Source organism: Salmo trutta, unplaced genomic scaffold (genome assembly GCF_901001165.1).
Source record: "Salmo trutta unplaced genomic scaffold, fSalTru1.1, whole genome shotgun sequence".
Lineage (NCBI taxonomy): Eukaryota > Metazoa > Chordata > Actinopteri > Salmoniformes > Salmonidae > Salmo > Salmo trutta.
The window spans coordinates 1-57,257 of NW_021823101.1; the positions used below are offsets into that span (position 1 = coordinate 1).

Below are 57,257 nucleotides of genomic sequence, written 5' to 3' on the forward strand. Positions count from 1 at the left end.
GTCTTATGTGTAGATGAGTGAGACAAAAATATATTTAATCCATTTGAATTCAGGCTGTAACACAACAAAATGTGAATTGAGTCAAGTGGTATGAATACATTTCTGAAGGCACTGTATCTGCACATATCTGACATAGCACAACATTTTCAGGGACACTTTGGGCTTGTGAGGGCTATATTCAGAACTACTGGCAAAAAAACTATACAACAGTACAGAAGAATCATTTGTTAAACTATTTTTTTCTCCAAAAAATCTATTTTATCAATTAAATAATGGTTCTTATTCATGTACACAACAAATCAAAATACCCAAAAATGACTTAAAACATACATTTAAATGCAATATATTTTTATTACTATTCTAAAGTAATTATATTCATTTACAAACAGAAAAAATAAGTCTTCAAAGGTGTGCAGTCTCCATGTGATCTCATTTGGTGATTCCATATCTGCTGCTTTTATTCAATGTCACTTGGTTTAAGAAGTAGTCCTCGGTCTTAATCGACACAAACCTCAGTGAGTCCGGAATTTGTGTAGCATGGCTTCTCGGTTGCCTCGTAGTTGGATGCCTCAGTATTGTGAGATACAACTTGGCTAGCTTGGTGTCGAATGGGTTCAATGCCACCTGGATGGCAGGCTCAGAGTCAGGCACAAGAAAGTTCTCTGGGATGCTAGGCAGAGGTGGCTCACACTCTCTCAGGCTGACGGCACTCTTTCCGGGTCTCTTTACCGTTTCAGATTTGTCCTTGGTGGAGGTTGACTCCTTTGACTTGTGCAACTCTTTTGCCGAATTGTCAGAAATGTGGGCACACTGTGGTGTGGATGATGCCTGTTTCAAACCAAGTGTGAAGATATGCTCTCCCGAACTCTGGACACCAGTGTCTGTGGTTCATCGGTGGCTGGTTGTCTTTTCTTCAGCCTGGCAGCGGCCAAGCATCAGATCTCCTTCTAGCCTCCTTGGAGATTCTCACAGCATCATAGAGAACCACTATTACGATGAAGCCATAGAAAAAGATCCCCAAAATCAGGTTCACCTTCACAAGTGGCTCGGAGTAAGAAGGGTCGGTCAATATGTTGACTCTGGGTTTGATCTTCAGGGTGCTCTTCTGAGCTTTTGGAGCTGAAGCCTGAACATTTTCTTTGAAGACGTCATCGTCACCATGTAATGCTGTTTGCTTGTAAGCCAGTAGATAAGGAATAAGTTTCTCCACAATCTTCTGGGGACTTTAGCTTTACCTGTGAAAGTATCATCTTTCACCCTCTCAAGTTGTTCCAGCATCTGGTCCACTTGCACCATTTTGGTCAGTTTTGCAACATTGGGGATGTCCTGAACAGGGTGGTCCTTCACTGGCATCAAAGGCTTGTGCTCTGGAACAGAAATCAGGGGCTCCACAAGCTCCGAGGGGTACTTGGCAATTTTTGAGGAATATCCTTTTGTCAACTGGCCCACATTACCTGGAGAAGAATCGTCTTTCACCCGTAAACTCTCAAGTTGTTCCAGCAATGTCTTAAAATTGGTCTCTTTTGTAGCGTCAGGGTTGTTCCGAACAGAGTGGTCCTTCACTGGCATCAAAGTCTTCTGGTCCGAAGACGAAGAAGCCAACACATTTGTAGCAGCAGGCGATAGGAGACAGAAAATAACAGCCAAAAATAACATCTTCATGTTGCACAGCCCACCTTTCTGGGCGAGCTGTGCCATTTTGATGAAAGAAATTGTCTTTCAAAAGTAGGCAGTACAAATTACAAGTCAAACTACTAACTGGTCAGCTGTGCTATAAACATAATTCCACTTTCACATTATGGGGGATTGTGTGTAGGCCAGTGAAACTCAATTTAATCCATACAACAAAATGTGGAAAAAGTAAAGTGGTGTGAATACTTTCTGAAGGCACTTTTAGATTGGCTCTTCAGGCAGTCATTGTGTTGCTAGCCTTGTACGTAGCATGTAGCTAGCTCTGTATGGCTGTGTATATTTGAGTATTACCAGTTAGGCTATTCTGCTTTTCTCTGGTAAACAACACACCTATGCTCAAGCGTGAAATCATGTTTCACAATATACTAAAATAACTTTGCTATTATTTAAGTCATGTTGGAATTTAGAATGTTACACTGCACAATTTGCAATGAATGAGAATTATCTTTGACGTAACTCCTTGCTAACGAACCACAAAGTTATACCAAAAGTCGGTTAAATGGTTTATATGCATTTCTATTAAGTCTCTCCCTCTCCATTTTGGGGGAAAGCCTCATGAAAAAAAGATGGACAACCATCCAAATAACAAAGTAAACTCCCAGTCCAATATCCAAGAAAATATTTAAATCTGATCAAATCAGTTAAAAGTGATGATCCTAGTGAAAATTATTTCTTTCTTTCACTTGACAGTTAGACGTGTGTAAAACGTAACATTGTTGTATCAGCCAGGCATGCCTTCAACTTTGGTCATCAAAAATAGAAACTCCCCCTTCATTTGTGCCCTTCAAAAAGAGGGAGGGGGGCAATTGATTCTATTATTGGGAAATATATAGAGTTCAACTTATGATACAACTCAAGCAATAATTTATAAAAAAGCCTTTCTCTCAAAATATCAAATGGAATGGATACGTAAGAAAATGGTGCCGACAGATAGGGCTGCAATGCTTCTAGCTTACAAGCATTTCGCTACACCCGCAATAACATCTGCTAAACACATATATGTGACAAATACAATTTGATTTGAGCTGTTTGGTTTTCCCGAAAACAGGTATGCACACACACAACATACTGTGACTTCAGTCCGTTTTCCTATGACCCTGTGATGCAGCCCACTGGACAGGCCAAGCAAGGTCTTTCTCTTCATTGTGGCAGGGGTGTGTACATGTACAGCCATTGGGTCTTACAGACAAGCCATAGACTGGCACTGCCCCTTCATGTCTTAGGAGGGGTGAGGATAGGGAGGGCACGTCAGATATTCCTCCTCCATCCTTTAGTCTGTTTTTACCCCCTCCATCCTCCTTCCCCCATCCCCCTATCTAGAAGGGAGGGCGTTTGAGTAATGTGGCCCCCACAGGGTCCCTCTGGGATGGTGTTGGGCGCCTCAGTTCGAGGCACTGCTGTGTATGCGCTGGAGGTGGAGGGCGTGGAGCCCGATGCCAACGGCCCAGGACCGGTGGCCAGGGCCTTGCGGAAGGGGGGCATGAGGAAGGGTTATTGGGCCAGCTGCAGCACGTCGATGCGCTCCTCCTTGTGGTGGGCGAGGTAAAGGCGGATGAAGGCCTGACGGAGAGAGAGATAAAGGCACCGAAGTGAGATGTTTATTTGTTTTTTAGGGGGTAGATCAGCTTTAATATCGCATATAGATTGTGGCTTCCATCAATGTAATTGTCTGCATCATTTCCAATCCCCCAATAGACAGATAGATAGGTAGATACACACACACAGAACCAGATAAACATTTGGACACACTACTCATGTAATGTACAGATACCCACAAAAACTCCTTAAGTAGTACTTTAAAGTAGTTTTACTTAACTACTTTACACCACTGCTGGAGAGGAAGTAAACTGCTCAGGAATTTCACCATGAGGCCAATGGTGACTTTAAAACAGTTACAGAGTTGAATGGCTGTGATGGAGGATGGATCAACAACATTGTAGTTACTCCACAATACTAACCTAATTGACAGAGTGAAAAGAAGGAAGACAGTACAGAATAAAAAATATTCCAGAACATGCATCCTGTTTGCAACAAGGCACTGAAGTAATACTGCAAAAAATGTGGCAAAGCAATTAACTTTTTGTCCCTAATACAAGCGTTATATTTGGGGCAAATCCAATACAGCACATTACTGAGTACCACGCTCCATATTTTCAAGCATAGTGGTGGCTGCATCATGTTATGGGTATGCTTGTAATAGTTAAGGACTGGGGAGTTTTTCAGGATAAAAAAGAAAGGGAATGGAGCTAAGCACAGGCAAAATCCTAGAGAAAAACCTGGTTCCGTTAGACACTGGGAGATTAATTCACCTTTCAGCAGGACAATAACCTACAACACAAGGCCAAATCTATACTGGAGTTGCTTATGTAACAATTGCTAAACACTCTAAACACTATGTTTAAGCTTAAACTCTATTGGACCAGTTAGGTTCACTACTGGAGCAGTAGGGAGAAATGAAAACCACATAACTGAATAATTTAGAAAAATAATGCCGGCGTGTATTTTGTAAATAAAAATACTTAGAAAAAAAATTAATCACCTTGAGGAAATATTGATATGTGAAATTTGTACAATGAGCTCAATATGAATGAAATACATCAACAGTACAATAGACTTAGATACCGGCCAAATATCCTGCCTATAGTTTACTAGGGTGCACCCAACTCTATCTTAATCTGAGGGTCTCTCAGATTTCAATGGTCAAAGTTCAATAGCAATACAATAAACATGAATCCACAGAAAAACACAACCCAATTCACAAATACTGACTTATAAACCACTATGACATGGGTCAAATAAAAATAAAGAATAAAATAAATATATGGCAAGACTTCACAATGGTTGTCTATCAATGATCAACAATCAATTTGACAGAGCTTGAAGATTTTTTTTTATAATAATGGGCAAATATCGTACAATCGAGGTGTACAAAACACTGAGAGGCTTACCCAGAAAGACCCACAGCTGTAATTGCTGCCAAAGGGGATTATAACATGTATTGACTTAGGGGTGTGAATACTTATGTAAATTAGATATTGTATATTTTATTTTCAATAAATGTGCAAAAATTTCAAAAAAACATGTTTTCACATTATCATTATGGGGTCTTATGTGTAGATGAGTGAGACAAAAATATATTTAATCCATTTTGAATTCAGGCTGTAACACAACAAAATGTGAATTGAGTCAAGTGGTATGAATACATTCTGAAGGCACTGTATCTGCACATATCTGACATAGCACAACATTTTCAGGGACACTTTGGGCTTGTGAGGGCTATATTCAGAACTACTGGCAAAAAACTATACAACAGTACAGAAGAATCATTTGTTAAACTATTTTTTTCTCCAAAAAATCTATTTTATCAATTAAATAATGGTTCTTATTCATGTACAACAACAAATCAAAATACCCAAAAATGACTTAAAACATACATTTTAAATGCAATATATTTTTATTACTATTCTAAAGTAATTATATTCATTTACAAACAGAAAAAATAAGTCTTCAAAGGTGGCAGTCTCCATGTGATCTCATTTGGTGATTCAATATCTGCTGCTTTTATTCAATGTCACTTGGTTTAAGAAGTAGTCCTCGGTCTTAATCGACACAAACCTCAGTGAGTCCGGAATGTGTGTAGCAGGGCTTCTCGGTTGCCTCGTAGTTGGATGCCTCAGTATTGTGAGATACAACTTTGGCTAGCTTGGTGTCGAATGGGTTCAATGCCACCTGGATGGCAGGCTCAGAGTCAGGCACAAGAAAGTTCTCTGGGATGCTAGGCAGAGGTGGCTCACACTCTCTCAGGCTGACGGCACTCTTTCCGGGTCTCTTTACCGTTTCAGATTTGTCCTTGGTGGAGGTTGACTCCTTTGACTTGTGCAACTCTTTTGCCGAATTGTCAGAAATGTGGGCACACTGTGGTGTGGATGATGCCTGTTTCAAACCAAAGTGTGAAGATATGCTCTCCCGAACTCTGGACACCAGTGTCTGTGGTTCATCGGTGGCTGGTTGTCTTTTCTTCAGCCTGGCAGCGGCCATAGCATCAGATCTCCTTCTAGCCTCCTTGGAGATTCTCACAGCATCATAGAGAACCACTATTACGATGAAGCCATAGAAAAAGATCCCCAAAATCAGGTTCACCTTCACAAGTGGCTCGGAGTAAGAAGGGTCGGTCAATATGTTGACTCTGGGTTTGATCTTCAGGGTGCTCTTCTGAGCTTTTGGAGCTGAAGCCTGAACATTTTCTTTGAAGACGTCATCGTCACCATGTAATGCTGTTTGCTTGTAAGCCAGTAGATAAGGAATAAGTTTCTCCACAATCTTCTGGGGGACTTTAGCTTTACCTGTGAAAGTATCATCTTTCACCCTCTCAAGTTGTTCCAGCATCTGGTCCACTTGCACCATTTTGGTCAGTTTTGCAACATTGGGGATGTCCTGAACAGGGTGGTCCTTCACTGGCATCAAAGGCTTGTGCTCTGGAACAGAAATCAGGGGCTCCACAAGCTCCGAGGGGTACTTGGCAATTTTTGAGGAATATCCTTTTGTCAACTGGCCCACATTACCTGGAGAAGAATCGTCTTTCACCCGTAAACTCTCAAGTTGTTCCAGCAATGTCTTAAAATTGGTCTCTTTTGTAGCGTCAGGGTTGTTCCGAACAGAGTGGTCCTTCACTGGCATCAAAGTCTTCTGGTCCGAAGACGAAGAAGCCAACACATTTGTAGCAGCAGGCGATAGGAGACAGAAAATAACAGCCAAAAATAACATCTTCATGTTGCACAGCCCACCTTTCTGGGCGAGCTGTGCCATTTTGATGAAAGAAATTGTCTTTCAAAAGTAGGCAGTACAAATTACAAGTCAAACTACTAACTGGTCAGCTGTGCTATAAACATAATTCCACTTTCACATTATGGGGGATTGTGTGTAGGCCAGTGAAACTCAATTTAATCCATACAACAAAATGTGGAAAAAGTAAAGTGGTGTGAATACTTTCTGAAGGCACTTTTAGATTGGCTCTTCAGGCAGTCATTGTGTTGCTAGCCTTGTACGTAGCATGTAGCTAGCTCTGTATGGCTGTGTATATTTGAGTATTACCAGTTAGGCTATTCTGCTTTTCTCTGGTAAACAACACACCTATGCTCAAGCGTGAAATCATGTTTCACAATATACTAAAATAACTTTGCTATTATTTAAGTCATGTTGGAATTTAGAATGTTACACTGCACAATTTGCAATGAATGAGAATTATCTTTGACGTAACTCCTTGCTAACGAACCACAAAGTTATACCAAAAGTCGGTTAAATGGTTTATATGCATTTCTATTAAGTCTCTCCCTCTCCATTTTGGGGGAAAGCCTCATGAAAAAAAGATGGACAACCATCCAAATAACAAAGTAAACTCCCAGTCCAATATCCAAGAAAATATTTAAATCTGATCAAATCAGTTAAAAGTGATGATCCTAGTGAAAATTATTTCTTTCTTTCACTTGACAGTTAGACGTGTGTAAAACGTAACATTGTTGTATCAGCCAGGCATGCCTTCAACTTTGGTCATCAAAAATAGAAACTCCCCCTTCATTTGTGCCCTTCAAAAAGAGGGAGGGGGGCAATTGATTCTATTATTGGGAAATATATAGAGTTCAACTTATGATACAACTCAAGCAATAATTTATAAAAAAGCCTTTCTCTCAAAATATCAAATGGAATGGATACGTAAGAAAATGGTGCCGACAGATAGGGCTGCAATGCTTCTAGCTTACAAGCATTTCGCTACACCCGCAATAACATCTGCTAAACACATATATGTGACAAATACAATTTGATTTGAGCTGTTTGGTTTTCCCGAAAACAGGTATGCACACACACAACATACTGTGACTTCAGTCCGTTTTCCTATGACCCTGTGATGCAGCCCACTGGACAGGCCAAGCAAGGTCTTTCTCTTCATTGTGGCAGGGGTGTGTACATGTACAGCCATTGGGTCTTACAGACAAGCCATAGACTGGCACTGCCCCTTCATGTCTTAGGAGGGGTGAGGATAGGGAGGGCACGTCAGATATTCCTCCTCCATCCTTTAGTCTGTTTTTACCCCCTCCATCCTCCTTCCCCCATCCCCCTATCTAGAAGGGAGGGCGTTTGAGTAATGTGGCCCCCACAGGGTCCCTCTGGGATGGTGTTGGGCGCCTCAGTTCGAGGCACTGCTGTGTATGCGCTGGAGGTGGAGGGCGTGGAGCCCGATGCCAACGGCCCAGGACCGGTGGCCAGGGCCTTGCGGAAGGGGGGCATGAGGAAGGGTTATTGGGCCAGCTGCAGCACGTCGATGCGCTCCTCCTTGTGCTGGGCGAGGTAAAGGCGGATGAAGGCCTGACGGAGAGAGAGATAAAGGCACCGAAGTGAGATGTTTATTTGTTTTTTAGGGGGTAGATCAGCTTTAATATCGCATATAGATTGTGGCTTCCATCAATGTAATTGTCTGCATCATTTCCAATCCCCCAATAGACAGATAGATAGGTAGATACACACACACAGAACCAGATAAACATTTGGACACACTACTCATGTAATGTACAGATACCCACAAAAACTCCTTAAGTAGTACTTTAAAGTAGTTTTACTTAACTACTTTACACCACTGCTGGAGAGGAAGTAAACTGCTCAGGAATTTCACCATGAGGCCAATGGTGACTTTAAAACAGTTACAGAGTTGAATGGCTGTGATGGAGGATGGATCAACAACATTGTAGTTACTCCACAATACTAACCTAATTGACAGAGTGAAAAGAAGGAAGACAGTACAGAATAAAAAATATTCCAGAACATGCATCCTGTTTGCAACAAGGCACTGAAGTAATACTGCAAAAAATGTGGCAAAGCAATTAACTTTTTGTCCCTAATACAAGCGTTATATTTGGGGCAAATCCAATACAGCACATTACTGAGTACCACGCTCCATATTTTCAAGCATAGTGGTGGCTGCATCATGTTATGGGTATGCTTGTAATAGTTAAGGACTGGGGAGTTTTTCAGGATAAAAAAGAAAGGGAATGGAGCTAAGCACAGGCAAAATCCTAGAGAAAAACCTGGTTCCGTTAGACACTGGGAGATTAATTCACCTTTCAGCAGGACAATAACCTACAACACAAGGCCAAATCTATACTGGAGTTGCTTATGTAACAATTGCTAAACACTCTAAACACTATGTTTAAGCTTAAACTCTATTGGACCAGTTAGGTTCACTACTGGAGCAGTAGGGAGAAATGAAAACCACATAACTGAATAATTTAGAAAAATAATGCCGGCGTGTATTTTGTAAATAAAAATACTTAGAAAAAAAATTAATCACCTTGAGGAAATATTGATGTGAAATTTGTACAATGAGCTCAATATGAATGAAATACATCAACAGTACAATAGACTTAGATACCGGCCAAATATCCTGCCTATAGTTTACTAGGGTGCACCCAACTCTATCTTAATCTGAGGGTCTCTCAGATTTCAATGGTCAAAGTTCAATAGCAATACAATAAACATGAATCCACAGAAAAACACAACCCAATTCACAAATACTGACTTATAAACCACTATGACATGGGTCAAATAAAAATAAAGAATAAAATAAATATATGGCAAGACTTCACAATGGTTGTCTATCAATGATCAACAATCAATTTGACAGAGCTTGAAGACTTTTTTTATAATAATGGGCAAATATCGTACAATCGAGGTGTACAAAACACTGAGAGGCTTACCCAGAAAGACCCACAGCTGTAATTGCTGCCAAAGGGGATTATAACATGTATTGACTTAGGGGTGTGAATACTTACGTAAATTAGATATTGTATATTTTATTTTCAATAAATGTGCAAAAATGTCAAAAAAACATGTTTTCACATTATCATTATGGGGTCTTATGTGTAGATGAGTGAGAAAAAAATATATTTAATCCATTTTGAATTCAGGCTGTAACACAACAAAATGTGAATTGAGTCAAGTGGTATGAATACATTCTGAAGGCACTGTATCTGCACATATCTGACATAGCACAACATTTTCAGGGACACTTTGGGCTTGTGAGGGCTATATTCAGAACTACTGGCAAAAAACTATACAACAGTACAGAAGAATCATTTGTTAAACTATTTTTTTCTCCAAAAAATCTATTTTATCAATTAAATAATGGTTCTTATTCATGTACAACAACAAATCAAAATACCCAAAAATGACTTAAAACATACATTTTAAATGCAATATATTTTTATTACTATTCTAAAGTAATTATATTCATTTACAAACAGAAAAAATAAGTCTTCAAAGGTGGCAGTCTCCATGTGATCTCATTTGGTGATTCAATATCTGCTGCTTTTATTCAATGTCACTTGGTTTAAGAAGTAGTCCTCGGTCTTAATCGACACAAACCTCAGTGAGTCCGGAATGTGTGTAGCAGGGCTTCTCGGTTGCCTCGTAGTTGGATGCCTCAGTATTGTGAGATACAACTTTGGCTAGCTTGGTGTCGAATGGGTTCAATGCCACCTGGATGGCAGGCTCAGAGTCAGGCACAAGAAAGTTCTCTGGGATGCTAGGCAGAGGTGGCTCACACTCTCTCAGGCTGACGGCACTCTTTCCGGGTCTCTTTACCGTTTCAGATTTGTCCTTGGTGGAGGTTGACTCCTTTGACTTGTGCAACTCTTTTGCCGAATTGTCAGAAATGTGGGCACACTGTGGTGTGGATGATGCCTGTTTCAAACCAAAGTGTGAAGATATGCTCTCCCGAACTCTGGACACCAGTGTCTGTGGTTCATCGGTGGCTGGTTGTCTTTTCTTCAGCCTGGCAGCGGCCATAGCATCAGATCTCCTTCTAGCCTCCTTGGAGATTCTCACAGCATCATAGAGAACCACTATTACGATGAAGCCATAGAAAAAGATCCCCAAAATCAGGTTCACCTTCACAAGTGGCTCGGAGTAAGAAGGGTCGGTCAATATGTTGACTCTGGGTTTGATCTTCAGGGTGCTCTTCTGAGCTTTTGGAGCTGAAGCCTGAACATTTTCTTTGAAGACGTCATCGTCACCATGTAATGCTGTTTGCTTGTAAGCCAGTAGATAAGGAATAAGTTTCTCCACAATCTTCTGGGGGACTTTAGCTTTACCTGTGAAAGTATCATCTTTCACCCTCTCAAGTTGTTCCAGCATCTGGTCCACTTGCACCATTTTGGTCAGTTTTGCAACATTGGGGATGTCCTGAACAGGGTGGTCCTTCACTGGCATCAAAGGCTTGTGCTCTGGAACAGAAATCAGGGGCTCCACAAGCTCCGAGGGGTACTTGGCAATTTTTGAGGAATATCCTTTTGTCAACTGGCCCACATTACCTGGAGAAGAATCGTCTTTCACCCGTAAACTCTCAAGTTGTTCCAGCAATGTCTTAAAATTGGTCTCTTTTGTAGCGTCAGGGTTGTTCCGAACAGAGTGGTCCTTCACTGGCATCAAAGTCTTCTGGTCCGAAGACGAAGAAGCCAACACATTTGTAGCAGCAGGCGATAGGAGACAGAAAATAACAGCCAAAAATAACATCTTCATGTTGCACAGCCCACCTTTCTGGGCGAGCTGTGCCATTTTGATGAAAGAAATTGTCTTTCAAAAGTAGGCAGTACAAATTACAAGTCAAACTACTAACTGGTCAGCTGTGCTTTGTAAAAGTGATTTGGGTTTACTGTTCACTGTCAAAGATACATAAGATATGGACCCAACATGATGTAATAGAAGAGTCGATTATGACATCAAGAGTTCCAGAATGTTGACAGTGGACAATCAACAACTCTGTAACCTGCTCTTCATTTTATTCATTAATTCAGATAATTAATGAATCTGTAAGGTCCCTCAGTCGAGCAGTGAATTTCAAGCACAAATTCAAGCACAAAGACCAGGGAGGGTTCCAATGCCTCGCAAAGAAGGGCACCTATTGTTAGATGGGTAAAAATAGGAAAAGCAGACATTGAATATTCCTTTGAGCATGGTGAAGTTATTAATGACACTTTAGATGGTGTATCAATACACCGTCACTACAAAATACAGGCGTCATTCCTAACTTAGTTGCTGGAGAGCAGTGTGGGAAAAGTACTGAAACGTCATACTTGAGTAAAAGTAAAGATACCTTAATAGAAAATGATTCAAGTAAAACTGAAAGTCACCCAGTAAAATACTACATGAGCAAAAGTCTAAAAGTATATGGTTTAAAATATACTTAAGTTTCAAAAGTAAAAGTATTAATAATTTCAAATTCCTTATATTATGCAAACCAGCCAGCACAATTTATATTTTATTGTTTTATTTACGGATAGCCAGGAGCACACTACAACACTCTGACATTAATTTACAAACAAAGCATTTGTGTTTAGTGAGTCCGCTAGATCAGAGGCTGTAGGGATGACCAGGGATGTTCTCTTGATAAGTGCGTGAATTGGACCATTTTCCTGACAAAATGTAAGTAGTACTTTTGGCTGTCAGGGAAAATGTATGGCGTAAAAAGTACATTATTTTCTTTAGGAATGTAGTGAAGTAAAAGTAAAAGTTTCAAAATTATCAATAGTAGTGACCATTGACCTCATGGTGAAATCCTTGAGCGTTTTCCTTCCTCTCCGGCAACTGAGTTAGGAAGGACACCAATGTCTTGGTACTGACTGGGTATATTGATACACCATCCAAAGTGTAATTATCAACTTCACCATGCTCAAAGGGATATTCAACGTATGTTTGTTTTGTTACCCACCTACCAATAGGTGCACTGCTTTGCGAGGCTTGGGAAAACCTCCCTGGTGTTTGTGGTTGAATCTGTGTTTGAAATTCACTGCTCATCTGAGGGACCTTACAATTATCTGTATGGGCCGGGTACAGAGATGAGGTCGTAATTCAAAAATCCTGTTAAACACTTATCAGATGAGTCCATGCAATTTGTGACTTGTTAAGCACATTTTTACTCCTGAACATCATGCTTGCCATAACAAAGGGATTGAATACGTATTTACACAATACTTTCAATTCATTAATTTGTAAAAATCTCTATAAACATAATTCCACTTTCACATTATGGGGGATTGTGTGTAGGCCAGTGAAACTCAATTTAATCCATACAACAAAATGTGGAAAAAGTCAAGTGGTGTGAATACTTTCTGAAGGCACTTTTAGATTGGCTCTTCAGGCAGTCATTGTGTTGCTAGCCTTGTACGTAGCATGTAGCTAGCTCTGTATGGCTGTGTATATTTGAGTATTACCAGTTAGGCTATTCTGCTTTTCTCTGGTAAACAACACACCTATGCTCAAGAGTGAAATCATGTTTCACAATATACTAAAATAACTTTGCTATTATTTAAGTCATGTTGGAATTTAGAATGTTACACTGCACAATTTGCAATGAATGAGAATTATCTTTGACGTAACTCCTTGCTAACGAACCACAAAGTTATACCAAAAGTCGGTTAAATGGTTTATATGCATTTCTATTAAGTCTCTCCCTCTCCATTTTGGGGGAAAGCCTCATGAAAAAAAGATGGACAACCATCCAAATAACAAAGTAAACTCCCAGTCCAATATCCAAGAAAATATTTAAATCTGATCAAATCAGTTAAAAGTGATGATCCTAGTGAAAATTATTTATTTCTTTCACTTGACAGTTAGACGTGTGTAAAACGTAACATTGTTGTATCAGCCAGGCATGCCTTCAACTTTGGTCATCAAAAATAGAAACTCCCCCTTCATTTGTGCCCTCCAAAAAGAGGGAGGGGGCAATTGATTCTATTATTGGGAAATATATAGAGTTCAACTTATGATACAACTCAAGCAATAATTTATAAAAAAGCCTTTCTCTCAAAATATCAAATGGAATGGATACGTAAGAAAATGGTGCCGACAGATAGGGCTGCAATGCTTCTAGCTTACAAGCATTTCACTACACCTGCAATAACATCTGCTAAACACATATATGTGACAAATACAATTTGATTTGAGCTGTTTGGTTTTCCCGAAAACAGGTATGCACACACACAACATACTGTGACTTCAGTCCGTTTTCCTATGACCCTGTGATGCAGCCCACTGGACAGGCCAAGCAAGGTCTTTCTCTTCATTGTGGCAGGGGTGTGTACATGTACAGCCATTGGGTCTTACAGACAAGCCATAGACTGGCACTGCCCCTTCATGTCTTAGGAGGGGTGAGGATAGGGAGGGCACGTCAGATATTCCTCCTCCATCCTTTAGTCTGTTTTTACCCCCTCCATCCTCCTTCCCCCATCCCCCTATCTAGAAGGGAGGGCGTTTGAGTAATGTGGCCCCCACAGGGTCCCTCTGGGATGGTGTTGGGCGCCTCAGTTCGAGGCACTGCTGTGTATGCGCTGGAGGTGGAGGGCGTGGAGCCCGATGCCAACGGCCCAGGACCGGTGGCCAGGGCCTTGCGGAAGGGGGGCATGAGGAAGGGTTATTGGGCCAGCTGCAGCACGTCGATGCGCTCCTCCTTGTGGTGGGCGAGGTAAAGGCGGATGAAGGCCTGACGGAGAGAGAGATAAAGGCACCGAAGTGAGATGTTTATTTGTTTTTTAGGGGGTAGATCAGCTTTAATATCGCATATAGATTGTGGCTTCCATCAATGTAATTGTCTGCATCATTTCCAATCCCCCAATAGACAGATAGATAGGTAGATACACACACACAGAACCAGATAAACATTTGGACACACTACTCATTCAAGGGCTTTTCTATTTTTAAACTATTTTCTACATTGCAGAATAATAGTCTACACATCAAAACTGTGAAATAACACATTTGGAATCATGTAGTAACCCAAAAGGGTTAAACAAATCAACATACACTGCAAAAAGTCAGCTCTCAAAAACAAAAAAAACAAAAAAATGCAGGAAATATTACCTTAAATAAGTGTAACGCTTGATGTAGTGGGTGTGGAGTAAGGCGCAGGAAACGAGCGTTTGCTATCGTGCTTTAATAAATGCACCATCAAAGAGAGTATACACCCAAAATAACAACAGGGTGTAATGAAAATACAATGACCCAAAAACACATTCCACTTACACAATACACAGTGCAAGAAAGAAAAAAGCCCGCACACAGAACAGGTGGGGAAACGGGCTTAAGTACCCAACTAATCACTAATGGAACACAGGTGATACCAATAAAGTCAAAACCAACAGAAAAGGAAAAAGGCATCGGTGGCAGCTAGTAGGCCGGTGACGACGACCGCCGAGCGCCACCCGAACAGGGAGAGAGAGGAGTCACCCTCGGCAGGAGTCGTGACAATAAGCAAAATTATCTGCTAACAGAACTGGAAAATTTTACTTGCCAAGATGTTTTAAACAAGTAAAAATATCTAGTCTCAAAGAACGCACAGATATCTTAAACCTAGTGCGTTTCGACTAAAAACAAGTAATTTGTCTGGATACAAAGAAAATATTTAAGAATAATCTTCTGAATATGTAGGAAAATGTGCTTAAATTTAGAAAATGCTAGTGCCATCATCTTGAAATAAGGCTGTATGTTTAGTAAATATTTCTTAAAACCAGTACAGCTACACTAAAAACAAGTACATTTGTCTGGATACAAAGAAAATATTTAAGAATTATCTTCTCAATATGTAGGAAAATGTGCTTAAATTTAGAATCCAATGCTATTGCAATCGTCTTGAAATAAGGCAATATGTGTCACGACTCCTGCCGAGGGTGACTCCTCTCCCTGTTCGGGTGGCGGTCGTCGTCACCGGCCTACTAGCTGCCACCGATCCCTTTTTCCCTTTTCTGTTGGTTTTGTCTTGATTGTTTGCACCTGTATATGATTAGTGTTTAGTTGAGTATTTAAGCCCGTTTCCCCACCTGTTCTGTGTGCGGGCTTACTTTCTGTTGTCGACTGTTGTTGATGCAGTGGTACGTGTTATTGGATCATTGTGTTTGTTGGATCACACCCAGTTGTGTTTTCGTGGGTGTACTTTTCTTTTATGGTGCAATTCATTAAAAGCCCGTTAGCAACTACTCCTGTTTCCTGCGGCTGACTCCACACCCACTACTGTAATAACGCGCCATGAGATACGTCACGCTGGCATAGATGTCCTCTTTTGGGAAGGTCACCACAGGCATGGTTCCAATGGCCAGTACGCAGTTGGTTTCGCAGATAATCACGACACGGCTGAAGAGTAGTCTCTCCTGAAGAAAGGTGTTGGGGTCTTCTGCAGACTGACACAAACACAAAGAGAAAAACAAATATGACAACAAAGACAATTCACACTTTTTGTATGTTATGGTTAAGTAATGAAAATTCTAATACATGCACACATTTCTTACCTCAAGGATGTGAAGCATAGCCTCACTTGCATGTCCTAACTTCTTCGGTGGAGCCACAGGTGATGGGAATATATCTGGTAAAGCCCTCATCATAGCGATTGAGTGCTTCACTGTTAAAAACAAAAATAGTTTCATTTGATTTACTGCAGCCAGTTATTTAAACAAAAATGAATCCGTTCATGGGATTCTCCATTGTCAACAGAGCCAGTAATTACCTTTGTCCAGCAGCGGTGGCTTCATTACCTTTTTGAACACTACATAAAACTGTGCCTTGTTGTAAAAGGTCCCCCAGCAGGTCTTCAGTTCAGATATAAAGCAGTTCCCTCGATCGAGGATCCGCCGGAGTTCATCCATAACATGACAGACATACAGACAACCAGACCGAATTCTCGCGAGCTCACTGTTTTACATTTGCCCGAAGTAGTTTACCCCCGTCCCTGCTATGGCTTCTCACGCTGCTCAGTTCCCACACCGCATCTCATTTGAGATTTGGTCTGGTGTTAACCAGGATAAAGAAGCATAGGCCTACTTAAAATGAATACATTTGCTTACATGTTCCAGTTCTCTGAAGCAGGGATACCCTTGAAGTATCTTGGTAGGCCTGTCCTGCTCCTTAGTAGCATCAGAGTCGATGAAGGCCCGTCTTGCTTGGAATTCAAGGTCCAGGAGCTGGAAACATCCTTCTGGTTGGGTCTGGCCTTGGTTTTGTACATCTCCTGTAGAGTTTTATAATGTCTCGCCTGGTTCTGTAGGCCTCTCAGTAGTTTCTGATGCCAGAAAACATCACAAACCCCACCAATTAACATTTAAAAATGTAGACTGAAATTAAGACCAGTGATTCCGCTGGTACTACCACCACAAACCTCTCATTCCACAGGAAACACTGAAGACTAAATAGTCACTTGGTTTCTAGTCCCTCATTTAGAGTAGTAGTAGAAGTTGCATTTATAAGGAAACACTATCCACTATTTCAATTTGTGTACTTACCACCCAACTGTTCAACCTCTGGGGTGCTGCATCTAGATAGTGGGGATCTCTCCAGGTCCCAGAGGAGGTAGCTGGTCTACACAGGTCTGATTCTTCACCCTGTATAAGACATACATTTATTCTATAGTAATTATAAAGGCAAAGAACACCACACTGTAACAACAACCTAACAGCAAACACCAAAACAAGTAGATCTGTAGATACATGTATTGTAATGATGGCCAGGAAATGCTACTTTGATAACAGGAAACACTGTCTGCATGGTTAGATTAAATGTCTCCCAAATGTCAAAATCTAACATGACCTCATTATCACCATGAGTAAATCTCCAAATGGTTCTCCTTCTGAAGAAGTGCTCTGGACCGGGAAAGAGATCATGTAAATCCTCCTTAGAGGCTGGGCAGCATGTCTGTGCTTATATTAGCAGCTAAAAAATACATGAAACCACATGGAAAATAGTTAAGTAATTAGCAACTAAATCATAGTTTATAGACGCAAAGTGTCAGGTTGATATAGGTTATGAGACATTAGCATGCTGTCTTCCCTTTCCAGTTAATGCAGGAATGATTTACCAAGATAGCTCATGTTAGCTAACAAAATGAGTTTACTAGTATATCATGAACGTTTAAGTCAATTACTTTAAACCAAAAGATAGTGCAAGCTAATGAAACTAACGTTAACGCTAAATTGTCTCCCATATTGAAAACCTTAGTTAATCTTTGCTTGCCTAGCTAAGATTGTAGACAATGACTGACACCATCGATAATTTAGCTTCGCCGTCTTTGGCGCCATTTCTATTGATTTTCTATTGTCAATAGAAAGGGCGCCAAAGACGGCGAAGCTAAATAATCGACGGCGTCAGTCATTAGGGCACAATTACACCTCATTAACACTATTTCTGGCAATAAAGCACTCAATCTAACCAAAGTTCAAGTTTTTTCAACGAATGGCCGTTCGTGCAGTTATTAACTGCAAAAAAGGCAACGTTACCTAGTTAAAATTAGCATGCTAACTTGGTTTGCCAACTTTCCAATTCAAATGAACGTTAGCTAACGTTAGCTTGCTAAGGAGAAAGGTAGACGGGTGTAAACAAATGAACATTACCTTTTAATACTGCGGTTGATATATGGTCCATGCCTGGATATGTGTCATCCATTCCATCTTCATTCATGGTGTTGTTAGATGACTCAAAGATTTGGACCGTATTGACTTTTAGTTTTTTAGGCCTCCCTTATTTAGCTAGATAATGTGATGAACGTACGTCAGTTAAGCAATATCACAAGAGAGGGAGTGCTGAATATCAGCACGGCTGTGATTCGGTCGTAGGTACGAGGCCGCAGGCCAAAGATAATAATATTCAGTATAACAGCACGACCTCGAGTGTGATATTGCTTTTATACAACACTTCTACAAGCGCAATTTCTTAGTTAACAGTAATAAGCAACAACAGATTATGATTTGTTTATTTATTTCATCATTTATTTGGCTCCGCCAACACACATAGTTCCCCAACTGGTCTGGGACTGGACTGTTGCCAAGCAACACATATACATTTTCCTCCACACTAGCTTGCTACTGCTACTTTGTGTAGGTCTACACGTTACCGTCCTCTCCTGACGACCATTCATCATTTAACTCAAATGTTATTTGTAGAAATATGTTCATATTTGCCGTGCGAAGTTTGTTACAATTTAAGATAGATAACGATTGTTAATGTAATTAACGGTTATTAGAACACCTGTAAAGCGGAGTGATACATGTATAGTTAAAAGTCCCAGTGGTGTTGTTCTCTACTCCAATAAATTACTTGGTTTTATTATAAATACTGAACATCATTTTCACTTCTTTCCGCCCTTTTCATCGAAAGCAGTGGGAACGTTTTACTTGCGTTTAGTAACGTTCAAGATGCTTTGACGGTGCGTTATCTGCTGCGTTTTTATTACTTTTTCATTGAAACTGTTATTGAGCCATATCAATAGATTTCACAGTGGCAGCCCTGATTTCTGGCTGCTCTGTGGTATTGACGGATGCTCTGAGGAATATAGTGTACAATTCCTTCCATCATGTAAAGAGAAACCACCTTCAACACCTACTTGATTGCACCCGACCAGATGAACAGCCATCGGAGGAAAGCCAAGCACCACCGGAACAAGTAGCTAGCTTGCATTTGTTTTGTTCTCTGGATTTAAAAAAATAATTTAATGAACAGACGATACACGGACCAAAATCATACTGTCCATTAGGCTATTCGATCATTGTAGCCATAATGACTCTTATGGCTAAAGCTGGGTTGATGTGAAAATAATCGATGATAAATAGGAACAAAACACTTAAATAGCACTATTGGTGACACTAAATACAATTTCAAATAATCATCTGTTTCTTTGATGTGTGGTACACAGGACAACAGTCTTCTAGCTAACTCCAGCATCACTGATCAGCAACTCCATCCATCTGACTCAGATGATGGGCAAAGGGGCATTGACCAACATGGAGCTGTCACAGTGCAACAGGTAAGTTACTCGGTTGGTGGCAATCTACTGAAATGTACCATATTTTTTTAAGTACTTAGATTTACTAATAGCATTCATAGTCAGTCTTCGCAACCACTTCTCCTGTCACAAACATTATACTTGTCATGAACTTGTAATGTCCAGCCTCAGGATACTACATTCAATGTCAACATTCTTTTAGAATCTGACAACACATGCCACTGCTTTTGTGATAAATACCAGAGCCAAGCATCTTCTCTCACAGGTAAGCAGAGCATTTGGTTTGTTACATTATGCAGATCATTTTGTAGTGGTTCAGTGATGGTTGAGTTCATTCTCAGTGCTAGGTTGTCTACCTTACTATTGTTGACCCCTTATGTCCTTATGTTAATGAATATGTCATAAGAAAATGTGAATATCATAGGTATACATGATGGTGTGTTCCAACCTCCATGATTGATGACATCCCCACCTCTCTCACTGTCTCATTTTCAGAAAGGTGTGAATGACATTGTTGCTGGGGTACAGCAGTATCAATCATCACTATTGGACAACCTCAGGAAGCAGATGGAGGCAGTGCTAAAGAAGCATTCAGGAAGCACATCAGGTCAACTTGAAAAAGATGCAATGGATATAGTTGACAATTTCATTGACCCTTTTGCTGGCGTTGCAACAACATTTAGACAGGACAGTGTTATTAAGAAGCTGTTTGGACGCAGAGGAAATTCCAATTGCCTGAACCATATGCAGGATGAAATGTGGAGGATCAAAAGACATTTTCATCAAAGACAAATTATTTTATTATGTACCATTAGTCAAAAGTCTAGAGCAGTTCTTATCACACCCAAAGATTTTGTCTATGGTTGAAAAGGGACCCCAGATGTGCAGGGCAAGTTTTTTTCATGACATTGTTGATGGTGCTCTTCTAAAATCACATCCCTTATTTTCAGAGAAACCAAATGCATTGCAGATTGTTCTGTACACGGATGAAATAGAGATCTGTAATCCACTAGGATCCTTTGCATCAAAAAACAAGTTGTTAATGGTGTACTACACCCTAGGAAATATAAATCCAAAATACAGGTCTAAACTGGCTGCTATCAGGCTACTTGCCATGGCTAGATCAGCAGACCTCTGTCAATCTGGTGTAGATGTAATATTGAATAGAATCAAGGAAGACATGGATGCATTCATTGTACAGTGGGGTTAAAATGCTAACTATTAACGGCGAGAAAACGATATATGGTGCCATGGTCTCTCTCTCTGGAGACACCCTGGCACAACATGAACTAGTAGGGTTCAGAGGGTGTGGGCTTTGCCTACTGTAAGTGCAGACACTGAGTGTTCTTTTGAGGACATGCAGTCACACTTCAATGAGGATGCATATACTGAAAGGACATTGGAGAAGCATGTCAGACAGTGTGATGAAATAGAAAAGGCACAGACTGACTTGCTTCGCAACAGCCTGAGAACAACATATGGGATCAATAGAAGGAGCAAGTTAGTTGAATTCTCAGCCTTTGATATCATACAACAAACTCCGCAAGACATTATGCATGTAATTATGGAGGGCATAGCCCCAATGTATTTTGAATCATCTTGTTGTGTCATGACAGATTGATCTGGACTCAGTGAATTCTGCTATTCTTGGTTTCTCTTATTCCCCTCTAGATGTTAGCGATCGGCCATCCCCAATTTCTGTTAGTACATTAACGTCAAGTGATGGAAAACTAAAACAGTCATCTGGGCAAATGCTTGTCCTGCTAAGGATATTGCCATTTGTTTTGGAGAGTTTGGAAGTCAATGCATATATACGACTGACAATTGAGCTAATAGAGATTGTACAGATAGTATTTGCACCTGTTCTTTCCATTGTGACTGTGTCTAGGTTGAAGTTACTCATTGTAAATCATTTGAAGTATTGGAAGGAGCTTTTTCCAGACCGCAATGTTACACCTAAACAGCATTATATGATACATTTGCCATCACAGATAAAGTCATTGGGTCCAATGGTTAGACATATGTGTATGCGGTTCGAGTCTAAACATTGTTTCTTTAAACAATGGGCTTCCAAGCTCAATTAAAAAAAATATTTGCAAGTCTTTGATCAATCAGAACCAAATATATGAAAGCTGCCAAAATGTTGACAGTTCAATGCACCCAGTTTTTTCAAATGAAAGGGAGATGGGACCTGTATCAGAGGTTAAAGATCTACAATATTTACGTGGAAAATTGAGGGACTTCCTAGGTTTCAATGAAGTAAACCATGCTGTATCACTCAAATGGCTTGTAATCAATACAAATAAAATACATAAATCAGAAGTCCATGATCTTTGCCAAAGTACTGAATGGTAATATGCAGAATTTGGACTGGTCAAAAACATATTTCTCGTTGATTCTAGGCTTTATTTTTTGGAATATCCACCATTTCAAACTATACACTTTGATAGAAACATCATGTCTTATCAAGTTGAGGTCCCACACTTTGCACAGGCCACTGAGTTAGTGGATGCTGAAAAGCTGGTTGATTTTACCTCTCATTACACAATTAGCAACAAGAGCCAAACTTATGTACATGTCAAATACCATCTTGGGGAAGTAATAGAATTGTACAACACTTCAAATGACTCAGTGTGTTCCCCAGATATGAAAAGTGTACTGTCTTTGTTCTGTACTGTATTTTGTCTACATGATTGCTGTGCTGTGTGTATGATTTACAATAAAACTGAATTCCATTTGGTCATTATCTGTTCTTAATATGTGAAGAGATGAAAAGGATAAGATGCTTGAAATAAGAAATTCTGACTTTGACAAAGCAGTTCTGTACTTGTCAGTGTTGATGAAACAGCTTTATAATTCTGGTATTTTTAGTTTTGAGCATTAAGTTACTCAGAACCAATAACACAATCTCAGTAACAAGTTATATTATCTTAAGATAATTAAGGACAAAAAAGCTTGAAACAAGTGAAATGCTCCAACATACAAACTGGCTGATAAGAAGAAATATCTTGTCAGACCAAAAACAAGTATATATTGCCAGTATTTAAGATATTTAATCTTACTTAGATTTCAATTTTTGCAGTGCAGACGCGTCTTAACATCAACTGTTCAGAGGAGACTGCGTGAATCAGGCCTTCATAGTCAAATTGCTGCAAAGAAACCACTGCTAAAGGACACCAATAAGAAAAAGAGACTTGCTTGGGCCAAGAAACACGAGAAATGGACATTAGACCGGTGGAAATCTATCCTTTGGTCTGTTGAGTCCAAATTTGAGATTTGGTTCCAACCGCCGTGTCTTTGTGAGACGAGGAGTAGGTGAACGGATGATCTCTGCATGTTTGGTTCCCATCGTGAAGCATGGATGAGGAGGTGTGATGGTTGTTACCAACAAGTGAGGTCTCGAACTAACAGGTCCAGTACATGAACACACTTACCACTGGCTACTATATGGAGACAAACAAACCTTTTTTAATAAGCTGTGAAAAAAAGAGTGAACTATTTTCCAATGCTCATTAGACTGGCCGAAGCCAACCCCAGTGAATAGGCCATGTTGTATATGGTACATTCCACTCTCTCTTTCTTCTTGCGTGTGTAGGAGCTACCACTGTACTGTACAGGGGGCCTGCGCTTCTTCTGGGACAACAAGTTTGACCATGCCATGGTGGCCTTCCTGGACTGTGTGCAGCAGTTCAAGGAGGAGGTGGAGAAGGGAGACACGGGATTCTGCAGACATCATCGAATTATAATTGTAATCATCCATGGATTATGTCGACAGTCCAAGGATAAAGCTGTCAAAAGCTGACCAACTTCAGTTATTTGTGTAAATTTGGTAAGTTATACAACTAAATTAATTAGTTGATCTTTCTTTTTTAAAACGCATGAAACAAAATCACTCCTTTTAATATTCAGATTTCACAAATACGTTCCCTTGTTTCTTAATATTTAATTTATTCTATTTTCCTGCACTAGTAACACATCTGACAGAATGATTTAGATGAGTGTTTGGATTTGATTTTATTGAGGTGTTTTATACAGGTGTTTCTGTAGATTTGAGGAACTGCAGAACACTGTTGGTTTAGATGTTTCTGGATACAATACTGCCTCCTAGTAGTACTGCCTCTTATTGGAACCCTCACAGATTCCAAGGTAGAAGTCCTCATTTGGCCAGCAGGTGGTTTATCAGTCACTGTATGTCTGTCTGTTCAATACAAAATAAGAAAGAGTGACAGACTCAGGTCCCTTGGTGCATCACATCACGGATCGCTTCACGTAGCCAGCCAGTACAGTGCCTTTGAGACGGTGCATGGTGGAGTCATAGACCCCTCGTCTAGAGCTCTTGGAGGAGAGCTTGGCATAGATCTCACTGTGTTTCTCCAGGCGGCTAGGATCAAAGCACCGGCCGCAGTGCTCACACTGCTTCAGCTTGGAGTTGACTGCACTCATCCCAAATCGACGTTTCAACACCACCTGAATGAATGGATGTTATCAGATGGGCCAAATAATGGGCAGCTGGGCAACAAAGACAAGATATACAATATGTACAAACCAGATGAGGCTGGAGGGAGGAGCTCATTGTAATGGGCTCATTGTAATGGCTGGAATAGAACAAAAGGAATGGTATCACACACATCAATCACATGGAAACCACGTTTGATTCCGATCAATTCATTTCATTCCAGCCATTACAACGATCCTATCCTCCTATAACTCCTCCCATCAGCCTCCTCTGATACAAACGCACGTGATCACCAACACTACACTAGATCAGCAGTTAGCATTGCTTTGGAATGTCAAGCTACTTTACCTGTCTGTCCTCCTTTTTCTCTTCCATGTTCAAACCCTTCTTGACTTCCTTTGGCTTGCTAACAGTGTATCTCGTGGCTGTCTCCTTTGGCTTACTTGCCACACTGCTTTCTTCTCCATTTCTCCTCACCTCTTTAATCCTTTCTTCCTCTTCTTCCTCTTCTTCGTTATCTCTTATCATCTCCCATAGGTCAGAATCCACCTTCATCAGGCAGATCTCCTGGATGAACTTCTCCACCTTTTTTCTCAACCGCACTTTCGCGTTTTTCTCCTCCAAAGCCTGAGCATCCATCTTGGCCCCACTTTTAATCAGTTTCAATTCTTGGGTGACACTGATCAGCTTGGCCTTCATATATGCCATCACCTGCTCAGCCTCTGAGTTAAAGACGTCCCATACCATCTCATCGGGGCATGGCGGTAGATCCTGTACAGTTAGGGTCTGAGTCTTGATCTGAACGTGTTTCTTCACAACCTGCCTTCTGTAAGCAGGACGAGGGCTGCCCTCTGGTCTGACTGGCTGGAATGGCTTCTTCTTGGCATAATTGTTCGGCACAGTGACTAGCTCTAATGGGAGGCAGTGGCATCTTGGCGACCATATTGGCTTCATGGACTGCCTTCAATGGCTTGGCACTATGGAGGTAGATGTCTTTCACCACGCATGTTTGATCCCTCTTGGTACGGATGGGTTGCAGTGGCTTCCGGATGGGAAGAACAGTAGCCTTCCCTGACTGCTGAGATGTTGGAGCTACATGCAGTCCTTGACTCTTCCAATTGCAGATGGACCTCTTCTTCTGAAGTACTGGGATTCTGGAGGGAGGATGTGGTTTCTTTTCCACAGCCTTCAAACTGGCAAGTCGCTGCAGAGCATCCTTTCTTTCTTCAGTCAACTCCAGTACTGGTATTGTGGAGGTATTTAAACTGTTTTGTTTGAGCGCTGGAAGCTTCTCATTGGCCTTGGGTTGAGATGGCAGGGCAGGCTGAACGGAGTTGCTACTGGCAGCTCCAAGGTTCCCTGTTAAAGAATTATCTTCCATTAGCGGCTGCAAGAATCTCCTCATCATCAAGGAGATTGACAGTGGCCTTCTTCTAACCTCGTTCTGCAACTAAGTTGTAGTCTAGTAGCCCTTTCTATATTTTATGGTGATCTACTGTGTTAACTATATCTCAGGAGGAATCTGCTAGATTGTCTTGGATACTAGTGTTCTATTTTCAGCAATCAGACACCAGAATGTTCAAACAGAACATTTGGAATTTATTGATCAGTTTTGACATCATAATATGTTCATAAATAATGAGACTTCTAGAATCTCACACACTTATGTGGATGTGATGTCATAATAGACCATAATTTGCAGCCCAAAATGGTGAATGTGACCTACCTGTGTTGAACTGCTTGCCCTCATCTCATATTTAAACATGCCACTTTTCTTTGAGGTGAAACATATTACTGAACTCTCTGAATTGTCAATTTAAAGACATTTTGCCAATTTATTCATGTCTAAATTTAGCTAACATAGTTAGTTCTTACCTTTGCCTCGGCAGTCGCGTCCAGATCATCATGGCGTTTGTAGTTCTTTGTGATAGCCACATTAGCAGATAATTAGCATTTCATTTTTGGGGGCTAAATGCAAGCAACTAAATTGATAAGTAACCTTTTTCTACAGATATTTACACTTGTTATTGAAACGTCACACAAGGGTAAACCTTCATGAAACACATCCCTTATTTTAAGTGTTTCTAAAATTTCCTATGGTGGAAAGACGGTTGGAACCATTTCTTGTTTGACCGCTATGTTTTATGGGTATTATGACTCATACTGTGGCACTCTATTGTACTTACACAAATAACTGGAGTTGGTCAGCTTTTGACAGCTTAATCCTTTGTCTCTGCACGATCATTTGCCTCCAACTAGTCACTAGCATGAGAAATCTGCAGATTATTTTGTCCTAGCATACTGGCCTTAGATAAAAAAACCATGCTCTCCTTGCTTCCCCATGATGTTTTGAGAGGGTGGGGAGAAGACTGGAGGAAGGACTTTTGAGATTCACCACTGGTTTGAGTTCCAATCGAAGAAGTCTTGTTTCCTTGTTTGATTTCTATATTGACCATTTGAAAGGACAAGATTAAAAACGGTTAAATTATAAACATTCAAGTCCACCTAGACTTGTAGGTGTTATGAAGGGAGATATCTGAGACGTTTGGAGCACATTCCAGGATTGAGTCCTAATAGTAGCTAAGTGGCTTCTGGTTGTGTCTTTTCCTTCATATGCACATATCTTATGACACTGGATAGGTGAAAGCTGTTGTTTCCAATTGACCTGTTCAATTCTTAAAGATCAGTACACATGAAGGGAAGGAGAGAAGGACACGTTGAACTACTGAGATGCAGCACTGGAATGGGTTCTTATGTATCACATGCTTCTTACTTTGCTCCAGAAGCAAAACTGGGGAGTCACGAATCTGGTTTTCTGCCTATTTTTCTTCAATTGGTTTGTGTCTTTGTGGTTCAACTACACTCTAGCCACAGAATAATGTACATGTATGTTTTAATTGTTTTTCTTTTACTGTGCTGACGAGGTAAAGATGGTTTAAGTTCACCATGCATTGGAACAGCATTGGAACGTTTGCCTTGTCTGTTCTGTCTCCCCACTCGCACCAAGTGTCTCCCGAAAGCTTTGGCGTCAGGATTATGCTGTGCTTTTGTTCATTGGCAAATTCAACAAGGCAATCCTTTTACTACAAGTGACTCCTTGGTGTGGATATAAATGTAGACAAGGAGGCTTGTGGCAGTATTTAATGCCTAAATCACTGTATGATTTGGTTTTCAGGTTCATTACATTTATGAACATGTCAATAATGGACCCACACAGAACGCCTTATGTAAAAGGATATTTCCAATTCTAACATTTGTATAAAAAAAGGTCATAAAAGTGTATAGATAGATCGATTGATTTATTGATTACGTAAGTATTCAACCTCTTGAGTCAATACATGTTAATTCGGGCTGAGAGTCTTTCTGGGTAAGTCTCTAAATGCTTTGCACACCAGGATTGCATGTTAGTCTTCAAGCTCTGTCAAGGTGGTTGTTGATCATTGCTACAAAGCCATTTAAGTTTTGCCATAGAATTTCAAGCCGATTTAAGTCAAAACTAACTAGGGCGCTCCGGAACATTCAATGTTGCCTTGGTAAGCAACTCCAGTGTGTATTTGGCCTTGTGTTTTAGGTCATTGTTCTGCTAAAAGTTGAATATCTCCCAGTGTCTGTAAAGCAGACTGAACCAGGTTTTCCTCTAGGATTTTGCCTGTGCTTAGCGCTATTCTGTTTTTTCATCATAAACATCTTTGCCGATGACAGGCATGTAGACGACGAAACAGTTCCATAAGGCACACAGGCTATACAGAAAATAACCACCCACACAACCCAAAGGAAAACAGGCTGCCTAAGTATGGCTTCCAATCAGAGACCACGAAAGACACCTGCCTCTGATTGGAAACCACACTCGCCCAGGGGCGAAAATCTGATATCAACTTTGGGGGGGACAATTACATGAAATTCTCTCAAGAGCAATTCCTGAGGGGGACACCAAAAGTAGTGCTGTAACACATAGCCTACATTGTAATATGGTAAATGTATATTGAGGAACCAAAGAAATAAGATGTTTTCCGAACTCCTAACTACCGGTACCCAAAACTACACAACTACTCACAACCGCAATACCATTGCCTTTAACAAATCGTAGTTCAGTCACCAGTTTAAGTTGAGAGTGGGGGTATCCATGGCATTTTCCAATTATGTTCCTATTTTACAAGTCAAAAAAATTGAGAACCTTTCATAATGTTGCCAAACAAAGACTCAAACTTACCTGAGACTCCGTCTCTGCCAGTCTGTCCCTGCATATCTGTCCCCAACTCTGCTGTCTGTGTGCCATCTGTTGCCTGCTCTGCCTAATGACATTCTGAAACATTTCCATTAGAATTTCATTTATTTCTTATGAACATTTTATCAACTAGTCTTTGAGATATTAGGCTACTAGGGTTCTTACTTTGCGTTTTGGTGTACTGAAAAATACTCTGATGTCCGTCTTTTATTTTTCTGCCATTTTTCTACCTGGCTGGCTGGCTACACACACACACACACACACACACACAGTATGTAGGTTATTTACAGTAGGAGATGGGCTTCTATCATCTTATCTTTTATCATTCTATTTGGGCTTCGATCTAAAAGGTAGCTAGCAAATGTGAAACGGATTAAAATGACAAGAGTTGACAGCTGTATGAGTTCACCATTTACACAACATATGCTGCAACCTTTTGTAATTTTAATATTTTGTTTCATATTGGCTGGCTTCCAACAATAGCTGATTTTGCAAAGCTAGCGAGCACCAATTCAGTTTCAGTGGTGTTTGCTATAATCTTTGCTACCCGGGTTAAATAAAATAAATAAATTAAAGTTCCCTTGCGACAATTTAGCTTTTGCAACGAGACCATTAAATATATTTAAGACAATGGTAGAAGAGAGTGTAGTTCTGTTCAGTTTGGACTTCAGTTTATCGCAAACCTTATCACAGGGACTTTGAAGCACTAACTTACATCATCTGCATGCTGATCTTGGAATAAATTGACGATAGCAAAGATTCCATCTTTGACAAGGCCACATAAATGGAATAGGTACTAGCTAGCTTAATAGTTAATATTTGCGCGCTAGCTCTGCATATTCAGCTAGTGTGTGTGCGCGATTGACTGGATTAACCTCACGTCAGTTACGTTCATTGAGTGCCTTTCAGACAGTGGCTACGACCCCTCTGTTACCTTGCCAGTGGAGCAAACCATTGTGAGGAAAAGGGTGGGGGGGGGGTCGCAATCTTTTGAAACTTAAAAACGCGCTATTAAGTGTCTATAATCAGCACAATTGCTTTCATTGCGTATTTGTCACATAGAGTAGGCCAGAAGGCTAAACTGGAAAACCTAACCTCTATAAAAAATAAAAAGATGGCGGAGCCGCAAAAGTTCTTCTGTGCAAAGGTGTTTATTTACATAGTGATTCCGGAACAAAAACAACAGTACTGCCATCAAACGTATACCTTATGGGACAGCTTAAAAACAAAGCTGCCCCACCCACAGCTCAATCCAAAATGCCTCTCAATGAACTGAAAGAGAGGCTCCTTTTGTAGGGGTAGCCCCTCCCCTCAGAACAATTAACACTAATTAATTAAGCAATTACCTATTCAACCTACAGTTTCCATTTATCTACACATACCAAAATATATACATTGCAACACTTTATGAAACAACATCACAATATAACATTTACAAAATGACACTACTGACAGTGTCTTCCTATATGCCCATTTACATTAATGAGCCATTCCGGACAGGCACTACAAAGTAAGCCCAATTCCCTTAGCTCGGGTCCTTATCCAGCATACCCCGAAGCTACAGCGATGGAGAGAGAGAGGAACAGAACAAACAATGCGCTCATCCATAACATCTAAGTATAATAAATATTGCTTATATTAAATATGAACACTTGTCTGTTTATTTCTTTATACCCTAACCGGTTACTGACGTAAGTGTGAAATGTATGTACTAAGATAGAGAAGTTAACTTGTGTGTCGACCCACATTGTTAACTTGTCTGATAATGGAGCAGGGAGGAGTAATGAATGTGTGTGCGTTAAGGTACCAAATGCTGCCCGCGGCCAGTGACGGACTTCTACGTCACATTACCTTCCTCCTCTCCTGAAGCGACCAGGTTTGGGAGCCTGGATAGGTAGTCCGCCGTGACGTTTTCTTTTCCTGCCTTGTGACGGACAGAGAACCTGAAGGGCTGGAGCTCCAGATACCACCTGGTCACACGAGAATTCCGGTCCTTCATGGTCTGGATCCAGGTCAGTGCTCTGTGGTCTGTGTGCAGGTCAAATTCCCTCCCAAGAAGGTAGTAACGGAGGCTATCTAGGGCCCACTTTATAGCCAGGCACTCCTTCTCGATTGTCGAATACCTGGTTTCCCTCGGCAACAGCTTCCGACTCAGGTACAGTACAGGAAGCTCTTCTCCTGGCTCCCCTTGGGCCAGTACAGCTCCAATTCCCACAGCCGAAGCGTCCACCTGCACGAGAAACCTCTTCTGAAAATCAGGGGTCTGGAGAACAGGGAATGAGCACAGTTGTTTTTTCAGTATCCTGAAGGCTTCCTCACACTCAGTCCACTTCACAGGGTTGCTGGCCACCTTTGAAGTGAGGTTGGTCAGAGGGACAGCGATGGTCGAAAACTGCGGAATGAATCTCCGGTACCATCCTGCCAGACCTAGGAAGGACTTCACCTGTGTCTTGGTTCTGGGTTGAGGGCTGTTCCTGATGGACTCCACTTTGTCCACCTGAGGTCGAACTTCACCCTTACCCAGCTGGTAACCCAGGTACTTTGTCTCCTGTTTTGCCCACTCACACTTCAGGAGGTTAAGCGTGAGGCCTGCATCATGGATCTTCCCCAGGACTCTGCTAAGATGCTGTATGTGCTCCTCCCAGGAGTGGCTGTAGATCACCACGTCGTCCAAGCAAGCAGCACAGTAATCATCACAGTCCTGGAGGACCTTGTCCATCAGCCTCTGGAAAGTCGCAGGGGCCCCATGAAGGCCAAACGGCATGACCTTAAACTGGAACAGGCCCATCGGTGTCCGGAACGCAGTGTAGGCCTTGGATTGTTCGTCCAGGGGCACCTGCCAGTACCCTTTGCAGAGATCCAATGTGGTGATGTAATGAGCTCTACCGATTCTCTCCAGTAGGTCGTCAATGCGGGGCATGGGGTAGGCATCAAACTGGGAGATGGCATTCACCTTACGGAAGTCCATGCAGACACGCAAAGAGCCATCCTTCTTTGGGACAATGACAATAGGGCTGCTCCATTCACTTGATGATGGCTCGACAACATCCATCTCGATCATGGTGTGGACCTCTTCTTTGAGGGCTACCACCAGCCTCTCAGGCACACGGTAAGGATGCTGGCGGACAGGGTTCTGGCCAGGCTTCAAACGAATGACGTGTTCCAGGACTTTGGTTCTTCCTGGCCTCTGACTGAAGAGGGCCGGATACTTGCCAAACAGCTGCTTCAGCTCATCTTGCTTGTCTTCTTCTAGGTGAGCCAGTATGACCTCTGCTCGTCCTTTCCATGCCTCTGTGACCCCATCTGACTCATCCTCTTCTTCGACTCTGCTGACCAGAAAGGATTTTACCTTGGAGAGTTCCTCTTTCTCCTCCCAGGCCTTGAGGAGGTTCACATGGTAGGTTTGCTTCTCCTTACCCTTGTCTGGGTGCAGCACCTCGTAGGTCACCGGACCCATCTTCCTCCCGATTAGGTACGGCCCTTGCCACTGCGCAAGGAGCTTGCTGGTAGACGAGGGAAGGAGGAGCAGGACTTTCTGTCCTGGCTTAAACTCTCTGTGGCGAGCGTGCTGGTCATAACCTCGCTTCTGGGCCTTCTGGGCTTGCTGAAGGTTTGCCCTAGCTTCCTCTCGGTACCGCTCCAGCCTGTCTCGCATCTGGAGAACGTACTGGACAATCCCCTGTCCTGAGGTAGCTACTGGGGAACCTTCCCAGCACTTCTTCAGCAGGTCCAGTGGTCCCTGCACTGGCCATCCATAGAGGAGTTCGAATGGCGAGAAACCTGTCGATGCCTGAGGCACCTCCCTGTAAGCAAAAAGCAGAAAGGGTAACCACTTATCCCAGTCTTTACCAGTGTCAGCCACAAACTTCCTCAGCATGTTCTTGAGCGTTTGATTGAATCTCTCTACGAGCCCATCCGTTTGGGGATGGTAGGGAGTGGTCCTCAAGCCTTTAATGCCCAGCTGTCGGTGGAGTTGAACCATCAGTCGTGAAGTGAAGTTTGTGCCTTGGTCCGTCAGGATTTCATCTGGGATTCCTACACGAGAAAAGAGCTGAACAAGAGCACTGATTATTTTTGGAGTGGTTATGGAACGGAGTGGGAAGGCTTCTGGGAACCGGGTGGCATAGTCACAGATCACCAATATATACTGGTAACCTGCACTACTCTTTTCCAAGGGTCCAACAATGTCCATTGCAATTCTCTTGAATGGGGTAGAGATAACTGGCAGTGAACATAGAGGAGCCCGGTCAGACCTACGGACAGCACTGGTTTTCTGGCACGTGGGGCATGTTTTGCAGTATGTTTGTACATCAGTATACATGGAGGGCCAAAAGAAACGGGAGCCTAGCCTAAGATAGGTCTTATGTTGCCCTAGATGGCCTGCCCATGGAACTGTATGTGCAAGGTTGAGAACAAGTGGTCTACATGTAGATGGCACCACTAACTTCCTGCTATCTGCTTCTGACCCAAGGTAGAGTATGTGGTTGTCTACTGTGTATATTCCCCCACATGAAGATTGCCTGTCCCCAGCTAAGGCCTTATCAAATAAACCTTTCAAGGTTGCATCAGACTTCTGCAGTGTAGCAAAATTTTGTGGAACTTCCCATTGCACTTCTAACCCAGACACATCAGCAACAGGTACAGGGGTTCCCACATACTTCTCAAGACGCCGCTGGCGGCGTGACTTTCTGGGCCCTTTGGTTCCCCCCTCACACAGACTATCACACAAGTCAGGCAGAGGTTGTAAACCAGCTTTGGCCTGGGCACGAGTGACAACTGAACATGACACCTGAACATCAGACTGGCAAACTGACTGCTCATATAGCTGACCCCCCACACTTCCCAACAGATCAGAGAGTACAGGCACATCCCTCCCCAAAATCATCTCAAAAGGTAGCTTCTCCATTACCCCAACTTTGAGGAGGTATTTCTGACCCTGAATCTCCACTGTGAGTTCAGCTGTGGGCTGCTGTGACTGGTCACCATGGACACATTGGATCAGTGTCTGGTGACCGTAATCAATGTCATTAACAGGTACATTACATTTTCTGATCAACGACAGGGAACTGCCGGTGTCAATCATTGCAGTAAGACTTTTACCATTCACTTTTACAGGTACCAAGACTGACCCTTCCCCAGTCTGTCTATTCTGAACACCATCCCCCTCTCTGGGCACATAACAATAACCTGAGAGCTTGGATTTACGTAGCGGACACATTGAAGCCTTGTGCCCCTGCTGTCGGCAGTAAAAACAGGTCAGACCCCTCCCATCAGAGCGAACTGCATGATCCCTTACCTCCCTCCTCCCAGACACATAACCCCCAGAGTTACCTCCACCATCTCGGGTATCTCTGATGTCCCTTGTGTCTCGGAGACTCCTTGGAGCGGGTGCTGCAGGTCGTGGTGGGCCCCCTTTATGTGCATTAAGGTACTGCAGCGCAAGCTTGGCCGCCATAAGCCCGTCCTTGGGCTCGTGCTCTCGGACCCAGGTTTGAATGTCGTGTGGTAGAACTTGTAGAAGTTGCTCGAGGATGATGACCTCACCGATCTCGTCCTGTGTCTTCTCCTCTGGTCGAACCCATCGTCGGTAGAGACCCTTGAGGCGGTGGTACGTCTCTGTCGGCGACTCACCCGATGGCGTCAATGCAGCTCTAAAGCGTTGACGGTAGGTCTCCGGGGAGATGTCAAACTTCACCAGCAGCGCTTCCTTCAAGCCCTTGTAGACGTTGGACAGCCCCTCATCCATTGCTGTGTAAGCCTCTAAGGCCTTGCCCGTGAGCAATGGGACAAGCCTGCAGGCCCACTCTACCGCCGGCCACTGCCACGTCTTGGCCATTCGCTCAAACCTCAGCAAGTAGTTTTCAATGTCCTCCCCCTGCTGGTATGAGGGCATCTTTGGCTCCTTCCTCAGGAATGCTGGAAGATGAACGTTAACACTGCTGGACTGGTCTCCGGGTGCTGGGGCTGGCCTCATTACTGCTTGGGGATCCTGCTGTGGAGTTGAAGTCCCTGCTGCGTCAAGCCTTTGTCATCCTGGTGTTGGCAGACCCAATCTTGGGCTCTCCCTGACGAGTTCTGCTTGGTGAGGAGCTGTGAGGATAGATTGGCGTAGGACCCGAAACTCCTGCTTGAGGTCTTCGTCGCTCTTCTCAAGGCAGGTGAAAAGTTGCTGGAAAAGGGCTACCATGGTTGGGTGTGGTTCTGGTCCCCCAACTGCTCCTCCAGTCAGCTGGTCTCTTATGGCTGTATCTGCTGGTTCAACCAGTAGCTCAAACAGTTCTGGTTGTGTTTGGCCCCTTGATCGGGCTCCTAGTTTCTCATAATTAACCTCTTCACCAGAAGATTCCATGGTATTCCACCCCGTTTCAACTTCAATTACCTTTTCTGACAGTTGATGCTGCTGCTGAGAACGCAATCCTGTACTCATTCCTTTACCTCTCTTGTTGGAATTCACTGATTTGCGGTGCGCCATCCCACTGCTGCCACCATATGTCACGTAGAGTAGGCCAGAAGGCTAAACTGGAAAACCTAACCTCTATAAAAAAATAAAAAGATGGCGGAGCCGCAAAAGTTCTTCTGTGCAAAGGTGTTTATTTACATAGTGATTCCGGAACAAAAACAACAGTACTGCCATCAAACGTATACCTTATGGGACAGCTTAAAAACAAAGCTGCCCCACCCACAGCTCAATCCAAAATGCCTCTCAATGAACTGAAAGAGAGGCTCCTTTTGTAGGGGTAGCCCCTCCCCTCAGAACAATTAACACTAATTAATTAAGCAATTACCTATTCAACCTACAGTTTCCATTTATCTACACATACCAAAATATATACATTGCAACACTTTATGAAACAACATCACAATATAACATTTACAAAATGACACTACTGACAGTGTCTTCCAATATGCCCATTTACATTAATGAGCCATTCCGGACAGGCACTACAAAGTAAGCCCAATTCCCTTAGCTCGGGTCCTTATCCAGCATACCCCGAAGCTACAGCGATGGAGAGAGAGAGGAACAGAACAAACAATGCACTCATCCATAACATCTAAGTATAATAAATATTGCTTATATTAAATATGAACACTTGTCTGTTTATTTCTTTATACCCTAACCGGTTACTGACGTAAATGTGAAATGTATGTACTAAGATAGAGAAGTTAACTTGTGTGTCGACCCACATTGTTAACTTGTCTGATAATGGAGCAGGGAGGAGTAATGAATGTGTGTGCGTTAAGGTACCAAATGCTGCCCGCGGCCAGTGACGGACTTCTACGTCACAGTATTATTAATATTATTTAAATTACATAGTTATGTTTCAGTGATATATTGGGGGGGACAAATCATATTTTTCCCAGGATGGGGGGGTCGTGTCCCCCCCGTCAACCTTGAAAACGAAACATAGAAAATAAAAACTAGAACCAAAATCTCTTAGACCAAAAACCCCAACACACACAAAACAAACACCCCCCGCCATGCCCTGACCATACTACAATGACAAATGACCCCTTTACTGGTCAGGACGTGACAATCACCGCCGTTAAATATTTTTAAAGTCACCATTGGCCTCAGTGAAATCCCTGAGCGGTTTCCTTCCTCTCAGGCAACTGAGTTAGGAAGGACGCCTATATCTTGGTATTGACTGGGTATATTGATACACCATCCAAAGTGTAATTATCAACTTCACAATGCTCAAAGGGATATTCAATGCCTGTTTGTTTTTTTACCCACCAACCAATAGGTGCACTTTTTTTGCGAGACATGGGAAAACCTCCCTGGTCTTTGGTTGAATCTGTGTTTGAAATTCACTGCTCATCTGAGGGACCTTACAATTGTCTGTATGTGTCGGGTACAGAGATGAGATAGTAATTAAAAAATCCTGTTAAACACTTATCAGATGAGTCCATGCAATTTGTGGCTTGTTAAACACATTTTTACTCCTGAACTTCATGCTTGCCATCACAAAGGAATTGAAACTTATTAACACAATACTTTTAATTAATTTGTAAAAATCTCTAGAACCATAATTCCACTTTCACATTATGGGGGATTGTGTGTAGGCCAGTGAAACTCAATTTAATCCAAACAACAAAATGTGGAAAAAGTCAAGTGGTGTGAATACTTTCTGAATGCACTTTTAGATTGGCTCTTCAGGCAGTCATTGGGTTGCTAGCCTTGTACGTAGCATGTAGCTAGCTCTGTATGACTATGTTTAAGTATTACCAGTTAGGCTATTCTGCTTTTCTCTGGTAAACAACACATCTATGCTCAAGCGTGAAATCACATTTCACAAAAATAACTTTTTTATACTGCACAATTTGCAATAAATAAGAATTCTATTTGACGTAACTCCTTGCTAACAAACCACAAAGTCAGACCAAAAGTCGGTTAAATGGTTTATATGCATTTCTATTAAGTCTCTCCCTCTCCATTTTGGGGGAAAGCCTCATGAAAAAATATGGACAACCATCCAAATAAAGTAAACTCCCAGTCCAATATCCAAGAAAATATTTAAATCTGATCAAATCAGTCAAAAGTGATGATCCTAGTGATAATGACCTCTTTCTTTCACTTGACAGTTTAGATGTGTGTAAAACGTAACAGTGTTGTATCAGCCAGGCATGCCTTCAACTTTGGTCATCAAAAATAGAAACTCCCCCTTCATTTGAGGAGGGGTGCAATTGATTATATTATTTGGAAATATATAGAGCTCAACTTATGATACAACTCAAGCAAGAATTTATAAAAAAGCCTTTCTTTCAAAACTGAGGACTGCCAGCCAACTGCTGGAGAAAGAAAATGGCAGACGGAAGGGAAGGTGGTGCGGCTTCTCAACAGCTTTCACCTATCCAGTGTCATAAGATATGTGCATATGAAGGAAAAGACACAACCAGAAGCCACTTAGCTACTATTAGGACTCAATCCTGGAATGTGCTCCAAAAGTCTCAGATATCTCCCTTCATAACACCTACGAGTCTAGGTGGACTTCAATGTGTATAATTTAAGTTTTTATCTTGTCCTTTCAAACGGTCAATATGGAAATCAAACAAGGAAACAAGACTTATTGAATTTGAACTCACACCAGTGGTGAATCTCAAAAGTCCTTCCTCCAGTCTTCTCCCCACCCTCTCAAAACATCATAGGGAAGCAAGGAGAGCATTGTATAAGAATTTTTGAGAGTCACACATTGTGACGAAATGGTGGTTTTAGAAGGGTCAAGGGGCACACCCAGGGTGAGTCCTCATCTATCGGTTGTAAAACTGAGACGACACCCACGCCAGGCCCCACTTGAGGTTGGTCAACATGAATTTGAGCGCCTTGGTCCACTGCTCCTCTGAGTTGAACTGGGTCTTGATGGAGTAGGAGCCGCCGCTGCCTCCTGTGTCCTCAATCTTGCCCTTCTCGACATCCATCCTGACCCATAAAAGAAAAAGGTGCATTAAAACTCAAACCCCCAAGTGTTTATTTCTTGAAGGTTATGAAAGAAACTGGTGAAACATCTACAGCTGCTAACACCACATTTAAAAAAAATAATCTAAGGCCAGGACGCTAAGACAAAATCATCTGCAGATGTCTCATGCTAGTGACTAGTTGGAGGCAAAGGATTAAGCTGTCAAAAGCTGACCAACTCCAGTTATTTCTGTAATGTGTCATACCACAGTATGTGTCATAATACCCATAAAACATAGCGGTCAAACAAGGAAATGGTTCCAACAATTTTTTGAAACACTTAAAATTAGGGATGTGTTTCATGTAGGCTTACCCTTGTGTGACGTTTCGATAACCGTGTAAATATCTGTAGGACAAGGTGACTTATCAATATATTTGCCGGTATTTAGCCCCCAAAAATGAAATGCTAATTGGCTGCTAATGTGGCTATCATAAAGAACTACAAATGCCATGATGATCTGGACGAGACTGCTGAGGCAAGGGTAAGAATCTCTGAACTAACTATGTTAGCTAAATTTAGTAATGAATAAATTGGCAAAATGTCTTTAAATTGACAATTCAGAGTTCGGTAATATGTTTCACCTCAAAGAAAAGTGGCATGTTTAAATATGAGATGAGGGCAAGCAGTTTAACACAGGTAGGTCACATTCACCATTTTGGGCTGCATATTATGGTCTATTATGACATCACATCCACATAAGTGTGTGAGATTCTAGAAGTCTCATTATTTGTGAACCAATTATGATGTCACAACTGATCAATAAATTCCAAATGTTCTGTTTGAACATTCTGGTGTCTGACTGCTGAAAATAGAACACTAGTATCCAAGACAATCAAGCAGATTCCTCCTGAGATATAGTTAACACAGTAGATCACCATAAAATATAGAAATTGCTACTAGATGAAAACTTAGTTGCAGAAAGGGGTTAAAAGGCCACTGTCAATCTCCTTGATGATGAGGAGATTCTTGCAGCCGCTACAGGAACATAATGCTTTAACAGGGAACCTTGGAGCTGCCAGTAGCAACTCCGTTCAGCCTGCCTTGCCATCTCAACCCAAGGCCACTGAGAAGCTTCCGGCGATCAAACAAAACAGTTTAAACACCTCCAGAATCCCAGTACTGGAGTTGACTGAAGAAAGAAAGGGTGCTCTGCAGCGACTTGCCAGTTTGAAGGCTGTGGAAAAGAAACCACATCCTCCCTCCAGAATCCCAGTACTGCAGAAGAAGAGGTCCATCTGCAATGGGAAGAGTCAAGGACTGCATGTAGCTTCAACACCTCAGCAGTCAGGGAAGGCTACTGTTCCTCCCATACGGAAGCCACTGCAACCCATCCGTACCAAGAGGGATCAAACCTGTGTGGTGAAAGACATCTACCTCCATAGTGCCAAGCCATTGAAGGCAGTCCATGGAGCCAATATGGTCGCCAAGATTCCACTGCCTCCCATTAGAGCCAGAGTCACTGTGCCAAACAATGATGCCAAGAAGAAGCCATTCCAGCCAGTCAGACCAGATGGCAGCCCTCATCCTGCTGCTTCAAAGTACAGAAGGCGGGTTGTGAAGAAACACGTTCAGTTTAAGACTCAGACACTAACTGTACAGGATCTACCGCCGTGCCCCGATGAGATGGTATGGGACGTCTTTAACTCAGAGGCTGAGCAGGTGATGGCATATATGAAGGCCAAGCTGATCAGTGTCACCCAAGAACTGAAACTGATTAAAAGTGGGGCCAAGATGGATGCTCAGGCTTTGGAGGAGAAAAACGCGAAAGTGCGGTTGAGAAAAAAGGTGGAGAAGTTCATCCAGGAGATCTGCCTGATGAAGGTGGATTCTGACCTATGGGAGATGATAAGAGATAACGAAGAAGAGGAAGAAGAGGAAGAAAGGATTAAAGAGGTGAGGAGAAATGGAGAAGAAAGCAGTGTGGCAAGTAAGCCAAAGCAGACAGCCACAAGATACACTGTGAGGAAGCCAAAGGAAGTCAAGAAGGGTTTGAACATGGAAGAGAAAAAGGAGGACAGACAGGTAAAGTAGTTTGACATTCCAAAGCCATGCTAACTGCTGATCTAGTGTAGTGTTGGTGATCACGTGTGTTTGTATCAGAGGAGGCTGATGGGAGGAGTTATAGGAGGATAGGATCGTTGTAATGGCTGGAATGAAATGAATTGATCGCAATCAAACATGGTTTCCATGTGATTGATGTGTGTGATACCGTTCCTTTTGTTCTATTCCAGCCATTACAATGAGCTCCTCCCACCAGCCTCATCTGGTTTGTACATGTTGTATATCTTGTCTTTGTTGCCCAGCTGCCCATTATTTGTCCCATCTGATAACATCCATTCATTCAGGTGGTGTTGAAACGTCGATTTGGGATGAGTGCAGCCAACTCCAAGCTGAATCAGTGTGAGCACTGCGGCCGGTGCTTTGATTCTAGTCGCCTGGAGAAACACAGCGAGATCTGTGCCAAGCTCTCCTCCAAGAGCTCTAGACGGGGGGTCTATGACTCCACCAAGCACCGTCTCAAAGGCACTGTACTGGCTGGCTACGTGAAGCGATCCGTGGTGTGATGCACCAAGGGACCTGAGTCTGTCACTCTTTTGTATTTTGGATTGAACAGACAGACATACAGTGACTGATAAACCACCTGCTGCCCAAATTAGGACTTCTACCTTGGAATCTGTGAGGGTTCCAATAAGAGGCAGTACTACTAGGAGGCAGTATTGTATCCAGAAACGTCTAAACCAACAGTGTTCAGCAGTTCCTCAAATCTACAGAAACACCTGTATAAAACACCTCAATAAAATCAAATCCAAACACTCATCTAAATCATTCTGTCAGATGTGTTACTAGTGCAGGGAAATAGAATAAATTAAATATTAAGAAACAAGGGAACGTATTTGTCAAATCTGAATATGAAAAGGAGTGATTTTTTTTTATGAATTGGAAAAATGAAGAAACATGAACTAATTAATTTAGTTGTATAACTTACCAAATTTACACAAATAACTGAAGTTGGTCAGCTTTTGACAGCTTAATCCTTGGACTCTCGACATAATCGATAGATGATTACAATTATAATTCTATGATATCTGCTAGACTAGTTGACTGACCTGTAGTGCAGGCAGAATCCCGTGTCTCCCTTCTCCACCTCCTCCTTGAACTGCTGCACACAGTCCAGGAAGGCCACCATGGCATGGTCAAACTTGTTGTCCCAGAAGAAGTGCAGGCCCCCTGTACAGTGCAGTGGTAGCTCCTACACACAAGAAGAAAGAGAGAGTGGAATGTGCCATATACAACATGGCCTATTCACTGGGGTTGGCTTGGGCCAGTCTAATGAGCATTGGAAAATAGTTCACTCTTTTTTTCACAGCTCATTAAAAAAGGTTTGTTGTTTGTCTCCATATAGTAGCCAGCGGTAAATGTGTTCATGTACTGTACCTTTTAGTTCGAGACCTCACTTGTTGGTAACAACCATCACACCTCCTCATCCATGCTTCACTGTGGGAACCAAACATGCAGAGATCATCCGTTCACCTACTCCTTGTCTCACAAAGACACGGCGGTTGGAACCAAATCTCAAATTTGGACTCATCAGACCAAAGGATAGATTTCCACCGGTCTAATGTTCATTGCTCGTGTTTCTTGGCCCAAGCAAGTCTCTTCTTCTTATTGGTGTCCTTCAGTGGTTTCTTTGCAGCAATTCGACTCTGAAGGCCTGATTCACGCAGTCTCCTATGAACAGTTGATGTTAAGATACGTCTGCACTGCAAAAATTGAAATATAAGTAAGACTAAATATCTTAAATACTGGCAGTATATGCTTGTTTTTGGTTGGAGCATTTCACTTGTTTCAAGCTTTTTTGTCCCTAATTATCTTAAGATAATATAACTTGTTACTGAGATTGTGTTATTGGTTCTGAGTAACTTAATGCTCAAAACTATAATTAACAGAATTATAAAGCCGTTTGATCAACTCTGACAAGTACAAAACTGCTTTGTCAAAGTCAGAATTTCTTATTTCAAGCATCTTATCCTTTTCATCTCTTCACATATTAAGAACAATTAATGACCAAATGGAATTCACTGTTTTATTGTCAATCATACACACAGCACAGCAATCATGTAGACAAAATACAGTACAGAACAAAGACAGTACACTTTTCATATCTGGGGAAACAATGAGTCATTTGAACTGTTGTCCAATTCTATTACTTCCCCAAGATGGTATTTGACTTGTACATAAGTTTGGCTCTTGTTGCTAATTGTGTAATAAGAGGTAAAATCAATCAGCTTTTCAGCATCCACTAACTCAGTGGCCTGTGCAAAGTGTGGGACCTCAACTTGATAAGCCATGATGTTTCTATCAAAGCGTCTAGTTTGAAATGGTTGAAATTCCAAACAATAAAGCCCAGAAACAATAAGCAATATGTTTTTGACCAGTCCAAATTCTGCCATATTACCATTCAGATCATGGACTTCTGAGTTATGTATTTATTAGAATTGATTACAAGCCATTTCAGTGATACAGCATGGTTTACCTCTTTGAAACCTAGGAAGTCCCTCAATTTCCCACGTAACTATTGTAGATCTTTAACCTCTGATACAGGTCCCATCTCCCTTTCATTTGAAAAAACTGGGTGCATTGAACTGATTACATTTTGGCAGCTTTCATATATTTGGTTCTGATTGATCAAAGACTTACAAATACTTTTTAAATTCAACTTGGAAGCTCATTGTTTAAAGAAACAATGTTTAGACTCAAACCGCATACACATACAGTGAGGGAAAAAAGTGTTTGATCCCCTGCTGATTTTGTACGTTTGCCCACTGACAAAGAAATTATCAGTCTGTAATTTTAATGGTAGGTATTATTTGAACAGTGAGAGACAGAATAACAACAAAATAATCCAGAAAAATGCATGTCAAAAATGTTAGAAATTGATTTGTATTTTAATGAGGGAAATAAGTATTTGACCGCTCTGCAAAACATGACTTAGTACTTGGTGGCAAAACCCTTGTTGGCAATCACAGAGGTCAGACGTTTCTTGTAGTTGGCCACCAGGTTTGCACACATCTCAGGAGGGATTTTGTCCCAATCCTATTTGCAGATCTTCTCCAAGTCATTAAGGTTTCGAGGCTGATGTTTGGCAACTCGAACCTTCAGCTCCCTGACGGTACAGAACAGATGCAAATACTATCTGTACAATCTCTATTAGCTCAATTGTCAGTCGTATATATGCATTGACTTCCAAACTCTCCAAAACAAATGTCAATATCCTTAGCAAGACGAGCATTTGCCCAGATGACTGTTTTAGTTTTCCATCACTTGACGTTAATGTACTAACAGAAATTGGGGATGGCCGATCTCTAACATCTAGAGGGGAATAAGAGAAACCAAGAATAGCAGAATTCACTGAGTCCAGATCAATCTGTCCTGACACAACAAGATGATTCAAAACACATTTGATTTCCAATGGGGTTATGCCCTCCAGAATTACATGCATAATGTCTTGCGAAGTTTGTTGTATGATATCAAAGGCTGAGAATTCAACTAACTTGCTCCTTCTATTGATCCCATATGTTGTTCTCAGGCTGTTGCGAAGCAAGTCAGTCTGTGCCTTTTCTATTTCATCACACTGTCTGACATGCTTCTCCAATGTCCTTTCAGTATATGCATCCTCATTGAAGTGTGACTGCATGTCCTCAAAAGAACACTCAGTGTCTGCACTTACTGTAGGCAAAGCCCACACCCTCTGAACCCTGCTAGTTCATGTTGTGCCAGGGTGTCTCCAGACAGAGAGACCATGGCACCATATATCGTTTTCTCTCCGTTAATAGTTAGCATTTTAACCCCACTGTACAATTTTTTTTTATTTTACCTTTATTTAACCAGGTAGGCAAGTTGAGAACAAGTTCTCCTTTACAGATTCGACCTGGCCAAGATAAAGCAAAGCAGTTTGACACATACAACACAGAGTTACACATGGAGTAAAACAAACATACTGTCAATAATATAGTAGAAAAATAAGTCTATATACAAAGTGAGCAAATGAGGTGAGATAAGGGAGGTAAAGGCAAAAAATGCCATGGTGGCGAGGTAAATACAATATAGCAAGTAAAACACTGGAATGGTAGATTTGCAGTAGAAGAAAGTGCAAAGTACAAATAATGGGGTGCAAAGGAGCAAAATAAATAAATAAATACAGTAGGGGAAGAGGTAGTTGTTTGGGCTAAATTATAGATGGGCTATGTGCAGGTGCAGTACTCTGTGAGCTGCTTTGACAGCTGGTGCTTAAAGCTAGTGAGGGAGATAAGCGTTTCCAGTTTTAGAGATTTTTGTAGTTCGTTCCAGTCATTGGAAGCAGAGAACTGGAAGGAGAGGCGGCCGAAGGAGGAATTGGCTTTGGGCGTGACCAGAGAGATATACCTGCTGGAGCGCGTGCTACAGGTGGGTGCTGCTATGGTGAACAGCGAGCTGAGATATGGGGGAACTTTACCTAGCAGGGTCTTGTAGATGACCTGGAGCCAGTGGGTTTGGCGACGAGTATGAAGCGAGGGCCAGCCAATGAGAGCGTACAGGTCGCAGTGGTGGGTAGTATATGGGGCTTTGGTGACAAACGGATGGCACTGTGATAGACTGCATCCAATTTATTGAGTAGGGTATTGGAGGCTATTTTGTAAATGACATCGCCGAAGTCGAGGATCGGTAGGATGGTCAGTTTTACAAGGGTATGTTTGGCAGCATGAGTGAAAGATGCTTTGTTGCGAAATAGGAAGCCAATTCTAGATTTAACTTTGGATTGGAGATGTTTGATATGAATCTGGAAGGAGAGTTTACAGTCTAACCAGACACCTAGGTATTTGTAGTTGTCCACATATTCTAAGTCAGAACCGTCCAGAGTAGTGATGCTGGACGGGCGGGAAGGTGCAGGCAGCAATCGGTTGAAGAGGATGCATTTAGTTCTACTTGTATTTAAGAGCAGTTGGAGGCCACGGAAGGAGAGTTGTGTGACATTGAAGCTTGTCTGGAGGGTAGTTAACAAAGTGTCCAAAGAAGGGCCCGAAGTATACAGAATGGTGTCGTCTGCGTAGAGGTGGATCAGAGACTCACCAGCAGCAAGAGAGACATCATTGATGTATACAGAGAAAAGAGTCGGCCCAAGAATTGAACCCTGTGGCACCCACATAGAGCCTGCCAGAGGCCCGGACAACAGGCCCTCTGATTTACACACTGAACTCTATCAGAGTAGTTGGTGAACCAGGCGAGGCAATCATTTAAGAAACCAAGGCTGTTGAGTCTGCCGATTAGGATGTGATGACTGACAGAGTCGAAAGCCTTGGCCAGGTCAATGAATACAGCTGCACAGTATTGTTTCTTATCGATGGCGATTAAGATATCGTTTAGGACCTTGAGCGTGGCTCAGGTGCACCCATGACCAGCTCTGAAACCAGATTGCATAGTGTAGAAGGTCCGGTGGCATTCGAAATGGTCGGTAATCTGTTTGTTGACCTGGCTTTCGAAGACTTTAGAGAGGCAGGGTAGGATAGATAAAGGTCTGTAGCAGTTTGGGTCAAGAGTGTATCCCCCTTTGAAGAGGGGGATGACCGCAGCTGCTTTCCAATCTTTGGGAATCTAAGATGACACGAAAGAGAGATTGAACAGGCTAGTAATAGGGGTTGCAACAATTTCGGCAGATAATTTTAGAAAGGGTCCAGATTCTCTAGCCCGGCTGATTTGTAGGGGTCCAGACTTTGCACCTCTTTCAGAACATCAGCTGACTGGATTTGGGAGAAGGAGAAATGGGGAAGGCTTGGGCAAGTTGCTGTGGGGGTGCGGTGCTGTTGACCGGGGTAGGGGGAGCCAGGTGGAAAGCATGGCCAGCCGTAGAAAAATGCTTATTGAAATTCTCAATTATAGTGGATTTATCGGTGGTGACAGAGTTTCCTATCCTCAGTGCAGTGGGCAGCTGGGAGGAGGTGCTCTTATTCTCCAAGGACTTTACTGTGTCCCAGAACTTTTTTGAGTTTGTGTTGCAGAAAGCAAATTTCTGCTTGAAAAAGCTAGCCTTGGCTTTTCTAACTGCCTGTGTATATTGGTTTCTAACTTCCCTGAAAAGTTGCATATCACGGGGGCTGTTCGATGCTAATGCAGAACACCACAGGATGTTTTTGTGTTGGTTAAGGGCAGTCAGGTCTGGAGAGAACCAAGGGCTATATTTGTTCTTGGTTCTAAATTTCTTGAATGGGGCATGCTTATTTAATATGGTGAGGAATGCATTGAAAAAAAATAACCAGGCATCCTCTACTGAAGGGATGAGGTCAATATCCTTCCAGGATACCCAGGCCAGGTCGATTAGAAAGGCCTACTCGCTGAAATGTTTCAGGGAGCGTTTGACAGTGATGAGGGGAGGTCGTTTGACCGCTGACCTATTACGGTTGCAGGCAATGAGGCCGTGATCGCTGAGATCTTGGTTGAAAACAGCAGAGATGTATTTAGAGGGCAAGTAGGTTAGGATGATATCTATGAGGTTGCCCGTGTTTACAGCTTTGGGGTGGTACCTGGTAGGTTTATTGATAATTTGTGTGAGATTGAGGGCATCAAGCTAAGATTGTAGGATGGCTGGGGTATTAAGCATGTCCCAGTTTAGGTCACCTAGCAGCACGAGCTCTGACGATAGATAGGGAGCAATCAGTTCACATATGGATATATCCATGTCTTCCTTTATTCTTTTCAAAATTACATCTACACCAGATTGACAGAGGTCTGCTGATCTAGCCATGGCAAGTAGCCTGATAGCAGCCAGTTTAGACCTGTATTTTGGATTTATATTTCCTAGGGTGTAGTACACCATTAACAACTTGTTTTTTGATGCAAAGGATCCTAGTGGGTTACAGATCTCTATTTCATCCGTGTACAGAACAATCTGCAATGCATTTGGTTTCTCTGAAAATAAGGGATGTGATTTTAGAAGAGCACCATCAACAATGTCATGAAAAAAAACTTGCCCTGCGGGGTCCCTTTTCAACCATAGACAAAATCCTTGGGTGTGATAAGAACTGCTCTAGACTTTTGACTAATGGTACATAATAAAATAATTTGTCTTTGATGAAAATGTCTTTTGATCCTCCACATTTCATCCTGCATATGGTTCCAGCAATTGGAATTTCCTCTGCGTCCAAACAGTAAACTGCTTCTTAGTAACACTGTCCTATCTAAATGTTGCAACGCCAGCAAAAGGGTCAATGAAATTGTCAACTATATCCATTGCATCTTTTTCAAGTTGACCTGATGTGCTTCCTGAATGCTTCTTTAGCACTGCCTCCATCTGCTTCCTGAGGTTGTCCAATAGTGATGATCTGGATAAGAGCGTCTGCTAAATGACTTAAATGTAAATGTAAATGATTGATCCTGCTGTACCCCAGCAACAATGTCATTCACACCTTTCTGAAAATGAGATAGTGAGAGAGGTGGGGATGTCATCAATCATGGAGGTTGGAACACACCATCATGTATACCTATGATATTCACATTTTCTTTTGACATATTCATTAACATAAGGACATAAGGGATCAACAATAGTAAGGTGGACAACCTAGCACTGAGAATGAACTCAACCATCACTGAACCACTACAAAATGATCTGCATAATGTAACAAACCAAATGCTCTGCTCTGTTCAGAAAAAGTATCTTACCTGTGAGAGACGATGCTTGGCTCTGGCATTTATCACAAAAGCAGTGGCATGTGTTGTCAGATTCTAAAAAAAATGTTGACATTGAATGTAGTATCCTGAGGCTGGACATTACAAGTTCATGACAAGTATAATGTTTGTGACAGGAGAAGTGGTTGTGAAGACTGACTATGAATGCTATTAGTAAATCTAAGTAAAAAAAAATATGGTAAATTTCAGTAGATTGCCACCAACGGAGTAACTTACTTGTTGCACTGTGACAGCTCCATGTTGGTCAATGCCCCTTTTGCCCATCATCTGAGTCAGATGTATGGAGTTGCTGATCAGTGATGCTGGAGTTAGCTAGAAGACTATCGGGTTGAATGTTGTCCTGTGTACCACATCAAAGAAACAGATGATTTGAAATTGTATTTAGTGTCACCAATAGTGCTATTCAAGTGTTTTGTTCCTATTTATCATCGATTATTTCACATAAACCCAGCTTTAGCCATAAGAGTCATTATGGCTACAATGATCGAATAGCCTAATGGACAGTATGACTTTGGTCCGTGTATCGTCTGTTCATAAAAAAAAAATGTTAAGTCCAGAGAACAAAAAAAATGCTAGCTAGCTACTTACTTGTTCCGGTGGTGCTTGGCTTTCCTCTGATGGCTGTTCATCTGGTCGGGTGCAATCAAGTAGGTGTTGAAGGTGGTTTCTCTTTACATGATGGAAGGAATTGTACACTATATTCCTCAGAGCATCCGTCAATACCACAGAGCAGCCAGAAATCAGGGCTGCGACTGTGAAATCTATTGATATGGCTCAATAACAGTTTCAATGAAAAAGTAATAAAAACGCAGCAGATAACGCACCGTCAAAGCATCTTGAACGTTACTAAACGCAAGTAAAACGTTCCCACTGCTTTCGATGAAAAGGGCAGAAAGAAGTGAAAATGATGTTCAGTATTTATAATAAAACCAAGTAATTTATTGGAGTAGAGAACAACACCACTGGGACTTTTAACCATACATGTATCACTCCGCTTTACAGGTGTTCTAATAACCGTTAATTACATTAACAATCGTTATCTATCTTAAATTGTAACAAACTTCGCACGGCAAATATGAACATATTTCCACAAATAACATTTGAGTTAAATGATGAATGGTCGTCAGGAGAGGACGGTAACGTGTAGACCTACACAAAGTAGCAGTAGCAAGCTAGTGTGGAGGAAAATGTATATGTGTTGCTTGGCAACAGTCCAGTTCCAGACCAGTTGGGGAACTATGTGTGTTGGCGGAGCCAAATAAATGATGAAATAAATAAACAAATCATAATCTGTTGTTGCTTATTACTGTTAACTAAGAAATTGCGCTTGTAGAAGTGTTGTATAAAACCAATATCACACTCGAGGTCGTGCTGTTATACTGAATATTATTATCTTTGGCCTGCGGCCTCGTACCTACGACCGAATCACAGCCGTGCTGATATTCAGCACTCCCTCTCTTGTGATATTGCTTAACTGACGTACGTTCATCACATTATCTAGCTAAATAAGAGAGGCCTAAAAAACTAAAAAGTCAAATACGGTCCAAATCTTTGAGTCATCTAACAACACCATGAATGAAGATGGAATGGATGACATATCCAGGCATGGACCATATATCAACCGCAGTATTAAAAGGTAATGTTCATTTGTTTACACCCGTCTATCTTTCTCCTTAGCAAGCTAACGTTAGCTAACGTTCATTTGAATTGGAAAGTTGGCAAACCAAGTTAGCATGCTACCCCCATGTAGATTTGTCAAAAGCTTTTGACACTGTAGACCATGCTATCCTTTTGAGTAAGCTGTCATCTATAGGACTGGGCACTGATGCCTGCCGATGGTTTTATGACTATCTTAAAGATAGAACTCAGGCCGTCATGGTCGACGGGGTCAAGTCTGACCCCCTACAGTTACTTAAAGGGGTCCCTCAGGGTTCAATAATTGGCCCACTATTGTTCTCACTTTATATAAAAAACATTGGTGATGATGTCAGATATTGTAAATTCCATTTATATGCAGATGACACAGTGATGTACTCTATTGCTCCAACAGCGGACCAAGCTTTAATGCAGTTGGAGTCTGATTTTAGGATACTACAGGGGTCTCCTTTACAGCTTAAACTTGTTTTAAACGCTAAGAAAAGAAACATCCTGTTTTTTTCTAGGTCTAAACTCTCAGTTAGAAACACTTTTGTAATCACTAGCTTGGATGGTACTCAAATCAAACAGGTCTCTGCATATAAATACTTAGGGGTATAGTGAGATGATAGGCTTTCTTTTAAAAACCATGTTACTGAATTGGGAAAAAAGCTCAAATTCAAGATAGGGTTCCTTGACAGAAACAGGGCTTGTCTGTCCTCCGTAAATAGAAAACAAATTGTGCAGGCTACTTTTATGTCCGTTTTAGATTATGGTGATATTATCTATATGCATGCATCGGCAAACACATTAAAACCACTGGATGCTATTTACCATTGTGCACTCAGGTTTATCACGGGTGATAGTTACAAAACTCATCACTGTATCCTTTATCAGCATGTGGGTTGGGCCTCTCTATCTGTGAGGCGAGAGCAACATGCTCTTGTTTATTTATTAAGCACTTCTTTTAAATCTACCTCCATATATATCATCATTAATTTCCACTAGATATACTAATTTTAAAACCAGATCACAGATGTGGATTACATTAGAGACTCCTGTGGTCTCCACAGAGTTGGGTAGGACTGCCTTTAGTTCCTTTGCACCTTATTTATGGAACAAACTGCAGATCCAACTTAAGTTAGACACTCTGGTGTCCCTTGCCCATGTCAAAAATGTTATGGAGGATCAATATGATGTTGTCTGTGATTGTTTCTGTTGAATTGTGTCTTTGTTTTGTATGTTTGAAATGTTCTTGTCTGTAAACCTAAAACTGTACATGTCAACAGCCGTAAAAGAGATCCAGGTCTCAGTCTGTTTTCCCTGTTAAATTAAAGATTACATTTTTTTAAAATTAAATTTAATTATTGATGGTGCTCTTCTAAAATCACATCCCTTATTTTCAGAGAATCTGTCATCTGGATCTGTAATCCACTAGGATCCTTTGCATCAAAAAACAAGTTGTTAATGGTGTACTACACCCTAGGAAATATGAATCCAAAATACAGGTCTAAACTCGCTGCTATCAGGCTACTTGCCATGGCTAGATCAGCAGACCTCTGTCAATCTGGTGTAGATGTAATATTGAATAGAATCAAGGAAGACATGGATGCATTCATTGTACAGTGGGGTTAAAATGCTAACTATTAACGGCGAGAAAACGATATATGGTGCCATGGTCTCTCTGTCTGGAGACACCCTGGCACAACATGAACTAGCAGGGTTCAGAGGGTGTGGGCTTTGCCTACAGTAAGTGCAGACACTGAGTGTTCTTTTGAGGACATGCAGTCACACTTCAATGAGGATGCATATACTGAAAGGACATTGGAGAAGCATGTCAGACAGTGTGATGAAATAGAAAAGGCACAGATTGACTTGCTTCGCAACAGCCTGAGAACAACATATGGGATCAATAGAAGGAGCAAGTTAGTTGAATTCTCAGCCTTTGATATCATACAACAAACTCCGCAAGACATTATGCATGTAATTCTGGAGGGCATAGCCCCAATGTATTTTGAATCGTCTTGTGGTGTCAGGACAGATTGATCTGGACTCAGTGAATTCTGCTATTCTTGGTTTCTCTTATTCCCCTCTAGATGTTAGCGATCGGCCATCCCCAATTTCTGTTAGTACATTAACGTCAAGTGATGGAAAACTAAAACAGTCATCTGGGCAAATGCTTGTCCTGCTAAGGATATTGCCATTTGTTTTGGAGAGTTTGGAAGTCAATGCATATATACGACTGACAATTGAGCTAATAGAGATTGTACAGATAGTATTTGCACCTGTTCTTTCCATTGTGACCGTGTCTAGGTTGAAGTTACTCATTGTAAATCATTTGAAGCATTGGAAGGAGCTTTTTCCAGACCGCAATGTTACACCTAAACAGCTTTATATGATACATTTGCCATCACAGATAAAGTCATTGGGTCCAATGATTAGACATATGTGTATGCGGTTCGAGTCTAAACAATGTTTCTTTAAACAATGGGCTTCCAAGCTCAATTTAAAAAAAAATATTTGCAAGTCTTTGATCAATCAGAACCAAATATATGAAAGTTGCCAAAATGTTGACAGTTCAATGCACCCACTTTTTCAAATGAAAGGGAGATGAGACCTGTATCAGAGGTTAAAGATCTACAATAGTTACGTGGAAAAATGAGGGACTTCCTAGGTTTCAATGAAGTTAACCATGCTGTATCAGTCAAATGGGTTGTAATGAATACATAACTCAGAAGTCCATGATCTTTGCAAAAGTACTGAATGGTAATATGCCAGAATTTGGACTGTCAAAAACATATTTGTTGTTGATTCTCGGCTTTATTGTTTGGAATATCAACCATTTCAAACTATATGCTTTGATAGAAACATCATGTCTTATCAAGTTGAGGTCCCACACTTTGCACAGGCCACTGAGTTAGTGGATGCTGAAAAGCTGATTGATTTTACCTCTCATTACACAATTAGCAACAAGAGCCAAACTTATGTACATGTCAAATACCATCTTGGGGAAGTAATAGAATTGGACAACAGTTCAAATGACTCAGTGTGTTCCCCAGATATGAAAAGTGTACTGTCTTTGTTCTGTACTGTATTTTGTCTACATGATTGCTGTGCTGTGTGTAAGATTAACAATAAAACAGTGAATTCCATTTGGTCATTATCTGTTCTTAATATGTGAAGAGATGAAAAGGATAAGATGCTTGAAATAAGAAATTTTGACTTTGACAAAGCAGTTTTGTACTTGTCAGTGTTGATCAAAAAGCTTTATAATTCTGGTATTTTTAGTTTTGAGCATTAAGTTACTCAGAACCAATAACACAATCTCAGTAACAAGTTATATTATCTTAAGATAATTAAGGACAAAAAAGCTTGAAACAAGTGAAATGCTCCAACATACAAACTGGCTGATAAGAAGAAATATCTTGTCAGACCAAACACAAGCATATATTGCCAGTATTTAAGATATTTAATCTCACTTAGATTTCAATTTTTGCAGTGCAGACGCGTCTTAACATCAACTGTTCAGAGGAGACTTTGTGAATCAGGCCTTCATAGTCGAATTGCTGCAAAGAAACCACTGCTAAAGGACACCAATAAGAAAAAGAGACTTGCTTGGGCCAAGAAACACGAGAAATGGACATTAGGCCGGTGGAAATCTATCCTTTGGTCTGTTGAGTCCAAATTTGAGATTTGGTTCCAACCACCGTGTCTTTGTGAGACGAGGAGTAGGTGAACGGATGATCTCTGCATGTTTGGTTCCCACCGTGAAGCATGGATGAGGAGGTGTGATGGTTGTTACCAACAAGTGAGGTCTCGAACTAAAAGGTCCAGTACATGAACACACTTACCGCTGGCTACTATATGGAGACAAACAAACCTTTTTTAATGAGCTGTGAAAAAAAGAGTGAACTATTTTCCAATGCTCATTAGACTGGCCGAAGCCAACCCCAGTGAATAAGCCATGTTGTATATGGTACATTCCACTCTCTCTTTCTTCTTGCGTGTGTAGGAGCTACCACTGTACTGTACAGGGGGCCTGCGCTTCTTCTGGGACAACAAGTTTGACCATGCCACGGTGGCCTTCCTGGACTGTGTGCAGCAGTTCAAGGAGGAGGTGGAGAAGGGAGACACGGGATTCTGCCTGCCCTACAGGTCAGTCAACTAGTCTAGCAGACATCATCGAATTATAATTGTAATCATCCATGGATTATGTCGAGAGTCCAAGGATAAAGCTGTCAAAAGCTTACCAACTTCAGTTATTTGTGTAAATTTGGTAAGTTATACAACTAAATTAATTAGTTGATCTTTCTTTTTTAAAACGCATGAAACAAAATCACTCCTTTTCATATTCAGATTTGACAAATACGTTCCCTTGTTTCTTAATATTTAGTTTATTCTATTTTCCTGCACTAGTAACACATCTGACAGAATGATTTAGATGAGTATTTGGATTTGATTTTATTGTGGTGTTTTATACAGGTGTTTCTGTAGATTTGAGGAACTGCTGAACACTGTTGGTTTAGACGTTTCTGGATACAATACTGCCTCCTAGTAGTACTGCCTCTTATTGGAACCCTCACAGATTCCAAGGTAGAAGTCCTCATTTGGGCAGCAGGTGGTTTATCAGTCACTGTATGTCTGTCTGTTAAATACAAAAGAGTGACAGACTCAGGTCCCTTGGTGCATCACATCACGGATCACTTCACGTAGCCAGCCAGTACAGTGCCTTTGAGACGGTGCATGGTGGAGTCATAGACCCCTCGTCTAGAGCTCTTGGAGGAGAGCTTGGCACAGATCTCGCTGTGTTTCTCCAGGCGACTAGGATCAAAGCACCGGCCGCAGTGCTCACACTGCTTCAGCTTGGAGTTGACTGCACTCATCCCAAATCGACGTTTCAACACCACCTGAATGAATGGATGTTATCAGATGGGACAAATAATGGGCATCTGGGAGACAAAGACAAGATATACAATATGTACAAACCAGATGAGGCTGGAAGGAGGAGCTCATTATAATGGGCTCATTGTAATGGCTGGAATAGAACAAAAGGAACGATATCACACACATCACTCACATGGAAACCTCGTTTGATTCCGATCAATTCATTTAATTCCAGCCATTACAACGATCCTATCCTCCTATAACTCCTCCCATCAGCCTCCTCTGATACAAACGTACGTGATCACCAACACTACACTAGATCAACAGTTAGCATGGCTTTGGAATGTCAAGCTACTTTACCTGTCTGTCCTCTTTTCTCTCTTCCATGTTCAAACCCTTCTTGACTTTCTTTGTCTTGCTCACAGTGTATCTTGTGGCTGTCTGCTTTGGCTTACTTGCCACACTGCTTTCTTCTCCATTTCTCCTCACCTCTTTAATCCTTCTTCCTCTTCTTCCTCTTCTTCGTTATCTCTTATCATCTCCCATAGGTCAGAATCCACCTTCATCAGGCAGATCTCCTGGATGAACTTCTCCACCTTTTTTCTCAACCGCACTTTCGCGTTTTTCTCCTCCAAAGCCTGAGCATCCATCTTGGCCCCACTCTTAATCAGTTTCAATTCTTGGGTGACAGTGATCAGCTTGGCCTTCATATATGCCATCACCTGCTCAGCCTCTGAGTTAAAGACGTCCCATACCATCTCATCGGGGCACGGCGTTAGATCCTGTACAGTTAGTGTCTGAGTCTTGAACTGAACGTGTTTCTTCACAACCTGCCTTCTGTAAGCAGGACGAGGGCTGCCCTCTGGTCTGACTGGCTGGAATGGCTTCTTCTTGGCATCACTGTTTGGCACAGTGACTCTGGCTCTAATGGGAGGCAGTGGCATCTTGGCGACCATATTGGCTCCATGGACTGCCTTCAATGGCTTGGCACTATGGAGGTAGATATCTTTCACCACGCATGTTTGATCCTTCTTGGTACGGATGGGTTGCAGTGGCTTCCGGATGGGAGGAACAGTAGCCTTCCCTGACTGCTGAGATGTTGGAGCTACATGCAGTCCTTGACTCTTCCCATTGCAGATGGACCTCTTCTTCTGCAGTACTGGGATTCTGGAGGGAGGATGTGGTTTCTTTTCCACAGCCTTCAAACTGGCAAGTCGCTGCAGAGCACCCTTTCTTTCTTCAGTCAACTCCAGTACTGGGATTCTGGAGGTGTTTAAACTGTTTTGTTTGAGCGCTGGAAGCTTCTCATTGGCCTTGGTTTGAGATGGCAGGGCAGGCTGAACAGAGTTGCTACTGGCAGCTCCAAGGTTCTCTGTTAAAGCATTATCTTCCTGTAGCGGCTGCAAGAATCTCCTCATCATAAAGGAGATTGACAGTGGCCTTCTTCTAACCTCGTTCTGCAACTAAGTTTTCGTCGAGTAGCACTTTCTATATTTTATGTTGATCTACTGTGTTAACTATATCTCAGGAGGAATCTGCTAGATTGTCTTGGATACTAGTGTTCTATTTTCAGCAATCAGACGCCAGAATGTTCAAACAGAACATTTGGAATTTATTGATCAGTTGTGACATCATAATTGGTTCACAAATAATGAGACTTCTAGAATCTCACACTTATGTGGATGTGATGTCATAATATACCATAATATTCAGCCCAAAATGGTGAATGTGACCTACCTGTGTTGAACTGCTTGCCCTCACCTCATATTTAAACATGCCACTTTTCTTTGAGGTGAAACATATTACTGAACTCTCAATTGTCAATTTAAAGTCATTTTGCCAATTTATTATTATTAGCTAACATAGTTCTTACCTTTGCCTCAGCAGTCGCGTCCATATCATCATGGCGTTTGTAGTTCTTTATGATAGCTACATTAGCAGCTAATTAGCATTTCATTTTTGGGGGCTAAATGCAAGCAACTAAATTGAAAAGTAACCTTTTTCTACAGATATTTACACTTGTTATTGAAACGTCACACAAGGGTAAACCTTCATGAAACACATCCCTTATTTTAAGTGTTTCTAAAATGTCCTATGGTGGAAAGACGGTTGGAACCATTTCTTGTTTGACCGCTATGTTTTATGGGTATTATGACTCATACTGTGGTACTCTATTGTACTTACACAAATATCTGGAGTTGGTCAGCTTTTGACAGCTTAATCCTTTGTCTCTGCACGATCATTTGCCTCCAACTAGTCACTAGCATGAGAAATCTGCAGATTATTTTGTCCTAGCATACTGGCCTTAGATAAAAAAACAATGCTCTCCTTGCTTCCCCATGTTTTGAGAGGGTGGGGAGAAGACTGGAGGAAGGACTTTTGAGATTCACCACTGGTGTGAGTTCAAATTCAATAAGTCTTGTTTCCTTGTTTGATTTCCATATTGATCGTTTGAAAGGACAAGATAAAAACTTAAATTATACACATTGAAGTCCACCTAGACTCGTAGGTGTATGAAGGGAGATATCTGAGACTTTTGGAGCACATTCCAGGATTGAGTCCTAATAGTAGCTAAGTGGCTTCTGGTTGTGTCTTTTCCTTCATATGCACATATCTTATGACACTGGATAGGTGAAAGCTGTTGTTTCCAATTGACCTGTTCAATTCTTAAAGATCAGTACACATGAAGGGAAGGAGAGAAGGACACGTTGAACTACTGAGATGCAGCACTGGAATGGGTTCTTATGTATCACATGCTTCTTACTTGCTCCAGAAGCAAACTGGGGAGTCACGAATCTGGTTTTCTGCCTATTTTTCTTCAATTCGTTTGTGTCTTTGTGGTTCAACTACACTCTAGGCCACAGAATAATGTACATGTATGTTTAGTAGTTTCTTTTACTGTGCTGACAGGTAAAGATGGTTTAAGTTCACCAATGCGTTGGAACAGCATTGGAACTGTTTGCCTGTCTGTTCTGTCTCGGCCCACTCGCCGGGCGCACCAAGTGGTCGATCCCGAAAGCTTTGGCGTCAGGATTATGCTGTGCTTTTGTTCATTAGCAAATTCAACAAGGCAATCTTTTACTACAAGTGACTTCTTGGTGTGGATTTAAATGTAGACAAGGAGGCTTGTGGCTAGTATTTAATGCCTCATATCACTGTATGATTTGGTTTTTTCAGGTTCATTACACATTATGAACATTCCAATAATGGACCCACACAGAACGCCTTATGTAAAAGGCATATTTCCAATTCTAACATTGTATAAAAAAAGGTAATCAAATTGTATAATGATAGAATCGATTGATTTATTGATTACGTAAGTATTCAACCTCCTGAGTCAATACATGTTAATATCACCTTTGGCAGCGATTACAGCTGAGAGTCTTTCTG

General features: G+C 41.6%; 2 protein-coding genes and 1 long non-coding RNA gene across 3 annotated transcripts; 1 reads left to right on the forward strand and 2 right to left on the reverse strand.

Annotated features, from left to right (window-relative positions):
• Window positions 1-18,227: 18,227 nt before the first annotated feature.
• Window positions 18,228-22,241, forward strand: LOC115188826 (uncharacterized). The gene is made up of 4 exons (XR_003876610.1): window positions 18,228-19,155; window positions 19,406-19,516; window positions 19,698-19,760; window positions 19,991-22,241. It is a non-coding gene; the product is annotated as an uncharacterized LOC115188826 (long non-coding RNA).
• Window positions 22,242-22,820: 579 nt separating this feature from the next.
• LOC115188827 (zinc finger C2HC domain-containing protein 1C-like) lies at window positions 22,821-25,623 on the reverse strand. The gene is made up of 2 exons (XM_029747674.1): window positions 24,300-25,623; window positions 22,821-23,962 (listed from the first exon to the last, which is right to left on the reverse strand). Exons 1-2 carry the CDS (start codon window positions 24,903-24,905, stop codon window positions 23,744-23,746), a joined length of 825 nt encoding a protein of 274 aa, XP_029603534.1. The 5' UTR covers window positions 24,906-25,623; the 3' UTR covers window positions 22,821-23,743.
• An 11,073-nt stretch (window positions 25,624-36,696) lies between these two features.
• LOC115188824 (beclin-1-like) lies at window positions 36,697-41,120 on the reverse strand. The gene is made up of 3 exons (XM_029747673.1): window positions 41,109-41,120; window positions 40,739-40,881; window positions 36,697-37,594 (listed from the first exon to the last, which is right to left on the reverse strand). Exons 1-3 carry the CDS (start codon window positions 41,118-41,120, stop codon window positions 37,426-37,428), a joined length of 324 nt encoding a protein of 107 aa, XP_029603533.1. The 3' UTR covers window positions 36,697-37,425.
• Between the last annotated feature and the right edge of the window lie 16,137 nt (window positions 41,121-57,257).

What these genes read in the sequence shown, in the direction of transcription:
- LOC115188827 (XM_029747674.1), bottom strand. Translation starts at nt 24,905, where the DNA reads ATGAAGCCAATATGGTCGCCAAGATGCCACTGCCTCCCATTAGAGCTA. An exon ending in AGAAAAAGGAGGACAGACAG is followed by an intron (nt 23,963 to 24,299) that starts GTAAAGTAGCTT and finishes CCATTCATTCAG; the next exon opens with GTGGTGTTGAAACGTCGATT.
- LOC115188824 (XM_029747673.1), bottom strand. An exon ending in GGATTCTGCCTGCACTACAG is followed by an intron (nt 37,595 to 40,738) that starts GTCAGTCAACTA and finishes TTTATGGGTCAG; the next exon opens with GATGGATGTCGAGAAGGGCA.